The sequence below is a fragment of the Triplophysa dalaica genome, chromosome 17 (assembly GCF_015846415.1).
Source record: "Triplophysa dalaica isolate WHDGS20190420 chromosome 17, ASM1584641v1, whole genome shotgun sequence".
Classification (NCBI taxonomy): Eukaryota; Metazoa; Chordata; class Actinopteri; order Cypriniformes; family Nemacheilidae; genus Triplophysa; species Triplophysa dalaica.
Window position 1 is genome coordinate 7,120,018 of NC_079558.1, and position 72,089 is coordinate 7,192,106.

The 72,089-nt window shown below is 39.4% G+C and overlaps 2 protein-coding genes across 4 annotated transcripts; one reads left to right on the forward strand and one right to left on the reverse strand.

Moving 5' to 3' along the window:
• Positions 1–2,627: 2,627 nt before the first annotated feature.
• ppm1bb (protein phosphatase, Mg2+/Mn2+ dependent, 1Bb) lies at positions 2,628–24,840 on the reverse strand. 3 transcript variants are annotated; one of them, XM_056770934.1, is made up of 6 exons: positions 24,483–24,840; positions 11,183–12,028; positions 9,545–9,662; positions 8,885–8,996; positions 7,860–7,917; positions 2,628–4,793 (listed from the first exon to the last, which is right to left on the reverse strand). In XM_056770934.1, exons 2-6 carry the CDS (start codon positions 12,011–12,013, stop codon positions 4,764–4,766), a joined length of 1,149 nt encoding a protein of 382 aa, XP_056626912.1. In that variant the 5' UTR covers positions 12,014–12,028; positions 24,483–24,840; the 3' UTR covers positions 2,628–4,763. The 3 variants fall into 3 exon arrangements, with proteins under 3 accessions (XP_056626912.1, XP_056626910.1, XP_056626909.1); XM_056770932.1 differs by lacking the exon at positions 2,628–4,793 and adding an exon at positions 5,452–7,284 and having other exon boundaries at positions 24,497–24,840; XM_056770931.1 differs by lacking the exon at positions 2,628–4,793 and adding an exon at positions 5,452–7,284.
• A 20,538-nt stretch (positions 24,841–45,378) lies between these two features.
• zfp36l2 (zinc finger protein 36, C3H type-like 2) lies at positions 45,379–48,531 on the forward strand. Its single transcript, XM_056772185.1, has 2 exons — positions 45,379–45,953; positions 46,165–48,531. The coding sequence occupies exons 1-2, from the start codon at positions 45,912–45,914 to the stop codon at positions 47,281–47,283; spliced, it is 1,161 nt and encodes a 386-aa protein (XP_056628163.1). The 5' UTR covers positions 45,379–45,911; the 3' UTR covers positions 47,284–48,531.
• Positions 48,532–72,089: the final 23,558 nt, after the last annotated feature.

A 72,089-nucleotide genomic window follows, 5' to 3' on the forward strand; every position in this document is an offset into this window, starting at 1 on the left:
ACGTTCCAGCCCTGGGTTCATTCTTTCAACAGCTCATTTACTTCTGCAATGTAACTAGGCTTTGGAAAAGGGGTAATCCCCAAACACCCCCACACCCACCTCTTCCAATCTACCACTCAGACCCCCGCTGCTAACTCCACACACTTATGGGCTAAGATTTTAGCAGAACGTTACAGGCGTTGATTTTCGCAACAGGTATTTATGAATAATGCGAAAGAGAATCACATTTCAACAAGCAAACTTTGGAGGTTCACGCTTGCATTTCACTACTTTGAAAAGACTCTTTAACACGCACACATGGGTCATTCAGGCCCATAACATCTGCCACAGTGGCTAGCTGTTTATATATGAAGCAGGCATGTTCTTAAATTATAATTGTCTGGAAGAGTTTTACTAAGCCAGTGGTTCTCAAACTTTTTTGTTTTAAGGCCCAACTTCTAGGGTGTATCACTTTGTTGCCACCAAAAAAAGAATAATTATGAATGAGGCATTTATACAGTGCTTTATTGTGTATCGCTGTACACCTAAAGCACTTTACAATCATCTCGCCTCAACCACCACCGGTGTGCATAATAATCTTATATTTACAATTCTAATTAAACCTAAAACAGTTTAAATGGTACCATTTTGGAACATTTATTCTTTTGGTAGTCTTATTATTTTCATGCTTGATTGCACAAAATGTATGATAAATGTATATTTCATTAAATGCCCCCTTTAAAAGAAATGTGGCCACCCCGGGTCCATTTTGGGCCACCCAGGGGGTGATGGTCCCCAGTTTGAGAACCACTGTACTAAGAGGTTTGATTTTAAATGTACTTTTTAGACCAACCACTTCATACATGGTTAAAACAAACATGTCGAAGGCTCAGACCACAATGAGATACGCAACACACAAAGTTCTTCATCAGTGTGACATTACACATTCGCTCATATTACTAGTATAAATGCATTCTGAAAAGACATTCTGATAAAAGAAAAGCTAATATTTATCCACAATCCACCAAGCAAACCTCATTTCACCCTAAACGTTTTCAACCTATACTCCTGCATCCCACTTTCCTTAATCTCCCAATCCACAAACCTAAAATGATGTGTGCAATATAGTCAAATTCCCCGCTGCTTCAGACCGAAGAGTGTGGATTACCTTAATCCACGTTTGGCATCCTAATCCAGGTTGATAACACGGTGTAACCGCGGCAGGAGACTTTTAGGGGTGTGGGCCTATCCTGGATCATTAAGGGGATTTAGACTTTGCAGTGGGAGACATTGTAATGAGGTGCAGATGTAAAAGCCTGCTTGGAGCTTTTAAAGAGGATGTTTCTGCTCATTGAGGCTGTTGTTTAGCAGGAGGGCCGAGAGGTGGTGACCTCTCAACACCCAACGGTTAGGTGAGCGTGTGTAGTCAACTGTGGTGTAACGCACACTGTTGCCCCCGATTCCTCACCTTGGCAAAATTGTAATAGAGGTTTCTCACATAATCCTCACAGACCACAGGGGTGGGGGTAAAGTGACAGACTTTCTAAATGAAATTGGATCTTTTCAGAATTCATTAACATGTGTTCCCAGCATTAATGTAAACGTGTAAATAAAGAAAATGTGTGAATTATAAAGACACAATTGCTCTGACAGAAAGTTAACAGAATCTTAAATATTTGTCTTTTGCTTTAGAATAAATGCTTTAACTTTGATGTAATAGGATGAATGTTTAAATACAGCTGCGGGAAAATATTTGAAAGATGGTTCCTGCTTTTTAATGTATTATTTCTAGGCACGTGTTTAAGTAAATTATAATTTTTGTTTCATTCTGTAAAATACTAATAATATTTTTCACATATTTGAATATATAAATATATATAATAAAAATATATGTAAATAAAGATGCTGTATTTTTTCAGACCTCAAATACTGTAAAGAAAACACGTTCATATTCACCTTTAAGCATATTTACTCATTGTACATGTATTTAGGGCAAGTTTGAAAATATTTGTGATAACCTTGATTTTATGGCAGTTTTCAAGTGTCTTGTCATGTTGTCAGTCTTTCACATTGCTGTTGAATGACTTTGTCACTACTAAGGTTTGATAGAGTGGAAATTTTACAGACACTTGACTGGAATGGCCACAATACATCTAGAAATACTGTAATTTGGAGTTATCTTTTTTTCAACGGCTGTATTATACGTTATTTTACCCAAAGCAATTAAAAATGCATTAAAGGCACATATGATAAGCATGGATGTTGGAAGCCATTACTTTTGTATTGATAATGCAATGCTCTACCAGTTGTGCTGCAGAAAGATGGCAAAAATATCCAACAAAGCCAATGTACAGGAGAGAATAATAATAATGAATATATTCCATCATACTTGCATATAAATCACCACCCACATCCACCCAAATGAAAGGTTGCGCACCTTAACTTCAGTTACCACCCCCTCTAGTGTTAACCCCCTGGCATAACAGTTTAACATCATTCACACATCCAACATCCACATTAAACTCAAGTTTTCAACAGATATTGTCCTGAAGACACTTGCATAAAAAGATCCATAGTTTGAAACTTTCATCATCTTTTGGGACATCGTGATAATGGTGAGACAAAACATTCCAAACACAAGCGAATCATTGTGTTAACATCAAACTTTAGCAATCCTTTATTGAGGAGAACAGATCATATTCACTGTTTGCTACTGAAACATCACAACATCATACTGGGGACGTTCATTACACGGGCTCATCAGGTGGTTAGAGAGAATCAGAGAGAAAGAGGAAGTATGCAAGCGCAAGAGAATTCGGTCACATTCTCCAAAACACACGTACACAGAGGCCTCTCTCTCAACATTTAAGCCAGAACTTGAAATAAATAAAATACTCTGCCTCAATATTCATCAATAATTGTTGATATACACAACGCAAATGAATGTCCTTGAGTACTCACTGCACAAAATATAACTTTTTACCATTTGACCGGAAACCATTCTTTAACTCAATTATCTTAAAATGAAGCTTTCAAGCATATAGCTATGATTTATGTGTACCAGAGGGGGTAAACTGCAAAAATATATATACATACATAAACAATCATCTCATAAATTCAATTAAACACTCGTTTTAAAGCTACACACCAAAGCAGGTGAAGTCAATGAAAAACAATAAAGGGAGGGAAGAAAAAGGAACTCTTAAGGCGGCCTCCAAAGCAGGTGTCTGTGTCATAGATATGCACAGACGAGAACTCATCTGTGGATTAAACGAAGATGTGAATGTATACAAGGAACTAGTTAAAAAATAAATGCACATATGAACTCGTGTTATGCACAAGCGTTTACACAAGTGCGTTTAAGTATACGTGTATCACTGTGAATAAGGGGTACATTCATCCATAGCCAACTGTCCTGTAAGAACGCCCCGGCAGCAATGGACCACCTTTTACAGGCACAGTTCAAAAACCAATCCTAGATTAAGGATTAAAAAAGATCAAAACACTCAATGAATATTCAAGTACCTATCATCCAGTCCGAGGAGACTCTTTCACTCCATTGTTAAAGGAGAAAAATATATAGCTATATACACATACATATTTCTGCAGTTTCACTTAAGAAATACTCTACCTACCTTCTCATAGTTTCTTTCATATAGATTTTAGTATTTTTATAACCAAATGTGAGTGCAATCAAACAATACCAATTATGCCATACAATCTGTAAAAAAAAAAAAAAGAGAAAAACTTTAAAAATTCCGAGTCATGGTGATGGAGGGGAAAACATCTCAAATCTTACAATTTTGATAGAGAAAAACAAACCAGAAGGCAAGCCGATGGGAAAATAGAGATGGGAGTTTGAAGCAGAATAGAGGTACAAAGAAATAAAGAATTAAAAGTTTTACTGTTTAATACAGAGTCCCTGTCTCTTGGGTGCAAACAAGTTCCTCCATATGCAGTACCTCCATCCCTCCTAATAAAAGTCCTCTCCATCCAGGGCGAGGTTTGTTATAATCTCCAGCTGTCAGATCAGTGTTCTAGTTTTTTGTTGTTTTTTTATTTTTTTAACAGCAAGCACCAAAAAATGAATGACACTAAACCAAACCCCCCCTTCGCACCCCCCCCCCCCAAAAAAATCCACAACAGATACATTACATTTATGTGGCCAGCAGCAGTTATGACACAGCAGACCGAGATGCATGAGAGGGCCGTTTAGTCGATGCCATCCGGCTGGATGGGTAGAGTTTCAGGGTTAGAACATGGGTGTCATTAACTGCGAACAGGGACTGAGATCATGTTTGGTGTACATGGTCTCCAAAAAGCTGCACATGCGTGGTATGAAGTAGTTGAAAGGATCCCCATCTAAGAAACAAGCAAGGCAGCAGAGAGGCTCTGAACATTCAACCGAGGTCCAAAATGCCCCGCCTCATGTCCCACTCATCGCCCTCAGGGCCCACCCGGATGAGGTTAGAGTTCACGCCTCCAAATCAACATCCAGCAACAATTGGTCAAGCGATCTCGTCACTGCTTTAAATCGACAAAGATTTCATAAGGGAGGGGGGTGAGGGACTAAAAATAAAATTCTACCATACAACGCAGTTTTAAAAATCATAACATTGCTGTAGTTTCTCATCCTTAAAAAACAAGTACGTTTTCCAGACTCGTGGTTTAATATTTCCTATGACTCGCTCGGAATCGAAACCAAAAAAGTGTGTAAGCAAAGGGTTTTCTTGTGTGAACTGAGGACATTCTCGTGCGGAGACAGAAGCCGTCTGCTGCTCGGGCTACCAGGGGTCGTCCAGGTCACCTCCGCTCTGCGACAGGGAGAAAACAAGAAAGGGAAAGAAATGAGCAAACAGAGAAAAACAAAAAGGGTAGAACACTGACTAGTGAGAAAACAGTGAGGTAAAAAATGTGAAGGAAGAAAAATCAAGGAAGTGTGCGAAATCAAGTGAAAGATGATTTTCTTGTTGTTGGATTGAAGCAATACAAGTACACTAACCACTTGACAGGAAAATCAATTAAGAAAATAACCCATTAAGATTTTGAAATCAAAAAAAAAAACACAATGGAAACATTCATCAGTGGGAAATAAACAATAGCTGGATAGATATAATAAAAGATGCCTGACCAACATTTTTAATCTGAAAGATGTGTTTCTTGGCTCTTCAGCAAAAAAAATATCCACCGCCTCATGCAAGTCTGATGCACTTACCTCAAGCTTAAACAAAACTATTATACTAATAATGATCTCATAATTGGCAATGTAGGCCACAGAGGAGTAAGATTTTAAATATTTGAAGAGAAAATATTAGGAGTGTTTTTGGTGACAAAACCACACCCACCGTAATAACCACGAGGTGACTAGTTCAATAAAGAACATTTATCATTCAATGAGTGAGTCCCAGTGAGTTAAAATGACTCTACTTTAGTGATCACATTTAATAATGAACTGCAGAGAAGACAAGCATGAATAGTTGAATTCGATTTATTTTTGTTCAAAACTGCAGCGTGAAACAAAATGAGTATAAATCTTTTGCCCTGGAAACAAATCACAACTCAGGGCATAAACCAAACCAGCAAACAATGCTCTATGGACAATACAACTCGATTCTGAGGTCTTATATCAATAACATGAGTTTCATATAACAATGCTGGCATTATGCACACGCTAACCGTTAAGAGGATTACACATTTTGCATCACGCATTAACTTCCAAATCAAATCAAAGTAATCAGCTTTACATTGTTTTCAGTGATAAATCAGCCAAAGAAAACACAAATTACCCAATACAATTTGGTACATCAGATGACACAATTCACGTAGACAGATTTCAGTTTCGGATCACTTATAACAATCTGTGCAAATTCTGCAGAGTACAGACATTCATGAATGATCGTGTAGCAGCATTGCCTCAAGTGTAGATGGCAAAAAGTTCCTCTAAAGGTAATGCGGTCTGCATGTATTACACTCTTTAATGCATGACTTTTACATTTCAAATGTAAAGCCATTTGCTGATTGCAAAAGCGCAAGAAGAATGATTTACAGCCAAAGATGTTGCAAGAGCAAAAGTGCAGGCTTAGACTGGAAGGTAAATCGTATCGATTGAGCCACCGTAACCTCATTCAGTCCGTGCTTAAAGCGCCAGTGTTTTTCATTTGTGCTTATACCTTTAGGAGACACCTGGATAGTAAACACTCAAACAGCATACAATCATATGCGTTCCAAATTATAAACCAGTGAAAAAGATGCAGAGAGAGGCAGAAAGAAAGAGAGACACATGATTAGAGTTCCCTTTTGAATTGTGAAAGTTGTCAATCATCTCACATTTCATGTTTCATACACACCGCACATACACACATACTCTCAAACACTATTTGAAAGAGCACAATAAAAGCCGTACCTGATGATTTCTACAGCACATGTTAATACCCTGTTTGACTAGAACCAACCACATGACAACCCAGAATGCAGAGTACACATGCATTGCATGGCACTAGGGCATACAGACAAGTATTCTTGGCACGGCCCAGATTGTCCACTTTGTTAACAAACATTCCCCTTTTCAATCATTTAACCATATAAAAAAGGCTTTGGATACATACACTAGCCCTTAATAGTTTTGAATGGACCCGTTCGTGTTCATCAATACAAAACACTAGTCTTAAGTGGGGAGATAGAGAAAAGAGCTTAATGCAGACAGAGCTGGAATATGCCAAGTTTAACCTTGCTTGCGGTTTCAGAGCAGGTTTTTAGAGCTAAGAATTAATCCGTAATATAAAAGATAACTATACGGCCCAATGAGTGGCTGAATGGAGACTGTGTGCTTTAGACAAATATGTGCAAATATGTGCATAATACGTCCGAAAGAGACAACTAAATACCTGCGATGAAACTACAACATAAGAAGAGCAACCTAGCAAACTGGGCCAAAGAGCAGGTGTTTGATAGCTTGGGAAGTGGGTTGGGGTTTAGGGTTAGTGAGTACTAAAGTGGATATAGGGGTCATGCAGTGGGGGCGCCAGAGAGCTTGTCCAAAGACGGCGATGAGGCAGCTTCATCCTGCCCCTCCTCAGAGGGTTCAGTGGCTGAGGATGGTGGGAGAGAGGTAGGGTCCTCCTGGGAGGCAGGGTGTGTAACGCCGCCTGTCCTGCAGGCCAGCCGGTAACTGGACAGCGCCTGCTCCAGCACGTGGCGGTATTCGCCTCTGTGGCAGAACCGGAACTGTCGTAGCGCCTCCAGCAAGTGGCCGGCGGCGGTGCTCCCTTCTTCATCCTCACGGCCAGCTGCTCCTCCCTGGCTGTCCTGGTGCAAGACCCCAGTATCAGTGGACAGAGCAGGTTAAAGACCCTGCTTACGGCAGGCCACCTGCCCATGACCTTATACTGCCCTAATGAAGGCTTTCATTTAAAGAGAAGCAGGACTCGTGGTATGCGGTAGCAAATATGTGTGCGGTAATGTGCAAATGTTGTTTTTGGACACAAAACTCTCTTCGAGTGGCTAATTTTAGACCAATACACTAACTGAACCAAGATGCGCACATACAAATACAAACCTTGACAAAGTGGCACAAGCACAGATGGGAAAAAAGCCAAGGCGTGCACACAATACCTTCCATTTGCACAAATGCACAGGCATTTCAATTATAAAAGTTGTCTCGGAGTACCAGATACACCCAAGTAGGAAACACGCTAATCACTTTCTAAATGCATATTCTCAAATGATCGTGGGAATAAACACTACTGAAAAACTTTGACTAAACCTACATTTAGTCAAAATATTGTAGCATTTTAACAAGGATGGGCTCATGTTAACAGATAGAGTGACCTTTGGATTTGATATAGTCTTTACATTCATATAAACTGTAAGGATCCACTCACCCCATCTTCTTCTCTATGTGGATTAAGCCTGTTGAAGACAGCCTCAATAACACTGCGTCTGGAAGTAAAAAAATATTAGATTGTAACACCAAAAGCACTTTATAGAACACATTAAACTGAGAAAAAGTGTGCAAGAGCCCCTCCTTGTCCACTTTTAACCTATACCCATAATTTTTGACCCAGGACAACAAAACCAGCCTCAAGTAGCACAGGAACATTTTTAGTAATTGCCAAAGTGCAAGCATTGGGTAAAAATATCCGATTTTTCTTTTATGCAAAAAATCATAACGATATTAAACCATAAGGATATTAAGTAAAAATGTCCTATTGTAAATGTATACAAACTTTATTTTTTGTGAGGGGATGGCCTGTTACAGTGCCTCAGATGAACAACTTCAAAGTCGATTTTCTCAATATTTTGCTTTTTATGCACCCTCAGATTCCAGCTTTGTAAACAGTTGTTGTTCCGCCAGATAGTGTCCTATCCTGACAAACCATATATCAATAGAAAGCTTATTTCTTCAGCTTTCAGGTGATGTAAAATTCTCACTATCGAAAAATGTACCCTTAAGACTGGTTTTGTCGTCCAGGGTGACATTTGAACAAAACATCTCAGAACATACAAAAATAACGTTCTTTCGATCAATAGAAATCCACAGAAAAATGTAAAAGTGTTAGTTCACCCAAAATGTTTAATTCTTTCATCAATTACTAACCCACATGTCATTTCATACCTGTATGACTTTCTTTCTTTTGCAGAGCACATAAGATAGTTTGTAAAATGTTGCTAACCGAACAGCGATAGCACTCATTCACTTGCATCGGTTTGGTGTCCGTACAATTTAAGTAAAAGGTGCCAGCGCTGTTCAGATACCAGCTTTCTTCAAAACATCTTTTCATCATTTTGTTTTTTGCCGAAGAAAGTCATACAGGTTTGAAATGACAAGAAGTTGAGAAAATTATGAAAGAATTTAGTTTTTGGAAGAACTATCCCTTTAACCAAAATATACATTTTAGTGCCCTACTTGCTAGCGAGACCACCTCCTGGTGGCAAGTTGGGGATGCTCTCGGGATGGAAGTTGTGCATGACGTGGCTTAGATCCGGGACGCCTTCCTCTCCTGCTCTCTCTATGATTTCTGCAGAGTGAAACGTTCACAATCACATTACACAAATGCGGGCAAGAACCTCTGAAAACGGAAGCCTTAAAATGGAAAGCTTCATCCATCATGACTGCTGAAACCTAAGAACGGTGTAGGCACAAGATCAATCATCCCACACTTACAGACACCGGATGAGCCAATAACATCCAGATGGTTTATAGAGCTGGAAAGACAATGTTGAAAAGGTTTCATCACAGTTGTCCTAACATCAGATCTTGTGGAAAACACTTAAGAATCTGAAGATCTGTCTTAACATTCCCCCATCCAGGATAGAGACCCATATGAGGCTCCAGACAGTTTAGAACATGTCAGAATGTTGATGGAAAAGAACCAGAGGGGCGAGGATGACTTCAATTCATACTTCGAAAATCAGTGCAGCTTACTAGACCTAAAAGAGATGCTTAACTTTGACGTTATGATGTAAATTTTTGAAATACCATATAACCAAGCTTTGTGTATGGGATTTACATGCATTTCCACCGGTCTGATGTCATTCTGGCATTAAAAAAAACAATGCGTCTTACCTTCAACACGAGCCTCCAGCAACTTGTCCAATTCTGCCTCTTTCTTTACAGCCTCCTCCGATATCTTCGGCGCATTTGGGAAACAAACTAGAACAACACTCATGTTGTCACGGCTTCCCTGGTTTACAAAAAAAGATGGCACATTAAAACAAACTAAAAAAAGGCATTGTCACTGGATAGAAAACCCAACCTGTAGAGTCAGTGTGCATGTGTGTTTATAGTACAGCTTCTACTGTAAACCATCATAAATCTCTGCTGCCTCCTATTTCGCCAATATTTACCTCTGGTGGAAATTTGTGACATCTTTTCATATCCAAGACACTAACCAGACCTTTGCAGTGAAACATCTTCCAAGTGAAACGGGGAAACCATTTGTGCTCAGGGCCTAGTTTCCAGTCTACATATGAGCCATACATCATAAAAACACATGGTGTACACTTCAGGCTAATAATGGAAAGCCTTTTACTTGACTAGATCCATCTGAGTTGTGACCTCACTCAAAGGTTCTTTGGCTCTGTCCTAACATCTGGAAAGCTGGTGTGTGGACACAGGCAGAGGGCTTATGTGTTTTTTTATTTGGAGGGTTTCTTAAAGACCATAAATGACAACACCACAAAGAAATCATCACTAACTTGGTTTAGAGGGATATGAAGCACTAAAATAAGCAGCAGTCCATGTAAAAGGGGAGAGAGGTTGGGTATGATACCATAAAAACTATTTGCCTATAACTCAAAATTTCCAATATTATTGAAGACAACTTATCCGTGGCGTGGCGCTCGGGGACAGTGCCTTTGGACTGGCAGACCGGGGTGGTGGTCCCTCTTTTTAAGAAGGGGGACCGGAGGGTGTGCTCCAACTATCGGGGGATATAGTAATAGTAGTAATATGGGGCAGAAATTAAATAATGTAAATACTTTATAGTCTTCACTGTAATATATATATTATTAATTTCACCTTACTAAAGTTATAATTTAATGAGTGAAGAGGAGTGAGTGTTTTTGTCTTCGTTCTTTGATGAACAAAACTGAGACGTTTATGATGGTATTGCCCCTTTAATAGATGCACGGATCTAAAATAATGTAACATGCATTTTGTTTCCACATGCGTTTTGCTCCCATAAGACATTATTGATTACTTTTTACCTGGATACTAGGTACTATATGCATTTTTGTGTGTCTATATGTCTGATTAAGAGTAAGAAGACGTGAAAGAGAACTCATTTCAGTATTTTGCGCATTTTCTAATGCGGCATTACGGCTGTGCACATGTCTCAAACAGCACTTAAGAACCGAATCCAGTTCTCGTTTGCATCTTCTTGGGTCTTAAAGAAGTCATAAAACATATATATTCTAATTTTCCATGACGATACAACACTGGCCCGATCGGGTAAGTGACAGTTCTCTCAACTAGCCAGAAGATCTCGCATGGTGGCCCGGGCCATGAAGATCTCCCTTGGTGGCCCGGGCCATTGGGCAGTCCTTTATATTGGGCCCTGGTAACAAGACTCCTACGCTTATGTCAAGGCTCAATAATTCAGATACATAAAGCTAAGCAGCTAATCCAAACCAGAACAAATAGACTTACAAAGTGGGTTGTCTTTTCAGAAAGAAAGTGAAAATGTTTAAGACATTTACTCGCCTTATGTAAACAGGTGTCCACTACCGAGTTGCAGATCTTCTCCAAGTCATCCACCACTTCCAGCCGAGAGCGCACATAATCGCACAGCTCCTCGTTGCTCATCACGTCCCAGATGCCATCGCAAGCGAGCACCACAAACTCGTCCTCTTCTGAAACGCGTGGGATCTCAAACACTTCCGGTTCTGGAGAAACCAGCTGCTCGGTGGGACCCTTCCCATCCACGCACTTGTAGTCATAGTCCCCCAGAGCACGTGACACGGCCAGAGAACCGTTTACCCTTTGAATCATTACGGAACCTCCCGCATTCTGAATGCGTTCCTTTTCGCGTGGGTTGCAGGGCTTGTGGTCTTGGGTGGAGAAACGCACCTGACTGGCACGACTGAGGACGGCACGGGAGTCCCCACAGTTGATGAAGTAGAGATGTTCGGGTGACAAAAGCACGCCGACTGCGGTGGAGCCGCTGCGGTCCATTCCATTCCGTAGGTCGGAGAAGTTGCGCATATACTCGTCAATCTTCAGGAAGCCAGAGCGAATGCCAGTTTTAACCCCCTCCACAGAGTCAGGGCCGGAACGGAAGTCTTCGCTGCTGGTTATGATGTGCTCCAACAGATGTTTGGAACAGTAGTTGGCCACACGAGAGCCGGCGTGACCGTCGTACACGGCAAAGAAGGACCAGTCGTCCAGGCCGTGAGGAAGCCCCACCACAGCTGTGTGCGCGTCCTCCATCTCTACTCGCCAGCCTTGCATGCTGCTTAGGCCGAAGCGCAGACCGTTACCCGCTCCGTGGGCATTGTGCTTCTCCGTCTTCGGTTTGTCCAAGAAGGCCCCCATGGCTCAGGACACCGTCTGTAAGACAGAGCGAAGACTTTTAACAATACATGACAAAAACAGAAAAATTGTTTAAGAACTAAATTCTTCTTAACATTGTCCATATAATAAAACCAAACAAAAGCTCATTCAAAATATGAAGAAAAACACAAAAAAACTAAACTATAAGTCCGGGTCAAGTTTATCAGTCATGTACCTTCACCAAAGTCATCATAACTAAAAATCTGGATGCTACTCATTTAATATGCCATGTAACGTTAGTTCAAATGCAAAAAAAGAATGATTGATGCTTTAAACCTGTTGGGAAAATATAAAAAAAATAAAAGTCCCCCTAACTTCTAAACAAGACTTTTCATACAATTCAGGAACATAAAGGTTTTCTCTGGAATTTAAGATCCAACTGTTTTACAGCGTTGAAGCAGCACCAGTCATTAAATAAAAAGGCTCTGGACACATGGGCGACACAGACAGATGGGGTGTGTCACAGCAGTAACACAAGCTCTTGCATCATCTTTCAACTCAAGTGTCATTTCTAACTCGGACCACACTTGAAAGCCACAAACTGACTTCGTCTATCTTAACCTCATCTGTATGACATGCACATACACAAACATCAAGCGCATGCATAAAAATAGTGCACGTACTGGTCAACCACACGCACGCAAGTGTTTTAGAAAGAGACAGAGGCCCAATGTATTTTTCATGAGTCCCTATCTGAATGCGGGATTAGAAAGTGTGAAGCAGGTTTAAGCTGCTTTGGGCAAACCTTAAGACCATTACATGACTCCAGGAATAGCCACTGAAATGTATTACAAGCCCAAATAAGCCATTAGACAAATGGAACAGGAGAAGCCTCGTAAGCTATGCGATCGCCAGCCGGGACCTTGACCCAGCAAACAAAAAAAACCAAGTACGCGACTAACCAGCAGTCAGTCAAGGTTTGCCAACCAATATAACAGGAAGGGTCATGGGATGAGTCAAATAACAGTGTGTCCAGCCCAGCCATCTCTCATTCTCTTGATGCTCATCTGTGCGGGTCTGTTTATCATTTAAAAGAATGAGAACTGGCAGCAGTCAGCAGGGCTGGCTTCCAGTCAAAGTTCCAGAGCATGTGGTCTAGGGCTGGGCAGGATGACGGAATATGCCATTACCGCGGAATAAAATGTCAACCTTAAGAGATTTTTCTATTCTGTGTATTCCACGGAATGTAAATAAATAGGCGTGGTTAACTCAATGCTCTGCAAGTTGGCCGTTACGATAAAAAATCATGTGAATTAATTCACAAATCAAACATTCTTTTGACCTTCTTTCAGTCTGTAGTTTCGTGATTCGCCTTAGTCCGGCGCGTCCATATAAAATAGCTCATTCTCACGTATTTCAGAAGTCAGGTCGCTCTGTAAAGCTTTAATAGTTAAAATAAAGTTTAACTTTAGGCGAGCCAAGGGGAAACTTGCGTTGAAATGCGTGATGATGCTCACCGTGTGGGTGCTTTAAACGTGATGCGCTGCTACTGGGAGAAGCGTTTGGAGTCCACCAGTATAAAGCCAATCGCAAGAATAAACAAACCTATCTAATAGAGAGTGAAGAGCGATGAAGACCTCAGTTGAAGACCAGATTATTACACCAGTCATATACTGTACTTTCATTGTGCACATATTCGTACTTCATTGCTATACATGTCTATCATATGATATAGCCAGAAGATAAATAGAAATAATAAATCTGATTATCAGAACTTAATTTAATATATTTAGTCATTCCGCTGACCCCTAATGTGAACCATCAGGGCTGAAGCTATATCTAACAAGAGGGGTGGTGCCCGTACCCAGTTTCTTTGCTTGCTACTACACACACGGCAGGCATGGAAGGAATGTGCCCAAAAAAGGCGGTTGGGTGATGGAGAGCGAGGCTGGATCAGGGCACTGGTTGTTGTGCAGTGTCATGGCTCTACTGGCCAGGCTGTCGGCTTGACCAGACCACCCCCCTTAGCAAGACACTATTTATAACCTTTCAAAGTCATATTGGGTTACTTGTTTCTGAAAGTAGACAGGGATTTCTGATTCTTAGGGCAGTCATTCATGTGAGAAAGCAGGGCTTCTTTCCAACCTTCACACGGTCCAAAAACTCTCCTCCGTTATCGAAAGCCTTGACGCCAAGGTGATCTCTGTCAAGGGTAAAGGGGGTGATCCATCATGTAAGGCTAGCTTTGATCAAACCATGCCATTAGCATGGCAGATAGGCTGAGAGGGAGCTTTGTTAATGCTCGGGCTTTGAACAAGGCACATCAGACCAGGTGCAGTAAATGCATGCATCACATCAAACGCTAATAAACAGGCAGAGCATCAGGAAACGAGGGGGGTTTGGAAATGTGGCTTGATGTGAACGTGAGGAAGCTTGTGGGAAAGAGAGCAACTGAATTTTCGTGACTACAGACTAAAGGGCAAGTTATGGTTGTGCGTAGGACCTACACCGTAGGCAACAGACCGGATTTTCTTTATACTTGTGCATCGTTGTCTGCATCAAAATGCAATGATCACTAAGTATCAGTGTCCACGTGTTTGTTGCTTGTCTAACAAAGATCCGAAGAGGAAGCAGCTCGTTTGAGAAGCAATAGCAGTGATAGTGGCAAATAAACAGTCACTTTTATTGCAGTTTGAGATGTTAAAAACAAAATAAATAATAATTAACTTAGATAATTCTTCGGAAATGCGTTTGAGTAAACATGACGCTATCGCTGAGATTTTTACCTGATGGGGAGGGTTTAAAACAGACCAGTCACAGCACTTGCGACTACGCAGGGTCCCCATTGTTACATTTTTGGAGAGTTGCACGTAGGGCTGGGCTATATATATCGCGGTTCACGCTAATTCTACAAGTCTAATCGATTCTGCTCTTTGATCAGTAGGAGGTACTGCTCGATCTTAAATCACTACGAAATTGAGTAGTTTATAACATGCATTTGAAAAAGCAACACTCGTCAAACATCATCACTATAAATATACTTTATTATCCTGAAAATACCTGAAAAGGTTTGAAGAACAGCGATAAAATATGACCACTGGCATTTACTGCAATGAATTGTTCTTCTTCTGTTTCCCATTTTAGGAAGTGTACGCAAGAGCGCCCTCTGGGTGCATTTAACCGGAAGTCATTGAGATACAGAGCATAACAATCGCACAATCTATTGCCCAGCCCTAGGTGCACCTCAGGCTATGGCGAAGCATTTTCAAATGGCAAAATAAAGTAAACATGACATTGATCCGCATTTACTTTCTCAATGCACCTTTACAATACTTAAATGATTTACCCTTAATTTGTTCAGACAAAGAAAAACTAACATTGGTTCTGCTATGAAAATATCACTTAAATACAATCAAAAGAATGACGTCCCATACTCTTTTTTTTATCTCATTGAAAATGAGGTGTCCCAATAAAAAAGGTAATCGTGCGGTTCTTATGCTCAGTTGCTCAATGAGTTACGGTTAAATCTTATAGTTATTTTAGATTAAGCAGTACTTCTTCTGATCAAAGAGCCGTAGCTCACAGAAGAGCTGTGCATAAAACACAGAATCGAAGCTAGACGGGTATAAATAATGCGAATCGCAGTGCATCATCCCCAGCCCAGAGCCATTAAGAGAGAGAGTCGCGTCATACATTTTCAAGGCATTCCCTTAGCTAAACCTAGATGTGTTGCATCACCAAGGCACCACAACAAAGGATGAGCAACCAGGCCCTTTATGGAGAGAGCTATATCTGTCCAGCTAGCCTCAGCTGAATAAACAGAGTTTGGAGAAAGGCAACCTTCCCCTCATCTCTATCCCTCACACTCTATGTGGCCTCTGCTCTTTTTTTTGTCATGTTGAAAGATGCAACATTGGGTTCCTCTCCTCATTCCCGCATGCAGCTTGAAAGAGCTCTCACTTCTACTGTACACATTATCCGCCCACTCACATGCACACTGACTCCCACACGTCCTATTACAGTTGGAACCGCAAACTCACGAGATCTTTCCTCTCGAAACTGTTTCATTGGCTAGTCATTCATATAAAACCGCAGGGTGAAACCTAAAGCTCAGGCCTCTACTGTAAAAACGTAGCCAATATACACTTTAATGGTGTAAGAGGGAAGTGGATTTTGGCAGGCTTACACAAGCACCGAGGGTGTGAGATGACAATCTGCATGGTGATAGGGCTAAAAGACCTTTGAGAGGAAAAGCAAACTGAAAGATTTAAAAAAAAAAATAGGGAACCAGGAAAGAATGAATGACATTTAACAGAAAATATTCAGGTAGATAAAAGATAATAGCATGTTCGGGTTATAGGGCCAAACAACATTATTCTAGTACATGTTGAAAACATCTGAATCAAACTTTATGCCAAATGAAAAAATGCTTAAAAGCAAGCTGGGTGACAGCAGTGCTATAGATTTTGAAATGCCATAAAATAGGGTTGGGTGATGTCTACCAATTTGGAATCGGAGGATGTCTAGAGTGAAACATTGCGATGCAATGCCGTGCCGTGTCTTCTCTATACATAGGCGAGCTGCTTAGATTAAATAACACACTATACAGTGAGGGAAATAATTATTTGATCTCCTGCTGATTTTGTAAGTTTTCCTGTTTACAAAGAAATTAAGGGTCTATTATTTTTATGATAGGTTTATTTTTAACTGGTAGAGGTAGGGGTGGGCGATCTAGAAAAAAATTCAAATCACGATTTTTTTCTAGATAGATCACGATTTTATCCCGGTTCTTCTTCAAGTTGATTTTAAGACTATTTTGCTAATTACAGAGCTACAATACAGCCAAACTAATGTCCCCATATTAAAATATACTCTCTACCAATTCTTTTAATCAAGTTAATATTTCATGCAAGTGCAAGACCATGAATCAGCTGTTGTAGCAAAAACTTAACATTTTGAATTTTGTTTTGCATCTTGTTGCGGCACTCGGAGTAAAGCTGTGGAATGGACGCGGAGGAAAAATATTTGCGGCTGGATATTTTGTAACGTGAAACTACGACTTTGAGCAGTCTTTTAAAGCCCTCATTTTCCACAGTCTTTATGGGAATCATGTCTTTTGCCAGGTAAAATGCGACCGCGTCAGTTACATCTTTCCAGCGCTTGCTCGTTCTGTCATACGGAGTTCCTTTCTCAAATGCTTCTTTCGTTAAAGTCGTTTGTTTAAGCCTTGTAGTTTCCAAATGCTTGGTCGTATCAGATTGGTCGCGTGGGGTCCCTTTATAATTTGACTGTCGACATACTCTTTCGGGTGCTTTCTTTTGAGGTGGTTAAAAAGGTTCGTTGTGTAGCCTTCCGACGTGCAAATCTTTTCATATAACTGTTGTTTGGGCCGTGTCAGTTGGGGAAAACCCAAACCATTTCAATATTACTGATGTAGAATTTTTGTTTAGGGACTAACTCCTCCGTGTTTCCCTCCATCTTCACTAACAGCATCACTTAATCTTCCTGAATTCACAAGCAACGTATACGAGCTTGTTAACATGGCGCAATCTATCGCAAGGATGTGGACGAATTCAATAGAACAGCAACGGATATAACATGTCTTGCACTATATAGGATGATTATTCCGAAAAAGTGGATCGTGCAGTAATTTTAATCGTTCGCGATCAAATATCGTCATATCGCACACCCCTAGGTAGAGGCAGAACTTTATTATTATTATTTTTAGGTTATACATTGATTTGGATTTCAGTCAGTGAAATAAGAATTTGATCCAATATCAACATGCAAGAATTCTGTCTCCACAGATTGGTTATGTGTCTATATGGATCGCAGATTAGTCCTGTCACCTTAAGAAAGTACTCCCAAATCAGCTTCTTATGTATATAAAAGATGCCAGCCAACAGAATCTGTATCTTCCATTTCAACCTCTCCACCACGGTTCAGACCAAATAGGTGTTAAAGGATGTCAGGGACAAGATTGAAGTCCTGGGTGAACCTTGAATAGGCTACAGACAGAAGCTTGTTGAGAAGGAGACAACTGTTGGTGCCATTATTTGGACATAACTCTCAAATGCGCTTGGTCTGGAGCTCTCTGCAAGATTTCCCCAATGGAGTAAAGATGATCATGATAAAGGTTGAAGACTGTTGGGACCACAGTTAGCAAGCGAACCATTGGTAACACACTATTACACAATAGATTGAAATCCTGAAGCACCCGCAAGGTCCTCCTGCCCAAGGAGGCCCACCTGGCTCGTCTGAAGTTTGACAATGAACATCAAAATGATTCAGAAAAGGCTTTGGCGAAAGTGCTGGCACTCCTGTGAGACCAAAATTGACTTTTGTTTTGCTGTTTTTGGAGGGAGAGAAATGCTGACTGTGATCCCAAGAACACCATCCCTAAAGAGAAGCACAGTGTTGGAAACATTATGCTTAAGGGCTTTTTATCTCTGCTACGGGTAATGGATGACTTCACCGCATTGAGGGGCTGAGGGATTGAGGGACAGGCCCATCTACTGTAAAATCTTGGAAAAGAACCTCCTCCCCTTATCTAGATCACTGAAGATGGGTCGGGGATGTGCATTAACATGACAAAGACCCAAAACACATTTGCCAAGACAACCAAAGAGTGGCTTAAGGAGAAGCATATTAAATGTCCTAGCCGAGGGGTGGGCAAACTTTTTACATTCAAAGAATTCAAATCATTGTTAAGGGCCGCATATTATTCGCACATTAAATTAAATATTTTGTTGATTCCAAACTGAAATTTGTAGTGTATGCGCATGCAATTCCTTCTACCCTGTGTTTAATAAACACTTTTGTATTGGAAAAAATGGCAAAACATTTTCCACATAACTATAGTAATTTAAATTAAAGATCATTTTTATTCTTGAAATATTTCCTTTAATTCAGGGAGTGACCAATTAATCCCAAGGGGCCACATGAGAAATGGGACTGTTCATTCTTAAATCTTAATTCTGCTCAATAGTGAATTTCTGGCTTTTAAAATGCATTAAATATCTGATCTGATCTGATCTAACTTTTATTTAACAAAAAAAGAAAAACCACAACCACTTATACTTTTCTGCACCTCTACCCTTTGTGCATATCATGGGTTATAAATGTAGATACTAGAAATCAGATGTGTAATATTAAGTTTTTAAAAAAATTGAACATTGTAATATTACAATACGAGTTTAACATTTGGAATTGCAAATCTCAATTTTTATTTATATTCAATTTTTTATTTGTATCCATTGTGAGACATATTTACTATAAGTCTGGTTCTCGAATCTAATTGGCTGAGAGCCATGCCATATTTCACCATTATCACCATATATATATGACGGGAACCATTTCATAAGTCGGACTTAGAAGTGAAACCAGTCTCTCTAATAGCATTTCACAGCAACAGTGACCGGTGGGAGAACTCTTTCTCTGCACTTATGACGCAAGTGTCTCGAGATGCGCTTTTGATAACAGAAATTGACACGCCACGATAGTAAAACAAAGCTCACAACACTCGTCCCGCCTCAGCGCGAGGCGTTTCAATAGGAACAAGACGCAAACGCAGCGTTTAAACCCGTCCGTCTAGCAAGCGAAATAGCGCATCTCTCCCTCTCTTTTCATTTTTACTCACGTGTGCAACATTGCAGACTAGCGCCACCTTATGGATTTTGTTTATATTACATTAAAATATTAATTTTCCCAAATCAATTTATAAAATATATATAAAAAAAATTCTCCTGATTTTTCTGTCTCTATCACTTAAAATGAACCCACCACAAAAATTATAGACCCTTCATTTCTTTGCAAGCAGGCACACTTACAAAATCAGCAGGGGATCAAATAATTTTTTATTAGCGTGTAAATTATGTCAAGCGCGTCTACCCCATACATACGTGTGCTGCGCAGTTTAGAAAGTCCGACGTTGGAATCACAATGCCGGCTCAACTTCATGATGTCTTTCGGCCATCGGCAATGCCCTCATCTATCGGCCCAACCCACTATAAAAATGCTGCTGTATAAGATAAAAGTCTGCAATTTGCAGTCTCTTACCTTACTTAAACATTTTGCTGCTCACTCAAAAGGTAAAGTAATCCAAAGTAAGCCAACGTCAAAGTATTTGAATGCAGCTTTTGAGATACAAACTTTGTAGGCAATTGATGTGCTTACCATTGCTGATACTAAGGAGCAGTGTGTGGAAGTAGAAAATTTACATAGCTCATAGGTTTTTACTGGATTGCCATCAGCCAAAACATTAAAAACAATTATATCAGAGCTCCAAATTGCCACCAAATCGCATGTTGCGACCAGTTTTCAAGACAACAAGTATTTGTGCAGAATGCCATAGTGTGGATTCGGCTGTCAACATTTGTCGTGCTGTACGCGTACGGGATGTGCGGACGACTGTGGATCCTCCTGATGACGAAAATTACGTCATGCAGGGGAACCCCGATGCCAGCCCTACATCGTGTGGCTGTCAGCCATCGGCAATGGACGATGTCTTCGTCTATCGGCCCAACGCTACACGATACTGACGCCTGGGCCACTCCGTGTGCAATGCGTGCGCGGTCCGTATTTTTTTTACGTGCACATGTTAACGGGTTAGATCATTCAAATAGCGCGCATTCTTGATAGCTCTATGATACATATCTTAATGTTTACATTACATTTTTAAGAGATGTTGCTTATTTTACTAACATTTTAGTAACAAACTCCCAAACTGCTCAGTTAAATAATGTTAATTGATTTGATAAATTAAAATGTTTTGCTAAAGGAATATATTATAAACAGTATGTTATAAAGAGACAAATATATTCAAATAGGTAAAAAAAAGGGGCCAAACCAACCCCCTTAATGTAAAAGCTATTCTCTAAAACAGTTTCAAATTTGGGACAGACACTAGTTCTCTTTTCATCACAATGCTGGTGCTCAACATGCAAAGGAGAAGTTCCTATGAGAACAGAACAGGAGATGAAAAGACAAAATGAGCAGAAAAAGCAGGCAACTTTCTATACTTGACAGACAACGGAGAACAAGATCCTCATAAAGGAGTCATCTCGGGCGAAGCACTAAGACATCCAACAGCACACAATTTTGAGCTGTGACCTGCTGTGTTAAAAATGTTTAGGCACGTCATTCAAACCTCCAAGATAGCTGCATCAGGCAACATTCATGTATAAGAATGCATGGCACAAAAAAATAAGTTCTATGGTTGATCTGATTGACGATACTATTGTGTATCGACGATACTCAAGAAATATCGGCGATAGCGGATCCCTAAACGATAGTTGGCTGCTTGCCAATATATATTGCAAATTAATAATACAAACGCGCATTGCGCATTTCTTCAGGCAAGAGAGCTTGCAATACACGAGACTTATGCTTTTCCTCGTGCCAGAGGGGGTTTATATTGTGCGGGCTTTGAGTTTTCCGCGCACAAGTGAGCTTGTGGTGCACCAGGGTCAGGCTTTTCCTTGCAGGAATTGCTATGCGAGTGAGGGTTTAAAATCAGCGCACGAGTTGTTCCCGTTCGGCAATCAAGTAATAGCAGTGCACGCGGGAATCAATGACGCATTTGGATTAATGATATTGACTTACAGCAAGTTTACTTTCTCTCGTTAAAAAGGTTGCGGTGGGAAGTAACAAGGTTGCCAACTGCACTGAACTTGCACTCTGATAGAACGCTAATTTCACACATGAGCATTTTCTAGCCACATAATCTTCAGTCAGTTTCTGTCCAAAAATCCAGCTTGTCATAGATAAATACGTAAATTGACCCGCCCCTCATTACTATCGTGTATGGGCGATCCACAGGCTGGGGATAGAATGATCTGACTATAGAGATTATCGCACAACACTAATGTGTTCTGAGTGTTATGCTTATTTGCGCTTTAAACAAAATAATTACTATACATATCAATGTGAGTACTAAATATAAAAACTTAAATCAACACAAGACACTCAATTTTCACAAATCACTATGAGTATAACTAACTAACTAAATGCACCCTTCATGAAACGGAGTACATAGAAAGATCTGGTGACTAATGTTATTAATTGCTTAGTATTTAAGAAGGCTTAGTATTTAAGAAGGCTTCAAGTTCTTACAGTTGGAAGTTTTTAACTAGTAGAAATTCTAACAAGAGGACAGGCAAAAACAGCAATAGAATGTTGGTGATTTCTGAATCAAATCAGAATAAAAAGAACTTGTATAGCTGGGATATCAGTCAAAGGCTCTTTTTAAGACATAACACAACTGCTTAATTCACAGTAAAAAAAATGCACTATGCACTGGGATGTCCACTGCTATGAATCAAACCAACTGCATTTCTGTATTTATTGATTTCTATTATGGTTGGGCTACTTAACATCCATTAGTGAATTTACCATCATTGCTTATCAAACGCAGGGTGACTAAACATGCTTTTTATAGAACCTAAGCTTCTGCTCAAACTGAATCACCCATAAAGCCAACTCAGAAATAATTTTCAACCTCCGGCTATCAAAACATAGTTGGGTGATTTCATTAAGGTGTAAAGCAATGGAGCTAACCATCTTTTTGGAAAAATACTTAACTTTTTCTTTACACGTACAAGAGACATACAGACTTGTATATATTGATAAATCCAAGAAAGCGCTTCAAAAATGTGTTGACTTAAATAACCAGATCTAGACTATGGCATGATCATAACATAAGCTTGAGCAAAAGTTGAATGTATTCTTAGGCCTGGCCTAACTAAAGCTCCTCTTTACGTCAGAACATCAGCACAAACAAGCGCATACACACCCTCTCACACACCCACACAACACGAAGAGTAGAGTAAAGAGTTCATTCTGAGTCATTCTGAACACCACCCTGCCAAACCCATAAAACATACAAATATTCTCTCCAGGAAACAACTTATACATATTCAAACTCTGCCAATGACTATCATTAAAATGCAGAATGTGATGATGCAAAATAAAGTGTCATATTAGGATATTGCCTACGTGTAATTTCAGCCTAATCTTAAATGTCATCGTAAACGTTTGTGACATCTGCAATATTTTGCAAAAAACGGATTACATCCAAAGTTGTAGTCGAATGTGCGCACACAGCAACCACATATCATACTCCACCTGTACGTAATGAAGGTAAGGAAAGACTAAATACTTTCACAAGTATTTTCTCACATTTCCAACCATTCCATTGAGATTTGGATAGCAGACTGGCGCTTAGTGCCAGTATTCCTGTGCCTGCCACAGATCTGAGCGGACTTTGAGGAAGCCACTGAGCAAACAAAGGGGTCGCCTCATACTTTTTTCTTATGCTGTCAGTCCTTCAGACTCGACACTTGCGCAGAATGCTGACCCTTCCTTTAGCAATGCAGAATAGCAATCCGTATCAGATGCACAAGTGCAAACTCAGCATTCTCTGATCTGCAGTCTGGGTCAAAGTTTCCACACGGTGTTCAACCATGATGACAAAGAAAGAGTAGGTTATGCATTTTCACTGTCACAAGTCTCTAGATGTGACCATGCGGATAACAAGTAATGATCAAAGTCCTTCATCGAACGTTACAGTTACAATCAGCCCTCTAATCTCTTTGCAGATGAAATCTGTGTCAAAGTTTGAGTTTCTCTATTTGCAGTGCACCAGACAAGATATCAAACATCACTGTTGATGCATAAACACAGGGCATTTACAGTCCAGTATCTTATCCACAAAACTGCAATAACTTTAAAGAGGAAATATACATTAATGTTTAGATGAGAGTGATTTTTGTAATGGGACACAAATAGTAAATTAGATAAAAGCGTTGTTAACGTGTATAGGCCAAAAAAATATGAATAGTAGAACCGAACAACAGTATAAGACTGGAGCCATTCTGGGGTATTTATACTCGCAATCCATTTGGCCTTGCAAAACAGCGGCTATGAGCTATACACAGTACAAACAGACACTGATTGATACAGACATTATGATTCCTTTAAACAAGTGACCAGATATATTTAATAGAGGACATTTCAGCAGGGAGCTCTGGCCGTCCTTGCGAACACCCAGAAATGCAAACGTAACTAGTAACGTTAAACATGAAACCAACTAGATGGGAGCCAACTGTATGTTAAAAGACAAATACTTGCTCTTAAAACACGTCACTTTTGAAAAGTGTGATTACATAATCCAATGAATTTTTACTAACACGCAGCCCAAACCGATGGGATTATTTCTGACGCGCGCTTGTTTGTCTGTCGCTCGCGTTTAGGTTGCTGCCGGACAAACAAAAGCAATAAAAGTCCAAACCCACACACAATGAGAACAACGCAATGTTTCTTTGTTGTACCCAAACGTCAAGTGGGCGGTTATGTCATTCTAATATCGTTATACCCGCGCTTGTGTCAACTCGCTCGTTACACAACAAGCCCAGAAATACATTAGCAATGAAATCACGCGCAAGCTCGCGCTGGTTAGCTTAGCAAAAACTGCCGTCGAAGAAACCCGAGGCCCGCACGTCCCCATACTCACATTTCCAGAAATACCTTGAATGTCAGCGTTGCTTTCCACGTCGGTCGTTGGGCTGAGGCTATTTTTCGGGGTCGATGCGTTTTCGTCTTTCTCTTAAAGCAAAAAAATCAGGGTGACTTCACGTGAGAACCGATCATTCCGTTTACGTCGATTCTCTGCTTTGATGGCGTGAATTTTTGCGCATGTTTGACGCCAACGCAGCTGCCCTCGAAACAATCTATCGACTCTGTGACTCAATCTTACTAAGTATCCTATCAATACGGTATCATGGTATTAAATAAATCATTACACAGATCCGAATTATGAGCTTCTATGGGCAGGCCAAGATTTCCTTCGGTTCAGAGTCTTGTGCGTCTTGGGGAAGGGGAGGGATTAGGTACAAGTGGCTCAATGATTGGCCAAACATCTACCGAGCGCGTTTGCTAATTGGATTACTTTGCTGACAGCTAAAACTACGGAGAGTAAATCCTACGATTTGATTGGCTTTCGTGTTGTCATTTACCGTCATCGGGAGAAATTACATTACGCACAATTTGTATCGTTTTGGTGGACATGTTGATGATTAATATACGGAGCTTTTGCAAGATTTTTTGTGCACAAGTTCGACATTTATAGTCACTGTGATGTGGATTACCCTATTACATTAACACTTAGAGAAATAACGTAATACATTTGAAAGTGTTGTGTGATATTTTGAGATAATACAATTTTAGTGACTGGTAACATTCTTTACAAAGTAACATAAACGATTTAGCATCACCTAAAGGCAACCTTTACATGTATGTCTAACTGAATGTAACTAAGTAAATAATCAACCAGGGAAGTAGGCTACAACACAATAGATGTCAACGCAGTATTATATTTCAACCTTACTTAAACACTTCTGCCTAAACGCTTTTTTGGACACAAATGCCAAACTGTCTGTTGCTCTGCCTACTGTGTACATCATACTGCGGTTAACAAACCACAGACTCGGCCACAAATGCCTCTATGAAAGCCGAATGGTTAACAGTGGGTGTTCCTTTGCTGTTTTATTAAGCTTTTTTATTCAAAAAAGACATAAAATCATTGGCTGCTTTACAGCACCATCATGTGGTCACCAGTAGCCTGCCTCTTTACTGTAGCTACTCTACGAAGGAAATGTATGTCCAGTCTGGTCATGTCTATGAAGATTATCAACTGCAAATGTTTAAACTGATAATTAAGAAATCGTAATTTTATGGTCTGGACAATTAAAATAAGTAAAAAAAAAACTTAAAAGGTATACTAGTTTATATAATGCGCAGTTCCATGGTATTTTATCAGCTAGAAATAAGTCTTTGCGAGTCTATACAGCAGAGTCAATGGGCTCCACGAAGATTTTGGAATATAAAAATAGCTGTAGCCAAATTTAAAAAGCATTAACGGTAACCATTAGAAAATAGTTTCCAAATGATAACAGACATGCATATCACAATAAGCATTTTGCAATTTATTGTATATTGTGTTATTTTTTATTGTATATTAAACATTAAGATAATCATAAACAAATTTGGACCATTTACCATCAATTTCTTCTGTAAAGCTATTTGATACAGGCATTAGCCAATGGCCTCTATGCTTGCGTGACTTCTGCGTATCACAGGAAGAACCTAATAGGCAGTTTCCGGTTGGGGAGACTTAAAGCAGAGAGAATGGAAAAAGTAGCCCCCTATACCCTAATATAGTGCACTTTTTGAGGGGACATCCATTTTGTAGTGGTGTCCGAAATTATAGTTGAGATTGTTGAATACACTTAATTCAATCCCATATCGCACTGCAATAACTAGTGTACAACCAATGCACACTCAACGGTTTGACCATACCCATAATGCACCTTGAGGCACGCGCTATTTTCAATCACCGTTAAAACACAAGAGAAGAAGAGGCACTCAATGAATAAACGCATCATCAGAAGAAGATGGCGGTTACAGAATCATACAGATGTAAGTTAATAATACATAGTTCAATTAGTTTCCGTGACAGATTACATGTATGCCTTCTTTACGCAAATAAAAAATATTTTTGGTTGTGAATGCGTTATTTACACAAAGAAAATATTTATTATTTAGGCCTACACAAAACAATATTTATTTATGATCTGTTTATTTACGCAATACAATATTTGTTGTGTGTCTGTTACTTACACATAAAAATGATTGTTATTTACGTAAAGATTATACTGCAAGTCCGAACTACGCAACACTTTATCTCCGGCATTGACGAAACTCTTCCGGGGCACTAGTGGCTGAATTCATTCACTTGTTTTCATTCACTACTTTAAGTGGACTATATTAGTGGACTAGTGCAGGGAATACTGAATGAGTGTATAGGAGGCTATTAAGGACACAGCCTCTACTTTAACTCTCCCCTACCGAAAACTGACTAGGGACTGCATATGCATGCATAAGGGGTATGTGCACACGGGACAATGGCTCTCATAGCATTAAGTGGATTTTTCACCAAGTGATAACGATGTGTTTGAAATGTTTAAATTTCAACGAACAGACAGAAATACGGTTGAGCATTTTTAAGTGCCTCTGTGATCATGCCTCTAGTAAGTGCAAAAGAGGCGCTGGCAGGTAGTTACTAAGAATAAACAGGTTTGTTTTAACCCTCTCTATGGAGTGGCTCAAAGATGACATATTTTTGTAGGCTTACTCGGAAGTAAGCGCTGCGCTGGTTACCTAAACCGAAAGTCTATTCATTTTTCCCATAGACTTTTCGAAGATCGCAAAAAATAAGATCTGTGGTTGACAAATGTTCATGATGTTTACACATTTTGTCTATCATGATGATCCTAACAGATTAACACATTAATCTTGAGTACATAGAGTAGTTCTGCATACTTTGTGTCTTCGGAGAGTATTTAGTTGATCACATTTGTTAAAGATAGATACAGCTTTACGAAAACATACAGCGCGTGCGATGGGAGGGGTAGGATGAACCAAAGCACTTGAGCACCCATTGCCAACAAAACACAGACATCAGTTTCACTCACCGTATCCGTATCATGTCCGGCATCCTTTAGTGCTGAGACGGCCATATATCAGTTTCAAACGATCTCCAAATTCAGTGTTATATCCACAGTTTATATAACTTTCATCACCCAAAATGCACTGAACAAACAAACACCTGAACTTCGCGAACATATGCTCTCTCTCTCTCCTGCTTACAAGTGAAAGTGACATCAGCGCATGCTCCTTCTACTACTCTCCTGTGGCCGTGTCACTTGCTTTTCCTGGAGAATTCTCCAATACGGGACTAAGAAAAGTTGTTGCAAAACAGTTTAATATGTTCCAAAAAAACTTTCCCCGAAACCTGTACGATCACTGGGGGAGTGTATCGTATAAGTTGACCATGTTAAGTGTGAGAAGACGCACGTTTATGGCCGCTTTAAAAATGTGTTCCCTGGTAATTAGTCTGTGAGTAATTACCCAACAAAGATTTTAGACATGTGTGACAATGTTGCATTTGTGAGATTTTTATGCGTGATGACGTCTAACGTCCCCGTCAAAGGAAGTAGTCGCCTTTAGCAACCGCCATTTTAAAGACACAATTATGGTTACAAAAACACAAGCGGGTTATAACTGGTGTGTTTTATGTCATAGATTAAAACATGAAAATATTAAGAGGTTTTGTTAGCTGCAGACCTTTTTTAAGGCGATTTACCAAAAACCCATTCAAAAAAGGCATAGACTTTGGGCGATGGAAACGGAAGTCTTAAAAGAAAGTTTAATTGCCATAATCTGGTCCCCGGTGCAGCAACTCAGAAAACGTGAAAAACAAGATCCCAGTAAGTTTGTTGTCATAAGCCTTTCCCTGCAAGTATGTGAGAAAGCCGTTCAGATTTCACTCCTGTTGTGTCATGAAAGCAGGATATTATTATAATATTACCGGCCCTTAATCTACACAATTCCACCCACTGCGCTGCCACCATTGTTTTTTTCACTAATGACAGCGGTGTACATGACTAAAGTTCGTGGACAACATGATATGTATAGTCGCTGCACAGAGTCCTATTGCTGCTAGCTAGATTGCACATACATCAACCATTTATCGGATCATGAGAAACTTCAAGGAGAGAGGTTCAATTGTTGTTAAGAAGGCTTCAGGGCGCCCACGAAAGTCCAGCAAGCACCAGGATCATCTTCTACAGTTGATTCAGCTGCTATATCAGGGCACCACCAGTGCAGAGCTTGCTCAGGAATTGCAGCAGGCAGGTGTGAGTGCATCTGCACGCACAGTGAGGCGAATACTTTTTGAGGATGGCCTGATGTCATGAAGGGCAGCAAAGAAGCCTCTTCTCTCTAATAAAAACATCAGGGAGAGACTGATATTCTGCAAAAGGTACAGGGATTGGACTGCTGAGGACTGGGGTAAAGTAATTTTCTCTGATTAATCCCTTTTAATATTTGGGGCATCCGGAAAAAAGGATTGTCCATGGAAGAAAAGGTGAGTGCTACAATCAGTCCTGTTTCATGCCAACAGTAAAGCATCCTGAGACCAATCATGTGTGGGGTTGCTTCTCAGCCAAGGGAGTGGGCTCACTCCCAACTTCTCCCAACCATCCAAGAACAGTTTGGTGATGAACAATGCCTTTCCAGCATGATGGAGCACCTTGCCTACACTAAGTAACTCGGGGACCTAAACATCAACAATTTGGGTCCATGGGCAGGAAACTCACCACACCTTAATCCCATTGAGAACAGGTGGTCAATCCTCAAGAGGCAGGTGGAGATACAAAAACCTACAAATTCTGGCAAACTCCAATTATTGATTATGCAAGAATGGGCTGCCATCAGTGGGGATGTGGGCCAGAAGTTGATGGACAACATGCCGGGAGAATTGCAGAGGTCTTAAAAAAGAAGGGTCAACACTGCAAATATTGAGTCTTTGCGTAAGCTTAATGTAATTGTCAATAAAATCCTTTGACACAAATGAAATGCATTAGTCTTCGTGAAAATTAATATTTGTGTCATTCTCAAAACTTTTGGCCACGGCGGTATGTTAATACGTAATGTGCGTTAATATGTTCAGCTGCGGCAAGCTGTTTGTTTTGCTAATGAACATGGGCGGACACTGTGGTTAGTTTCGTTTTAAACGTCTCAAATCATTCGTCATTAGGCCGAAAAATCTGTCCCAGCATACTAGTTATGCACTCCCGTTGTGTGTGTAACGTTATAACATGTCAACAACAAGTGCTTACACGAAAATAACCGCAGAGGAGTTCAGGAAACATAATTTAGCTAAACCATTGCCATGGCAGTACTACACGTGTGTTGTGTTGACACGCCGGATGGAAGGGGGGTGGGGTGCACTGTAACTCATTATAATTTTATATCAAGATACATACACCGAAACGGGTTGCTGTGAGCATAGCTGTTTTTGACGAGGCAAAAAGGGTGTGTTTTCACAGAGTGTTTTTAAGCAAAATATGTTCCAGACATTTCACGAAGACCCTATATTATAAATCATACCAACTTGTTGAAAGTGCTAATCCAATGAATCCCTTAAAATGCTACACAAAAATACGTCATCTCTGAGCCACTCAATTGACCTACCACTGTTATGACATTGTAGAGAGTAGATGAACCGGAAAACAGAACTTCCAAGTTACCAAACTTGATTAGGTTATTCCCAAAGAGCGGGAAGTAGCAAGTGATGTTTGAAGGGGCCATTTTTTTTTCCAGATGATGGTGAGCGCACATTCCAACACTCTTATTCTTATTATGTGCATTTTAGAGTAAGTGCTGCTCTGAGGCAGAGTTGGATCCTGATTGTTGGTGACATCATGCAGCTGTTGCTGACTGTACAGTTTTGCCTAGAAGCAACATCATGTTTAAATATTTGTGAATGTGTGCAATAATACATCTAGTATGCATGGTTAATTATCCATGTGTGTGTGTGTGTGTACACAAGAGAGGTGGCACAATTTGTGTGCAAAGTCAACCAACTTTTGTCCTTATGCATAAGCATATCTTATAACACAGAAACCCTTTAACTCCTCACAGAACTGTCTTGCGTCTCATCCACATCCCTCCAAAAACCACATCGACTTCATTTTGTTTATGCTCTCTGTTGTGCTCTCACACAGTCTACTTTCTAACCCAATCCTTGATGGATAAAGAGTGATTTAATTCCTTGTGAATGAGAACGCTTTCAGGGGATTCACTTCACATTAGCCACACTCACCCTCACAGCACTAAATATCGAGCGGGAGGGTCGTTTTGTTTTTATAATTTCTCTCCCCACAGGTGGTGTTGGCAGGCTTGGCTTGGAGCCCAGAAGAGGTAACTGCATTTTGATGTGCCTTCAAATGAGTGAACAAAGCAGGCTGAAGGCTCTGCTCCACTGCGGACTGTCAGGATGGCTAGTTGTTTCATTGCTTGTGACAAAGAGCACACACGCAGACAGTCCACACTTCCCTGCCTGCCTTTGTTTCCTGCCACGTCTTAATGTTTCCTGTACGATACACCAGCAAGCATGTATTTTTCTTTAAGCGCTTTTTACGGCTGTCTTTGTGAAAGCCTTTTCTCAAGCAGCACTCCGCTGACCTTTTTGACACATCTTCTCTCAATCAGCGGACAGATTGATACTCACTAGGAAATTGCTTGTTTTTAGGCGAGTGGTGGCATAAGAAAACATCTTGGGTTTAAGGTTGTGGGTCAGTACACTTCCCTTTCATAGGTTGGTGTAAAGTTGAACCGAGGGCAGTCCATTGAGATGTAGAAGGGCCATGAAGTTTGAAGCATGTGAAAATACAAGAGCGGTTCAATCAGGGCATCTTCAATATAACTGCTGCTTCAACTCAATTCACATACTTGGTGGTTCCCCTTTCCACCCAAACATTTTAGTGGCACCATAGAGTATAAAAGCAATTTCATCTTTATTCAACATGGGGTGAATGTTTAGACTGTAAAGCAGAGGAGGTCACTATCTAACAAGTACCTCTTTCCTCTTTCCTTGAAATGCTGAAACACAGTACTAGAGTGTAACTCCCTGATGCAATTTCTTGAACCTGGGTGCACCATATTGCATTAAAATGTTCCAGTGTCTGAACAAGAGGTGGACCAAGCCATTGCCCATAGACCCATGCCTATATATGAGGCTCTGTTCCTGTACAAACACCCAGGGTCTTTATTTACCACTGTCCAGATTAGAGAGTCTCCTAAGAATTGACTTCAGGCAAGGCACTGCGTTTGAAGCCCTGAACCCTTGGGTGTGACTCTGGGGTCCTCTCACAGAGGAATTTAATGGTGTGAATCAGTGGACCAATGATGTGATGAGCATATGGTTAATCTCACTCTCTATCCTCAGTCTCCCTGGGGTTTATATGATTAACATATTTTACCCTTGAATGCTGATAACAAGTAGGACTAACTGGGTTGACTAGTGTATTATTGCTTAGGGCCTACATATTATCATCTCTATATATTTTTGTTTACTATGTTAGATATGTATATTAAGAGTTTTTTTCATCCATTCCCACTTCTTTACAATGTTAAACGTGCTGTCTTCTCATGCTTGACATTGTCAATTGTTAAAAAAACGAGTTGGATGTATGACAATGTATTTCTGTGCTCGATTCACTCCCCCATATAGAGGGTTATGGACATGTTATCTTTTTACCTGAACACTCATCAAAATGACTGCATAAAATATCAGGAAATGCAATTCCGCACAACACTTAAGAGTTCAGGAAAAACCTGATTTGTTAGTCGTAAGGATCACCGTCACGTCCAGCTGCTTGTTATTTCAGCAAATAATTGCATGTTTTAGTCCCGGTTTCTTTGTTTCTTCCATTCTCCTCATCCATTTTACTGTGTGCTTTGCCACCCAGGGGAGCATGTCCCAGGGCGTGTCCCGGCATGTTCACGTGGGAAAGTGACGTCAATGCATACCCTCTATAGGTTTCGGAAAGTTTTTTTCGAAGAAGGAAAATCCATTCCGTAACAACTTTTCTTAGTACCTTATTTGGCAATTCTCCCGGAAAAGCACGGCCACCGCATGTCGAAAGAAATAGGCCGCCCACACGACAACTGACGAGGGATAGGAAGACCCGCTTACCATCAAGATTGGCTGCGCTGTGGGCCTGCAACTGCAGCTCTTTACTCTTGCAATAGAGAAGTTGAGGTGTGTTTGTTTGTGCACAGCATTTTAGTGATGGATGTTATAAAAAACAGTGGAGATAACGCTGGATTTGGAGATCGTTTGAACCTGATAGATGGCGAGATCCCAGCGCTAAAATATGCCAGACACGTACCCCACACGGTAAGTGAAACTGAGTCATATATCTGTGTTTTTTTGGCAATGGGTGCCCCCATCCCCCCCGCACTTGTTGTGTGTTTTCGGAAATAATCGTACAGCTGTATCTGTCTATTATAAATGTGATCCAACTAAAGACTCTACAGATACAGTATTTGAATGGTTTAATACTATTCTGTAAATTCTCAAGATTAACATGAGATATGCATAGACTGTCTGAGTTATGGGCACTTTAAAAACAGATTTGTCTGTTTTTTCAAAAGAAGTCTTCATATTTTACTTTATATAATTCTCCTTTATAGTAATTTCCTGTTGCTTCATATCCTACCCACACACATTTGCTGCATCCCATTTAAAATACTAAAAAACATACTGTAACAGGTGACATAGAAACTGAGTACCCTAAAATGCTAAAACAAATTATGACATTATTTAATTTATTAATACACACTTGTTATTTGCTCAGGAAGAATGAAAACTCAACCAAAGATTTACACATTTTCTCCAAAACTGTCACTCATTTAGTTTAGCAGGTAACTGCTTTCATTGAAAATGTTTAATTCTGCCCCCTGCAGGAGTATATCCAAATCGCAGCCATTATTGTATAGGTATGACTTTAATAGGAATTCACTTAAACACAATCACTTTACATTTTTCAATATATATAAAAAAAGAGTTCTATTATCAGGTCAATGACTCATTGTTAGATTATTCAGTTCCCGCTGTTATGGTTGACATGTTGTACTCTGAAAGTGCTGTACTCTGTAATATATGATATTGGAATGTAACCTACCCAGATTGACTGCTTAAGGTAGTATCAGATTGATCTATTGGACTCTGTAACAAAGGATGTTTATGCTCTCTGTAATTGAATTAAATGCTCTCTGTGATTAAATCAAGTTGATTGCTTAAAGCAGTTTTAGGACCGCCCTGTTCTGCGCTATATGAACTATTCACTTTGAGAAAAAAAATGAGATTGATACAACTACACTTTGGTGTAGTTACACTTTTTCAGAGCTCTGCAGAAGACATCTCTCACAACATCCAACTAATTGGCGACTGAATAGTGAAGGTTGATCCAAACACAGAAATATACAAAAGCTAAAATCTTAAACTCATACATGTATTATAGGAGATAGTTACCTTGACTATAGACCTTAAAGTATCCCTTTAATATTTGTTCTTCTTTTCCAGTAATATTCCATATTCACTTAAAATAGGCTGTTTCAGTGAAACTAAAATACATTTAAAAACAGACATTCCATTATAACATGACATGAGAAAATCATATAAAATTTTAAGTTTTTTATTCCAAAGGTCTGTTTGCATTCGGTTCAATGTGGCTCTGCCCGACAGTCTTAACACTTCTGTATGACTGCTACTCAATCAGACAGTAATGGAAGAACGTTTTGAGCATTTCACACACTCTGCATAGACCCAAAGCATTATGTTCTCAGAAGGGCATTGCCATTAGCCTGGCTGCCAACCAGCAGACCTGTCACCCTTGTTTAATGTGCCTCACTGGGCGTGTTTGTGTGTGGGGGTTTATGTATATACACAGAGATAGTCCAGTCAGCGGCAGCCTGTGAACCCAGAGGCTGAGGGTTAATAGCATCAGAGACCGGTCCACCTCCATCTCCGTTTCTGCCACCTCCAGAGTTCAGAACCGCACACTTTCACCCACTCAGCTCACAGGGTCGCATACAAGCCGTCCTGTGCCGCTCTCTTTGATAATGTCAGCACTGATTTAAATGCAATTCTACATGTGGTAATTAAGTGATCTCTAACCATCCACTCAACCACCTGGGCAGAGCTCCAGCAAACCTTGTTCGCTCCGCTCATCCTTCTCGACTGTGGAGCTTTGGCATGTCCTACTTTACTGTTTATTGACCCTACGATAGAGTAAGACTGTGCCAAACACCAAACAAAAGAGAGAGATGGAAAACCCAGCATGACCCAGATGATGCCCCCCTCCGTGCCCGCTCTCATTGTTTCGACGGGAAAAAGAAGCAGTCCTTCATTTGCATAATAGATGGGGATAAAAAATGCGAGAGAGCGTGCCACTCCTCAGCATAAAACAGTGCCTGTTACAGCATGCAAATGATCTCCATCATAATCTCATCATCATTCAAGGATTCGCTTCGATTGATGGGAACTGTTTTTGGAAATACATTGACTATTTTGAAACATTACGGTTAGGCAAAACAAAGCATGAGAACATTATTAATATGGTCCGAAAGTTCAGAATCTGTTATTTTAATGTAGACTGTGAAAAAATCCTGTTGATACATCCCGTTAAAAAATATATCCTGCAATTTTTTCCTGTAACATTACATGTTTTTCCTGTTTTTCATGCAAATGAGAAATTATCTGTCATTTTACAGTGTTTGACCGTATATTTTTAAATAAACTGTAACATAGAAAGCTAATTTTACAGCAGGCATCTGTAAAATTACATTTTCCTCTATTCTTGTAAATTTGCTTTTTTCAGTAAATTTTTTTTTTAGCTATTTTACAAATGCATGAAAATCTGTAGAAAAACTGTACAATTCTATAAAATTACAGGTTTTTACATTTTGCAGGGAAAAACTGTAAAAAATAACAGAAAAAGACATCCCTCATGAACATAACCGTGCATATTAAATGGTTGGTCACATTTATTTCGTGAATGAGAAGTACAAGAACTTTCTCTTGCTTTTGTGAGAATTTAAGGAATTTAAACTCAGGTTTAAAGCCATCTCCTTTCACATTTAACCCAAAATAGAAATCTGCACCAGAGCTGCAATTATGTCTTTGTCAGCCTTACAGTTTCTGGTGCAAAATGGCAAGGTTAAACGTCTCAACAGTTTTATTTGGTTGCCAGGCAGTGGATAAAAACATTCCTAACAAGTATTCAGAAATGACAGTCTGCAATAAGAGGTCTGAGGCCTTACATTTCATTTGATAGTTTAATTATGTTTTTCTCCCAGAGCTCCTAACATGTCAGATGTCAGTTAAACATAAAAAGCAAAACTTGCATTAACCATTTATACCTTCTTTTCACTCCCCAGGACACACTTTTTTTTATTTTGCAAACCATATTTATAATTTAAAACGCTGATAAAAATGACTCTATAAATGAGACGCACTCTATTTCTCATTATAGAGTTTAATTGTTGAACAACATTTAGCAGTTTTGTGTGTATGTGTGGGCTTTAGATCCTCACAATGTGCAGCTGGGATTACATCCGTGTCCTCATCGCCTTATCCTTGCTGAAATATGATTATTATTGTCATAGTCATTTTTTGTCATTCCTGTTTATGCTGCGATTAAGTCCAGTCTTATTAATGAAAAACTCATCGGGTATCACCTCCTGCTCATGCGGGATAAGAAAATGTTGATGAGACGGGGGTGAGGCTTGGGAAGGCCCCTAAGAGATTTGCGACGTTTAAATACATGCCAGGCCTGAATAATTCCCTCTGCATGGATCACAGATTCAACTTTACAAGATAAGCTATCATGGGCGTCTCAGGACAGGGCGGTACAGGCTATAACCTCACTTCTGCAGCACATGCGCTCTGCGTTGCAGTGGGATTTTGTCATTACACGTCAAATTGAAGATAAATGAAAAAAAATCTTATGCATCTCTATGGTTTAGCTGGGTATATAAGTATTAGATATGTAAACTACACTTATATAAATATACGTTAATGTCATTTAGTGCTGTGATAAAGTATAAAAGTGGCTAGTCTGAAGTTATTTTAATGATTAAGGAATCTATATACTTTTTAAAAAATAGGACAAAATTAGAATTACTTTATAAATTAACTTTATTTGTATAAATCAATGACAAAAATAGCATCAACAAATGTTAGGTCTAGAAATCTAATGCTTGTTTGTAGATGCAACTTTGTTTGTTATTTTACCTGCAAATTAATCTTCATGCATTGTTATCGTGTAACTTAGTCCCCAAATACTTAATGGGTCCAATGTGTTTAAAATTTAGTACAAAATGTATGTTTGTTTACATTATGTGCATGGCATAAAATATATAGTAGACATATTAAACTTCCTAAAATGAGTGTTCAACCTTTACTGATCTTAACAAAATCACCCGAGCACTGAGCAACAACAGCATCTTTGAATGATTCGTAAATACTCACCAGTTTAATTTGTAAAGTGCCAGTAACTCACATGATCCTCATCTCTGTGTTTCTCTTCCCTCTGATTGCTCGAGCCCTGATCTGGCTTCTTCTCATAAGAATATCAGACTGCTAAAAAAAGACAGCGAAGGCATTATCGTCTTATAAAACGGATTCGGGGACAAATTAAAAATTGTCATGTCTAATCTTCTTTGACCAAGTACCAAGTGCAAGTGGTACATGTTCTTAAATCTGTGGCCTGATCTGAGTTGTTTACATCACTAAGCTTCAAGAGGGATCTGGTTGCTCATAAATCTGGGGCTTGATTATGTCGCAGAGGAGACGAGACACAAAGCCACACTCTCATTTTCACTTCATACAGACCACAACATATACATTGAGGTCAAATATTTACAGTCTGTTTCCACCCACTTACAATGCTATATACCTGACGCCTAACATAAAAATATGCCGCCTGAATCATATAAACACTGCTGAGTACTTCACATAAACACTGCTCAGTACTGATGAAAAATAGAATATTTCTACATAGACTGTAAACAGAACATCTTCTTTTGTTTTTGCAAAAAAGGGCTATATATCTGGATCTTTTATCTTGTAAGTAATAGCAAAATGACTGTCTTAAGGAAATGGAAGTTTAGACTAAACTCTAATGTGTCAGCAAGGAATTATGACTGTACTTTAGAGCAATGATCACTGACCCAAGAGTACATCAGGCGGTTCTTGAAAAGATTTTGATTGTTAAATGAATAAAAAGGTGAATAGTGAGGCTTTCAGTAGATCATCAGAAAAAGATGCTTAAAATAAAAGATAAATTAATTTGTTTTTTATCAAATTATCAAATTAATTCTGTGAACTACTAACAATAATTCTCCCAAATTTAAAAAAAATATATATTTGCATTTATATTCAGAAAATGAAAACGGGAGGAACAGGGCAAAATAACAAATAAGATGATATGTATTTTTTCAGGCCTCAACTCCTGCAAAGAAAACAAGTTCATATTCACTTCAAGTTATACAACAGTAATATTTGTACATGTATTTAGAATAAGTTGATTTTACATGTTTTAAGAAAACATTGTAAGACATTCACATTATTGTTGGATGTCTTTGTCACTCCTGAGGTTTGATTTTGTTGAAATCCATCAGACACTGGACTGGAATGGTCACAATACACCTATAAATGCAGATTAAATGAAAACTTGGAATAGTCTCATAATTTTTCCGTATCTATATCTAATCTACGTTATATTTTTCCTGTACAGCTGCTTTGAAACGATGCAAATAGTTAAATATAAACTTGACTTGGAAACACATACTGCATAAATCTCACTTGCAAACCATTCTGACCATAGACACCAATTTTGAAGTGAATGTAACAAACACAAATTTTACATTTGTCAAATCCAAATTGCTTGATATGCAAAGCCTATTTCATTCAAATTTGTGTAACTACCCTGCAATATATGTACGTAAATATTTGTCTTACTTGTTCTTCAGCTGGCTAACATATTTTTGGTGTGATGTCGATGAAAGCCATACTGAGGATGAATGGGGGTATGACAAAAACGGCTGGAAACACTATTAGAGAATGGAAATACATGTTTAATATAATATTTTATATGTAGATATGTGTCAATGTTTTTCCCCATTTTTTGACAAATAAAGTGTTTTGAAAGATACTACGTCCACACAAACCATCTCATTTTGCGTGATGACAGTGGTGCACATGTAAATCTCAGTATGTGAACATATGGATTTTAATTACTGAACAGTATAAACACACACAACAGATAATATGCACCACAGCTCTGCTCTTTTCGTCCACATGCCCTGGAGAAGCAGTTGAACTGAGCAGCACGGGGGCTTAGTGACCGATTACAGGGATTGCTGGTGCCATCCAGGGCTCATTGGAACACAAAAGTCAAGTGGCCTGGCAGCAGGACTAGATTTTTTCCTGGGATTGTGTGGAATTATGCTGAGTATTAATTCAGGTCCCCGCAGGATTCTGCGGGCCGACGGCTGGCCGGCCGCTACGGCAATGATTAGGATAAGGAGCAGCTGCTGATGCTCAGTTAAGCAACCGGATTAATCTGCCGAGACTTGTATTAAAAAATAAAGCACAGAGCAAGTTTGATTGAGACTTACGTGGGGGGAATAGATGTATGGGGAGGGTGGAGAGACAAACCAGCTTGTACCGCTGTTAAGAAAAAATGAGTTCATAGTGCTCATGAATGTATCTCTAGTTTCATCATAAGAAACACTCCCTAATCTATATCTGAGATGCACTGTATCTTTATCTGGGGGAGATTATTCCTTTCACAATATTTAAGTTGAAGAACACATTGTATATGGTTTTGTAGTGCTCACTAAGCGGCTTGGCAACAGCTTAGCAGATGAACGTGTTACCAAAGCTCTGGTCATATTTAGAGCCATGAAAAATAAGAAATGCATTTGGTGAATTTATTCTTTTGATAACATCTGAATTGTATTTATTTTGCACTTATTAGCAGAGTTAAGTTATGGTGGTGGTATTTGTGAAGAACACGGCCTGACACCATGCATAAGCCTCCCACAACCCAATTTCAACTCACACAAATAAGCATACAGACCACACATGCATAAACGCATCACTACACTCCGTCCGCCACATTTCCATATCCTAAGCCCTACTCCTAGCTATAAATATTGAAGTGGAACACTAATAATAACACGTTTGCATTGTTCCGACTGCTTGGTCTGAATTATTTACTGGTGGACCGTTAATGTGACCAAGTTGGGACGCAGACCAGCGCACAGCCTTTTCCGCAGTCAGCTCCACTCTGCCCGTCACCTTGACCGTGTCACTATGGCTTAGGCGCAGACGGGGGTCAGAGTTCACTCTGCCAGGTTGCGTGAGCTTGTGGGGAGGTTAGAACCAATCAACCATGAGACAGCTTTTCACTTCCAGTGTCCGTTAGGGCGCCTCGGCCAACCAGCTCCCTGCGCCTCGCACATTAATCCACTCAGCAGCATTAATATGTCAAATGAAAGTTTTATGTGTGAATAGTCAGCAAATAGTCAATGCTTTTAAAGCACAAATAAGGCCAGTGTAAGCTGTTGTGTGAACTCGGGCCGTGGCCACCAAAGATATTGAAGGTACGTCTGATTCAGATTATTGTTCAATCAGTATAATCAATATAATAATAAAAAAAAATGTATAGCACCTTTCAATAATGTTTCATTAATGTTAAAGTTCAAATAAGACAGACATTGATGACAAGCAACAGCCTGTAATAAAACACATGAGAGTTATCTATAAGCAAGTCTTAAAAAGCTTGTTTTAAGAAAAGTTTTAAGTTTTCACTCTGAAGTCTAATTTCAGTAGGAAGGGAGTTCCAGAGTTTGGGAGGAAAGGAGGAAAAAGCCCTATCACCCATAGAACGTAAGTGCCTAGTGGGAACAGTCAGCAGGCCAGAGGTAGAGGATCGAAGGTCATGCTCTGGCAAGTATGCTTTTAAAAGTTCAGATAGGTAATGATGTGCCAGACCACGCATAGCCTTATATGTAAGCATCAGATTTTTAAATCTATGCGAAACCTGATGGGGAGCCACTGTAAGGACTCCAACATAGGGGTGATGTGCTCCCTAGTTCTTGTCTTTGTCAGGATTCTCGCAACAGAATTTTGAACATGTTGCTATTTATTCAGGGTATTTTTTTAAACCGCTGCGAGCAAAGCGCAAATGTTGTGCCATGCATGCTTTTATCTCTGAAACTCAATGTTCAAGGAAGGCCACTGCTGTGTGGTCCCCTAGTTTGAGTGAATATTAATCTGAGTGTCATCTGCATAAAAATTATACTTAAGACCAAGAAAATATACATTCTAAAAAGCAACAGACTCAGAATTGATCCCTGAGGAACCCCAATATTTTACTGAGCCAATTTTGGACTTGTGTCTGCCCATAGATACAAAGTGCTTGCGGTCTGAGGGATAAGATTTGAACCAAAGCTGTGCGTTGTGCAGAACAAAGAATGAACAACGGTATCAAATTCTGCACTGAGATCGAGAAGAATTAAAATTGACAGGTGACCAGAGTTAGCAGCAAGTAACAAGTCATTAGTAACCTTCACCAATGCACCACGAACCTGAAAGACACCACCTACAGTCCTTTTTACGGCACGCTACATTCTTTAAGCACAGCTGATCATTGTACCATGGAGCAGGAGCGTACATAAGACACCGCTATAGAGATTACAAAGGTGTAAATAAGAATAATATGAATACTCCCTCTTGCTTAGCTGCGGTGAGTGAAGAGGGTGGGATCGGTGCATGACAGAATCTGGGTCCTGGTGACTCAATACCACTTCAATGGCACTTATGAATAGATCCCAATACTCAGACTTGTTTTGAAGTCAAACTTACATGATAAGAACATACTTGTTAAAACTGACATGCTTCTATTGAATACAACTATTTTTATATTTTTTGAAAAATTAACCATGATATACAAAAAACCTCTGTAACCTTTGTTTTTAGCAAATAAATCTTTCTTTTTTTCATTTGCACAGCTTTAATACAAATACATTGGGTAAACTAAATTCACTGTAGAAAAACCATGTTCAATTTGTGGTTACCATGTTTTGACCAGGTCTGGGGCTAGGGGAAGCATGGGCCTCAGATTTTTCTAGGACCCTCCATAAATGTCCAGGTGACAATAAAAAATAAGCGTTACATCGTATTTGTAAATCCTATTAAATAATGATCTATCGATTTAATTTTAGGCAAATGTGAAAATAATGTATGCAATGAATTTATATTATTTGAAAGGTAACAGTTCTATTTTTTAATCTACTAACCCCACTACATAAACAAGAGTTTCACATTTTGCATTTCCTATTTAAACATTATCTTGCATCTACGTTTTGGCTGGTCCCATCATTTAGAAGATTTTTGGATTTACCTACCATTATGGGACATTTGAGCCACACACGTGACGATACTGTCCTCTGGTGGCCAGTTTAATATTGGCATGCAGAATTTGAATAACCATGATAAATATAAAATAATGCAAATCTACCTTCCAAAATGACCTCAAATAGCTTATTGTGACTGTTAAACTGTTAACCAAGTTGCAGCACACACACTTCCTAACAACACTTCCCAAGTTAAAATATTATAAAATCTTATATTACACTATAATATCACACAATATTATTCACTGGTACAGTATTAAATTACACACAAATGTATATTCTGTATGACAAGTTGATGGTATACAAAAAACACACATAGCATCACCTTGAGTAATTTTTGAGCAGCAGGGGGCGATGTGGTTCCATCAATTATGTCTGAAACGAGAATCGTGATTTTATGAATGACGTGAAACACATATGCATGTTATTATAACAATCACACATAGTCAAAGTATTTTCTCAATTGATAAACCTTTAACAAATTATAACAATATCCTTTTCACATGTCTACAATTGTGTGTTCCTACAACTCAGTGGGTGGCGTATTGGTCATGGGTTAGTTCCCAGGGAACAAACATACATACTAATAATTTTTTTTTACCTTGAATATGTAAGTTGCTTTAGATAAAATTGTCTGTTACATGTAATTAAGGACACAGCTTTTAATTATAATATCATGCTGCAATGTCTTTAACACCCTCAGCTCACAAGTTGAGAAGTTGTTTCTCTCTTGTCAAAGTTCTACAGGGATCCAAGGATCCGGGCACACTTGTTATAGTAGTTGTTCGGGTGTGGTGATGCTGTCTTCGGTGGGGATGTCCAGGGCACCTCCCTCGGCCAATGTAATGAGAGGCTGCCTGGCTGTGGCTAGGCCAATAGGGCAAGTCGAAACCCAGAATACCAGCTCTGTGGCATGGTGAAGAGGGAGGAACAGCAACAGTTTAGGAGTAAATACTGAAATGTAATTCACATGGGTGGATACATCAGTGTGAATATAAAAAATATTATACTTTCTGATAAAAGGCAACTTAAAGGAATAGTTTACCTTAAAAATGAAAATTCTGTCATAATTTATTCACCCTGTTGTCATTTTAAACCTGTGTGAGTTTCTTCCTTCTGCAGAACACAAAGGAAGATATTTTAAAATGTTTGGTTACGATTGACATCTACTGTATGGACACAAGACCAATGCAAGTCAATGGGGTCCAACGGTTTGTTGGTATCAACATTCTTCAAAATATCGTCTTTTGTGTTCTGCACAAGAAAAGGAAGTCACAGAGGTTTGAAATGACAAGAGGGCTTGTAAATAATGACAGAATTATCATTTTGAACTTGCTTTAAAATTCACACTTCTGCATGGGCGCCGTAAAGGGGTGGAAGGTTAGGACGATTCTAAGGGCCCAGGCTGATTAAGGGCCCAGAAGACCAGACCCCCTTTTTATTTTCCTATTTGTAGGGGGCCCAGAAATGTTGGTTTCCATAGGGCCCAGAATTTCTGGCGGCACCCCTGCACTTCTGTAAAGATTTGGGGGATTTTTAATTAAATATTTACATAACGTAAATTATAGATGCTTTTTTTTATTTTAAAAAGAACAGTTTAGTTCCCCAAAATACTTACAAACCTTTGTGTCATTCCAAGCCTTTATAAATGACTTTTTTGTAGTGGAAACAAAAGGAGAGATTTTCAAGACGGATGGTTTTAAGCCCCCATTAGGTTTCATTGTATGGAAAAGCAGCATCACTCTTTAAAACTTCTCTTACAGGAGTGAAAAAGTCTGACGGGTTTGGAACAACGTAAGGATGAGTAACTGATGGCAGAATTTTCATCCTTGGGTTAACTACTCCGGTCAACGTACGCAAAGAAAAAAAAAAGATTGAAAAACTTGTCTAAAAAAGAATATTGCCACAGAGGAGACGCCTCGGACTATAATAACACATAGTGGCAAGTTGTGCTTAGTAGCCGGCGAGCGGCACAAACCGACCTAAACCAGTCTCATCTCCGTGCAGAGGCCTGCTGCTGCAGATGGAAGCTGGGGTTAAATTCAGCTCTGGGTGTAACCGTACATAAACAAGCAGAGCAAACCTCAAACATGGCTTCTGGATGCACTGCTGTCTGTAGGGAAGATTCTGGGGTCACAGAGCGAGGTCACCTGTTAGAAAATTCCAATATTCGCATTAATTTGATTTAATAAAACATTTAATAAAACATTTGTGCATCTGACAGAAACATATTCTGATGACTTGCGTCAATGTATTTTTCAACATTGTACAGATGTCATTAAAAACCGCACCCATGTGGGAACCTCCTGCACCCCGATTTTGGCTGCACAGACATGCACCTGCTAACAAAATGCCAGTCCAGTCAGTGCAAGTGAAATAAAACGAAAGCGAAAGAAATGACATGAACGTGTGTGGCAGCAGAAGACAAGCAGCTTTCACTTATGGCCATCCTCTCTACCTAGCGGTTGCCATGGATATGCATTGTGGACATCACAAAGGAGCCAGTGTACAGTCCTGTGCAGACGCCTTGGCAGCCGCTCTGGCCATAGTAGCGATGTTCCCTCTGTGTGCAATGATGTAATGTTTTGGAATGATCAGAACTGCCCAGCGAGAACTGGAGTCAGTGTAATGGATGAGTGGTTTCTGTGGACAGTTTTGTTTGAGGCTTGGAGTTTTATTTTTTCACGGGTTGATTCAGTTTGGTTGCGATTTTGAATATAAGTATTCTGTGTAATTTTAAACTCTTAATTGAAGGTTTGCAGCCAGGACTTGCATGCGTTATGATTTGTGTTTTGCCACTTTACTATGTGCTCTGAAAAGAGAAGCAGCTAATCCTCGGTTTGCACTCTCAAATTGAATCACGCACAATGAGGCACTCATGTGACATATTACATAATCTGTGGGTCTAATCATCCTACATATGGGATGCCAATGTGGTAAAGATTCCTAACTGAAACTGGCAATTTGAAGAGATGGGAATTTCACATGGAGTAAACTTAAATAGCCACTGAACCGGGATCAAGCAAATGAGGACTTCACCAGGCAGCTCTCCTTTTAATACTTGGGTTTTCGCACAGAAACAAACAGCACTTACACACACAAATGTTTATTAGTCATTATAGGCATTGAAAATGTGTTTTTGAAATTGGTCAAACATTTTAAGCTAACAAAATGTAAGCATTTTCACAAGTGGTCTTAGACTTTTAGTCGGCACTGTGTACACACACTGTAAAACCGTATAATAACAATAATAGCAAATCAGACATACACATCCCATCCATCGTTCAAACCCACTTATCCTATGGAGGGTCACGGGGGGCTGGTGCCTATCCCAGCATCTTGGGTCACAGGCAGGGTACACCCCGAGGATAGATGAGACATACAGAGATTATTTACACAATATTTAAAAAAACATATTAGTCTATTCTGAAAATATATTTCGAAGTACAGTGTATTAAAACCCATGCAATGCATATGGCGCTGTAGGCCTGTTCTGCTTCTTACTGATGTATGTGCTATATATTAAAAATGTATACATATGTAGCCAATAATACAACTTTAACGCATTTTCAAGTAGTTTCAAAATGCAAGCATTTAAGGGAGAAGCTAATATTGATAAGCTCACAAAAGGAGGAATCTTTCAGGCCTGTTGTGAGGAGTTACAAGCTTAAAAAAGGACAAAGAAGAATCTAATTTCAAGCACCTGAGTTGAGTTTGTGCAATGCTCGAGCTGCACTCCACTACGTACCAAGTCTGTTAAAGTGTGGAAGGGAAGTTACCGAAACCACGTGACATAAAGGCGGGGCTTCGAACAGCGCATTGTTGAAAGTTTGTCGACTCCTCCCCTTTAACAGCTGCAACGCATTTATACACATGTGCAAACTTTGCCCATGTACGACACTCCCCAAACCTGCGAGGCTCAACTCCATCGACCTTTTCCCCGCTCAGCTGAAGAGGCAAACCCCATTCAGTCGCGGGTTTCGGAGTACACAGGATCTTTCTCGGTCCAAAAACTTTTAACCTAAGCTGGAACTCATCGTAGAAAATGTCTGCTTCGGTCCTGTCATCCATATATGATTTCGACAGGGTAAGTCGTTATTATCTGCGTTTGAACGAATGCTTTAAGTTTGTCTTTTAAAGTGAACTTCTGCTTACGCTTTAACAAATGTTTTGTTGATGTGGTCGCGCCAGGAAACACGTGACGTGAAAAGCGCTCCGTGTATTAATGTGGCGTGGCATGTCGTCATAGAAATGTATCGGACATCCTTGGCTAAAATCCCCCGTTTGTTTTCTTCCAGGAAAAACTCCCAAATTCAAATGCAATCTATTTCCACGATATGCTGGAAAAGAGAAATGTCGGAGTCCCGTTTGCCGCCTCGAATACCAACAACAACAGATCTTTCGGCTATTTCAGGAGTAACTCGACAAACCACATGGACTTCAACATGAGCAGCAGACTCCCAGTAGGTTTAGAGAGCTCGACGGCTGCCTTCATGAATAAAGAAAACAAACCTCGTGACCGCGCGTTCAGTGAGACGGGAGAACGCAGTCAACAACTTCAGGAACTCCTTCAGCAGAAAGCCGGCGCGCAGATCAACTCGACCCGCTACAAAACCGAGCTCTGCAGACCTTTCGAGGAAAACGGTTCGTGCAAGTATGGAGAGAAGTGTCAGTTCGCTCACGGCTATCACGAACTGAGAAACCTGTCCCGCCACCCGAAGTACAAGACCGAGCCGTGCCGCACATTCCACACTATCGGTTTCTGCCCGTACGGCCCACGTTGCCACTTCATTCATAACGCGGACGAGCGCAGGGCCGCCACGAGTAACCCTCAGCCGAGACTTAACCGGGAGATCGGTGTGTTTGGAGATAAAGAGACAACCCTGTTTCTGACACAAAGGGAGAGACCGAAGCTGCACCACAGCCTGAGCTTTTCTGGATTCTCGAGCACCCGCGGCAGAGAGTCAACTTTGATTGACTGTCCGATTTCCCGCACGCCCCCGCCGCCCACCTGCGCACTCGGCTACTACGAGGACGCGCTCACTCCGAATTCACCCTGCCTGAACGCGTTCACTTTCCCCGATCAGGATCTTAAAGCGTTTCTCGCGCCCATTATCCCTCAGACTCAAAGCGCGTTTACGCAGCAGGCCGGCGGTGCCTTGTTCGGCAACATCCAGACCAATGGTTGCCCTCCGTCACCTCCTTTCAAAATGAGCCACCTGCCCTCCATGCATCCTCTCTCCGAGTCTCCAGTGTTCGATTCCCCTCCGAGCCCACCGGATTCCCTCTCGGACCCCGAGGGGTACCTGAGCGGCTCGTGCTGTTCCTCTGGCACAATCAGCGGCTCGGAGTCGCCCAGCATGGATGCAAATAGACGTTTGCCAATCTTCAGCAGGCTGTCGATTTCAGACGATTAATTTGCTATTATTCTTATAGCCTTTTATCCAAGTAGTGCCGACGTGTGTTTCAGGTCAACTGATCGTTAGCTGTTGGTTTGTTCTAAGTGTTTCATGATTGCGATCTAATGTTTTCTTTTTTCATACAATGATAAACTAAGATATTGGCCTTTTTTTAGACCTTTAAAGTGTCTTTGAAAACATTCCTTAAGTGCCGCGCAGTGGTGTAAGAGAGCACAAGCACTGGTTGTGGATGGATTGTGGGGACCCATAGTTTGACAATGGAATGTCAGTGCATAGGTTTCTTTTTTAAACTATGTGGTATCATTGCATTTTGCATCATGGTTTGAAATCTATTTAACTTATTTATTGTCACGTGAAACTATAGCCTTGGAGGATATTTCGAGTCCATATGCTATTTATCAAGTCTAAAGCAATACATTTATATTCCTGTTTAAATTTGTGATCTCCAATATTAATCTGGAAACGGTTGGGTTTGTCTCACGATAATATATTTTTGTTTTACTGTAAATAGGTAAATAATTTAAGAAATTGTATGCTATTTATTTCAATTTTGTTTACTTTGTGTGTGTATATATATATAATATTAAAAAGTGGGAGTGCCTGATGAGGTCACGCTGTGATTTCTTGTTTGGGAGGGGGATGATAGAGGATCAATGGGCATTTGTAGAATGTAGCCCGTCTTAAGGTCCTCGACCGTAAAGAACTAACTGACTTCACAGTATGACTTGGTTTTGTTGTTTTTAAACTAGCAATGATAAAGACAACCAAAAAGTCAATTTGCACAGAGTTATGTAATGTTTGCAGTCTAGTGTCAGAGAATGTAGCACTCTCTTATCTTGAGGTTAATAACTAGCTAATACGTACCTGCTGGGGTCAAAGATCCTGCATAGTTTAACCTAATAAAGCAGTTGCTTTGGTATATAGCTAAAGCGAATCGAATGTAGCTCCTATATCAAGATGCCTTTTAATGGTGACAAAAATGCTGTCTATTTTTAGACCGTTTGTTAACACCATTCCTAATGAAAAATACTCTTGCTACTGTTCCTCTCAAAATGTGCCAGCCGGGGACATTCGATTTAGTCTGTCCATATCCATACAGTTTTAGATGAAGTTATCAAGCAACATTGAATGTAATGAATGAAAAGTCAGCTGGGGTTTGTGGGTGCTGTGTATACAAAGAGTGCAGAGTAAACTTGTACTGTATGTTTCTAATATTTCCCTTAATAAAGGCATTTTCGAACAAGATCTGCATGTCATCTTTTTCAGTCTGTGAAATAGAGAAGCAGGCTTTATTCGTGCGTAATTGTCGACTGTAAATGATTGTCTGCTCTCTATTCGGTCTCCTTTCTGTCCTCCTTCACTTTGAGGGAAAATATTGCATGTAGTCCAAATAGTAACTATGTCATGGTGTTCGGTCCTTTTTTGTGTGAATGGCAGGGAAGTGACGTGAAGGGGGGGGGGGGGAGTTTTCCTGCACAGTAATACGTGGGAGGTAGTTTATAGACTCCTAGTTTGTCAGGCAGTGAAAATACAAAGAAATACAAAAGCTGTTGATCTGGTTATGAAGTAATAGAAAAAAAATATTTACCTTTGTGCCGGTTTGTTAAACCTAAGTCATTCCTTCACATAGGAAATGTATTTAGAACAACATGTGCAACAAGTGTATCAGTGGCGAGGGTTTGCTTGTGAAGATAAGGTGCTATGCAAATATTTACAAGAACTTTTTAGGCGAAGCTAGTTTACCTCTGAAGGAGTCATGGCGTAAGGTGAGTGGTAAAACTGCAGGCAAAAAATGTTTAGATTACAATTTGAACATCTGGTTGTAACGAATGCAAATCGGGCGTATGGGGGAGGGGGCTTTAGCGTGCATATTTACATGTGCGAAAGAAAGGTCATCAGCCATTAATGAACCACATCTCACAATAGCAGGAAATCGCTCTGTTTACTGATTAGGTGCTCTTGGGAGCCGAGCTATTCCTCTTGGACGTTTTTTCCACTACACCCTTCAATTCTGATTTATGTGAAGTGTGCTCGAGGCACAGGACCATTTTTCAGATATGCATACATTTAGTCAAACTTTAAGTCGGTGTGAATAATTCTTTGGACCGTCAAAATGAACATTCTGTCATCATTAAGATGACCCCTTGTAATTTCAAACATGACTTTCTTCTGCAGAACATAAAAGATATTTTGAAAAATGTTTGTAACAGAAAACCGTTGGTCCCCATTGACATGCATTGGATGGTGTCCATACGATAGAAGTAAATGAGTCCAAAGGTTTTTGGTTACCAAAATTTTTCATATCATCTTCTTTTGTGTTTTGCTGAAAATCACACAGTTTGAAATGACAACAGGGTGAGTAAAAGATGAAAGATTTTATTTGAAGGTGAAATATTTCTGAAGAGGTTTTTAGCTTTTATAATTGGCTTTTGATAATGTTTAATCAAGCACCAAGGAGTAAAACATGAACTTTTTAAGCCAATGCCAAGGAAAAGTGTAAACGTTTACAAACCCTTTATTACGGCGGGGGGGGGGCATGTTTTCAATACGTGGGCACTTAGCCTTCGTATTTTGAGGAACAGAATTGTTCCACTAAAAGAGGGCAGGCTCCACTTTGGCTCACGCTTATCTCCAGCAGCTGAGCACCTGTGACAAACAAACCAACTGGACTGTGCCTTCCTGTTTTGTTTTCAGAAATTTTGCTTTGGAAGAAGTTTCAGTGCTTCCATGCACAAGGCAAGGAAGTTCCACCCTCCTCCTCCTCTTCCTCAAGTGCTAGACCCTAAAATGCACTAAGTGAACACTTCCTTCCTAAAGCAAACAGTCCTATACTCCATACCCCGTGTGTTCTGCCATTGTGGTGGCTGTATTGTCTTTAAAGCATTATCTGAGAGAAACCGGGGGAAAGCCAACACAATATAGTTCAGTGAGTCATAAGAATGGCCTAAGCACATCTCATCCACAAACAAGAAATGCGAGTGGTGTTTACAGGCCTGATAAGGATACCACCCTCCTTGATTTAGTTTCCTCTGAGATGGGCTGAAGTCCAATGAAGCAACAGTGATGTTTGGATAGAAGACAAACTCGACCGAGAGGACAGGAAGACTCTGGAGTTGATTGATTAACTTAAATAATAGAATCAAGGACACCGAAATAAACAGTAGAGCGAGATGAATCTTTCTTGTCGCATAGTGCAAAACAATACATTAAAAGATGACTTTGTGAGGCCTAAACCAAGAGTAACACATTCGGAACAAAAGGCTCTTTTGGGTCAAGAACATAAACTCATCCGGTTAACTCTACAGAATTCGCAATGTGCTTTGATTTCAAATTTGAGATGACTTTGGTTATAGTTTGCAAAAGTGAAATACGCCTTTCAAATCCATCCTCTCAGTTGATTGGTTGCTTCTTTGCGCTATGTGAGTTAGGTCAGTTCAAATTTACTTAGCTTTATTGAAGCAGCATGTCTGTTGACTCATACAGAGCTAAGCTCCCTGCTAACCTGTCTGCTAAATAGGTCAAACACACACTGACGTCAGTGTGAAGTGTACATGAAACTGAACTTGAGCATGAGGCTGATGAAAGAAAATAGCTGTTTTGTTTCACCTGACTGGAAATGAGATATTCACATGCAATCATTACCGACTTCCGTCTGTGAGATTACTTGAGATCTAGTTTGACAAAGATTTTTTTTTTTAAGTTACAAGTAATGGCTCTTTCACAGTGAGGAAAATACAAGGTTTAAAAAGTAATTTAAAATACCACCACAACTATAATGCTAACAATACAGACGACCAATAATGGAAGTTTCTTTAAAGGTCCAGTGTATGACATTTAGCCACATCTAGTAGTGAGGTTGCGAATCGCAACCAACGTCTCACTCCACCCCTCCCTTTCCAAGCACTACGATAGCTGACACAGGACTAAGATGTTGGTACTTTTCCGCTTCATTGCCGAAGATAATGTATTTACGAAACGCGATCTGTACAGCAGTTCATTCGTTTAGGGCTACTGTAGAAACAACATGGAGAATTCGGTGCAAAGGGACCTGCGGTGTATGTAGATAATGATAGCTCATTCTATGCTAATAAAAACATAACGCTTCATTACGTAAGGTATTATATTGCACTTCTGTATAAAGATCCTGCAAAAAGTTACAAATAACATTAATAGAATAACTGGTTGTGTTTTTTAGACAATCTTTCTAGACTTATTTATTATTTATTTATATTTATTAGGTAAACATGTTTCCATCGTCACCCATGTATAATTTTTTTCTTCTTAAAGGGATACACCCAACAAATGAAAATTCTGTCATCATTTACTCGCCTTTGAGTTGTTCCAAATTTGTATACATTTCTTTGTTCTGATGAACACAGAAAGATATTTGGAAGAATGCTTGTAACCAAACAGACCCCTATTGAACCCTATTGAACATCCATCCTGGCTCATGTTTAAACTCTTATTATTTTGACAAGGTAAAAAATCTTGACAGTCGCATAGCAACACCAGGCAAGTTGCATGTGTGATGCACAGGTTCTGAATGTCAAAAACAGTCTTATGGACCTGTCTGCAAATACTGCCCTCAGGTGTCTTTATACAGATTTGGGTTCTCTTGTTAATTCACACACATAAACCCAAAATGCAACCAAGGATTAGATGTGCTCTCTTCTCAACTCTCCTGAACAATAAGACAGTCACCAGCCGAAGGCCGCATTGCCGCCCACAGCTTTTGCAACACTTCAGCGGCGAAAACCATCAGAGAGGTTTGAAGACACAGAGTCTGGGCCACTTCACAGATGTTTATTTGAAGCTTCATTCAGATACTTCTTCCATCCTTTCTGCGGTTCTTGTTTACACAACGCCGAGGCTGTTTGGTTGTTCTTCTGGAAGCGCGCTGTATGTGCGCTTCATTTTTCGCATACTCCAGGGACTGGAAAGAAACCTAACACCACACAGTCATTGCACTGTGACTTGGCTCTCACAAATCAGAAAGGCATGAGGCAGCCAGAGGACAAATCGTCTCAGAGCGAATATCAGCGCGTAAACGATTTCCTGTCTGACTCACAGTCAGGGACTTTGCTCCTTCAGGAAAGAAGGATGAACCACTTTTATGGCACTTTGGGTTTGCATTCAAAATTCAAATAGATAAGACGTGAGCAGCACTGTCCTATAAAAATCCTTTCTGGGCAATAACTCCCTGTGATTAATTTATAGATGTTTGATTTATGTAAACCTAGTAGCTTTGGGTTGATGGTCGCATGGTTCTTAAATAACACATTTAACATCTGGACCTTTTTGTTTATCTGCAGTATTTTGAAGTATGTTTTAAAACTAGTGGTGGTCTCAAAGAAAATGTATCACACTCTGTACAATACTGACATAATACACCGTATTATGGCCTCTTTGGCGTATAAAATATATATTGTTGTAATTAAAAGGGCCTTTGGAGAAGACCTGCTCAATCTAACTATTAGTAAAATTAATGAATAATAATTTAGCTCTAAATAAAATGACCCATGTGATGTTGAGAGCATGTACGGCTGTTGTTTATTTTTTTGTGTGTAGTCTGCTCTGGGGCCCGTTTCAATAAGGATGTTCAACCAACAACGAGTTAAAATGTGAATTCTGAGATGATTTACACAGAGACTTGAGTTTTTTGGTTTGAGAACAGCTGATTTGAGTTAGTTTTATGAACTCTGGGCCTTGAGTAAAGCACGTGCACCACAACTACGACAAGCCATGATCAATGGAGCTCCGATATTACAATTCACCATGGCAACGGTACCAAAGGAAAAAGCAACATGGTGTCAGAAAGCGCTTGAGAGCGAGGCACACTTTTCACTCTGCGTACAGTGAATTTACTTATGTGCTGAAAATGACTTAAGTTTAAATTAATGAATAGGTATCCATAAACAAACAAATGAATCAGTTAAACAGCATTTTAAAAAGTTATTATTTTCTCACTTCCCATCAGTTCTCTAGTGATTTTGAGATGTCATGGTGTATTAAATAATTTCTCATCCTTCATAAACCATTTTTGAGAAATGTAAGGGAAAGAATAGGCTGTTATGAAATACATGGCCACGACTGCTGATGTTATTGATTTAAGGATTGATGATATGTTTTGATATATCTAATTCACTGTTAAAAAAATGGTACAGTTTTAATAAAAATGCACATGGAAATGACAAAATTCCACTCGGGTCCTAAAATGACAAAAAATTTAAACAGATTTTTCATGTATTTACGTAGAAAAAACTGTATGAATTACAGAAAAAAATGATAACTTTACGGTTTATTTCTGGAGCCCCAGCTTTTTATAGTGTAGAAAACACACACGCTATGCTCACACATATTAAATTCAATAAACTAAAAATGAATATTTACAATAATATGTGTACATATTACAAAGCATTAAAAATAATCGGATTATTTAATACGTACTGTTGTATTAAAAATCAACAGATTATTTTCGTAGTCTTTGTTCTGAGAACTGTACTTTCGATGTTATCTTGTTTTTGTCATCCACACTCTGTGTCCTCAGGCATAACCTCTAATGTCCTCAACGGTTTGCTTAAAAAACGTAAATTCATGCTTATTTGGTAGTGGGTGTGGCCTGAGTGTCCAGAGCACAGTGACGTTGCATTTGTGGGTTCACACAGAAGTTGGGCAAGTCATTGTGTTTGAACTACAGTAAATGCCTTCTCTAAATAGTGCTTAGGACTTGAACACCCATAATTTTCACACAAAAATGCCTAATTTGCTCCCCTTGTTCTCCCTCCCAGCCTATTCTACTGAGAATGGCAGAGACAAACAGAGTCAACAGCCGCACACCAACACAAACATATCAGTTACACAGCTCAGTGGGGTTCTATATTCATACAGCAAGTAAAGAGCATAACGCTGTACATAAACAACATGCATCACATTTATGTACTTGGCATACACTTAATTTCAAAGCAACTTGTGTCCCATTGGATGTAAATTTAGGATCATGGCATTTATAAAGCAACACTACACAAGTTGAGCGTTTATCATTAAAGGTCCATTGTGTGAATTTTAGTGGCACCTATCGGTGAGGTTGCAAATTGCAACCAATGGCTCACTCCACCCCTCCCTTCCGAAACAACGGTGGCTGACACAGTGCTAAGATATCTTCACGTTTTCGCTGCAGTGCCGAAGGAGAAAACATATCTTTGAAACACGCTCTGTGGAGCAGTTTGTCCGTTTAGGGCTACTGTAGAAAAAAAAACAGAGAATTCAATGCAAGAGGACCCGCAGTGTATGTAGACAGAAATAGCTCATTCTAAAGTAATTAAAAAATAACACTTTATTTTATGAGATCTTTATACACCTCTGAAGCCATAGTTAAGTATGTTACATTGCATTCTTAATAATAGAACCTCCAAAAAATTACACATGAGAAATTCCAGTCTCGCGGGATGTGAATATCTTGGCATTAATAGAGGAATACTACACGAGTTGAGGTACAGAGTGTGTTTTATCAAAAGAAAGGTTTAAGAGTGAAACCTAGGTCAGAAACAAAATGTGTAGTGCAACGTAAGTCGTTTTATTTAAAAATAAATCTGCTAAATGACTAAAAATATTTACGCAGACACATGTACAAAGATCAGAAAAACCCTCAAGACCAGCAGCTCGCGTCAGCCAATCAGAAATCTCACCTTACCGACAGGTAGGACATGTGTAAACAACATACCCCTGAAGAGAAAATACAGAAAAATATGAGAACTACAGCTAAGCACCTCACCACTTCTTAATCATTTTGCATTCAACTTTAGGGAACAAAGTTTCTGAAAGATTCTTATGGTGAACTGGATGGCTCACAAACCACAAATCTGATGTAATGATCAGGAATTAAAAACACATGGTGTAAACCGCAAGCTTCACAACTTGGAAAAAATATCTCAGAAAAACAACAAAAGCAGGCTGTGAAAGTGTACAGTAGAAGTAAAGACGTTGTCTTCGTCAATAAAACCGACTGTATGTTTCGTTGAACACTAATGTATATTATAGGAAAAAAGACAACCGACAATAAAATCTCACTAGACTGCATTAAAAGCACAAAAGTAGTTGGTCTAATTCCATGCATATCTTGAATGCACTGTTAGTATGTGCCAAATGCATAACTGTGAGGGGTGTTGCGATATTGGTGTTGCACAATTGTGTGCTATAAGCAAAGGCTAACAACAGCAACACTGTATTTAAAACACGTTCCATTTTGTCCCCCAATCACGATTACTTATAAATGAGATTTGCACGGTGTAGCAACACTTAGTATCTTGACTCTTGGGTGAATTCTATATTGCTGCTCTACTGCCTCAATTGTTTTTACAGACTCTTGTCCATCACCTGATAAGCATCGACTAGACCAACAAGATTTCACAGTGCCGTCATCACAGTATCATAAAATGGCGAAACAGCTGTGCATAAGTACAGTTTTCACACACACATTTGTGCAATGTGGCATGAATCACTGACAAGCTCTGTCTCAGCACTGACATTGACGTGTTTTTAAAAGATGTATACTGCAACGAATAGTGTCGGTTTCTCAGGTATCCCTGGTAATATAACCCTTTTAACCTCAACCAGCCGTAAACCCATGAATTACGGTTGACCATGAGATAATGGAATTGTAAACCTTACAGGTCAACATCTCAATTGTGGTTGTAATTTTGTGGACGTGGGCTCGTCCGCAGACAGCATAGATATCTGAGTCCACGTGCTGTCTCTGGTGTATGTTTTAAAATATCTGTTGAAAAGAGATAGCCAAGTCGCACTAGCAGTCGAATTACATCGAATTTGATGATTTGACATATGAGTAATTAATCTGAATACAATAGGAACTGGATACAGATAGGGCTGCTCTGAAGATTTTAAAGTGATAGTTCAGCAAAAAAAGAAAATTCTTTAATTGTTTACTAAACTAAATCACTTTCTTTGCAAAACCACAGAGACATTTCTCAGAATATCTTCTTTTGTCATTCACAGTCATATACAGTGAATAAATAATAAGTGAAATATACTTTTAATATAACAGTTATGTTTCTGATATTTGTGAGAAATATTTTTTATTTATTTTATTTATTATAAAAATATATATATTAAATTAAGCACAGACCCACCACCCTCTTCATCAAGGAGAAATTAAAACAAATAATTTTATTTTGAAAATAACAGTGTTTATTGTTACTGTCATAAGCTGTTTTAGGTAAAGTAACACACTGCATCACAGTAGATTTAATCCTGGTATCATGTCAACAAAATCCTTCCTCACAGACTTGTGTTTGGTTTCAAACTTTAGTTTAATTCTAAAAGCTATGTGGGGACAGAAGAAATTGTGTATGATTCTCATTCTATGACAGAGGAAAAACACATGAGATCAAGCTTTTTATCGGTGTCAGTGTGTATTTTCTGTCTTTCTGGCACATATGGACTCCAGGAAGTGTTACACACGTTTAACATGGATGACTTGTTGAGTTCAGGGAGCCATTTCATAACCTTGCATGCCCTCACTTTGTGTATATTTCTGGATCTATTTTTAAATCGAAGGCTCTTATTCCTCTGTCCACACTTATGATATGCACCTCTATCTCTGTGACCTTTGCCTTTCATTGAGTTTTGAAATGAGAAGTAAACCAATACAAAACCAGCACAACTATGCATTCTTGTACCAACTTGTGTGGATAATGAGACCAGTCAGGCCTTACCTAGTTTAAAAAACACATATTGCTTAGGTAGGTTTTGAAGCAAGGTAGCTGGTTTACGATGGTCATGTGCTGGTCTGGTTATGAGCTGGTCCTGAGCTAGGAGCTAGTTGCTTGGGACCAGTTTAGGACCAGCACATGGCCAGCTTAAACCAGCTCAAACCAGCTACCTGCTTCAAAACCTAAAAATGAAAATCATTAATCATTTAATCACTCTCTCTGTCATTCCTTTATGACTTTCTTTCTTCTGCAGAACACAAAAGAAGATATTTTGAAGAACGTTAGTAACCAAACAACGTTAAACCCCATTGACTTCCATTGAATGCACACAAAAATTCAAAGATAACTTGTTCCGTGTTTCTACATATGAAAGCATCATTTACAGGTGTAGACATGAAGGTTAATAAATTATTAGAGAATTTTTATTACTGAAATCAGAACCTGGCCTGCGGACACAACATCACCACTGAGTTAAGAGGAAGTATAAACCCCTTGAGAATCTGTGTGGCAGTTTGATAGAAATATTTACATTTCACGACCCATGGGGCAGTGTGACAGCTCTAAATTGATGTAGTGGAACAGTTAACGTTCTCCTCCCAGAGGTGTCTTACCATCTGGACTCCCTCTGTAGAACTTCTGTGAGCTGCTATTACTCTCCTTACCTATGTCATTTCAGCTATAGCACAGTTGCGAAAGGCTGCGAAAGAAGTGTGTTGTAACATTTTGGGTTACCTGCTCCCCAGGCCTTTTGCACATCAGCCCACCCAGCTAACCCCCAACACTGATAGATGTTATTCTCCTTTTTATTTATAAATATTCAGGCTGCTATGTGTTTGATAAAATACTACATCATGATGATGTTTGTCAGGAACGGAATTGAAGAATAGCAACTGTTTGCATTGTTTGGACAGGTCGTCCTGCATTGGAGAGCCCAATGCTATTGCTGGTCCATTTGGAGATTAGAATTCAATTTGGTGCCACTAGTTATTCAGAAATGACACATTTTAAAATAAACTGAATTAGTTCACGTGAAGTTCAAGGGTTTGAAATTATTTTTTTTACTTTCCAGCCAAATTGGCTTCTTAAGGGGAACCTTCGACCTAAAATGAAAGTTCTGCTGTTAATTACTCACCCTCAAATCATTAAGTTTTTAAATATAATCATTATTTTCGTTTGTTTGTTTGCGCACAAAAAGTATCCTTGTCGCATTATATTCATTAATTAATACTGAACCACCAGAGTCGCTGTGGACTATTTCATCATGTCTTTACGCAGTTTCAACGCTTAGAAGTTTGTTTGCGTTGCCATCTATGGAGGAGTCAGAAAGATTCCAAAACTACCGTTAATTTGCATTATGGGGAAAACGGAGGTCCTAGGGTTGTTAAACTACTTGAGGGTAATTATTTTTGGGCGAAGGTTTCATTTGAATTTGAAGTTACGGTCCATTTAAAACAGATTAAAGGGACAGTTCACTCAAAAATAAAATTCGGTCTTCATTTACTCACCCTAGAGTTGTTCCAAATCTGTATAAATTGCTTGGTTCTGATGAACACAGAGAAATATATTTGGAAGACTGTAAGTAACCAAAAAGTTCTTGGCCATCCTTGACTACCATTGTAGAAAAAACTAAAATAGTCAAAAAGGCACAAGACCTGTTTGCTTTCTGTCCTTCTGAAACCTTGGATGTCCAAATTCACAGATTTCAGCGTTTTCATTAATGATTAAATAATGCGCTGTCAAAGCTGACAAGCACTTTTTAAGACGTTTTATAGGTTAGATAAAATTATTAAAATACTTAATGGCATAAAATTAAAATCACAAATCATTTGAGATATGAGGTTTCAAAGGGATATCATGATGACAAATAACCACAAGTCAAGTGTTTACGCCAAATCTGAACAGGTTGTGCTTACACACAAACCTCCATAAAAGAGAAGGGTGTTAATTTCTGTGTGTGTGTGTGTGTGTGTGTGTAAGAAGCACAAAGGTCAACTGTGATCTATGTTCGAGTTCTTCTATCAAGGTTGGACTGTCAACACATGACATCCGCCATACACACAGACTTTAGAACCACTCAAAACCAAACAGAGCAAAAGGAATCATATATCTTTTAAATATGAATAAAAAAAAATATATAGTGTGTATAAGTATACACGTTAATAAAAAAACATGAATATATAATTTGAAATCCCACATTGTGTTGAGAAGGCCAACAACATCTCAGAAGATTTTCAAGGGTAACTCTTTTAGAAGTGTCTGGTCCTCCTGAGCTCTTGTGATAGAATGAGTAAAGAACAGTCTACTGTATGGAGCTTTTCTCCCGGGGGTGCAGGAGAGGAGGGAGCACACTTTCAAAGACTCCAATACAGACATCTGCAATCTGTCGCTTCAAGCAAACTTACCCCCTCGACCTTCTTTTCAAGCAAGAACCGCTGCCAATGAGGACGAAGAAAACCAAATCATGAATTCCCAGCGCTTGGCAGCCACCACATTCAGAACGTCCCTGTGTCTTTTGTGCCCACTCTCAAAAAGGTTCCTTTTTTCTTCCCTCTTTCGAGCTTAAAGGCCTTCCCTCTCTTTTCCATCCATCTGAGGGAGGGCCTGGAAGAGTCACGGGTTCGGTAATGAACTGCATGACAAAACTGTCATTAACATTTCCACTGAATGCGTTCCCTGACGGATCTCAGCTCTCCTGCATCTATTTTCCAGCCTGGGATTTGCTGAGTTGTATAATATATTATATATAGTATATAATGTTTATATGGTACATTTTGCAAGTGCTAACTCATCAAAACGCAGGAATCAGGGTCCCAGACGTCACAAAGTGTCACATGTAACATCATTAAATGAGATATTTGCCAAATATATTAGGAACCGCATATGGTCGTTGTCCTTCAGAAACCTTGTATGTCCGTATTCGCTGTTTTTCAGTAAATAAAAACACTTTCCTTTTTAAATTGTTAAATACTGTGTTGTCAAGCCCTTTTACATACTTTTTATTAGGTTAGATATAAAAATACATTGACAAGCATAAAGGGTGACTAATAATAATGAATTATGGCAAACGATAAAAATCACAAAAGATAGATTTACAAGGTTTAAGAAGGACAGCAACGATACAATGCATGATGTATAATAAAACTGTACAAACTAAATGTATCCGAATCTGAATGTACTTTACATTCAGAAGTGAAGTCCCACTATAACAGAGTTTTTCTTTTCATGAAGTGTCATGACTGCTAATAGAATTTCAATGCAAAGTTGTCTACTGTAAATATCCAATTTTCATTTTTTTACAGATTGGAAATGATTGGAATAGATGAAAAATGGTAAGAAAATGCTGATTTTGAGTGTAAGCAAATGACAATTCAGTTTTAGTAATATGTTGAATCAGCTTTCATTTTCATATTTTTAGTTTTTAGGTTATTTGTAGTTTGTTTCTAGCAATTTTGTTATGTGCTTTTTGTCTTTTAAGTTTTAAAGTTTAACTTTCTCAAATAATATTTAGGGCAATATTTAAATTCAATTTCAATACACATACATATTTGAATAGTTTTAGTTTAGGTAATCTATAATAAATAAACAAATGTAAATGATAACAAAACTTTTATGATTGAAAACATCTAAGCTTCACTAAAAAATGCAGTACAGTAGAATACAGTACAGTCAAACCCAAAGTAGAGAACAGTAAAAACTGTAAAACACTAGAGTAGTATACTGCAGTCACAGTTAACTTTACTAGTTTTCGATTCTCTGTTCTCTCGATAGCTCAGATAAGAGCAGGCACACCAGCAGCCCACAATGCCAATTGGGTGCACCAGGCCTTGGCAATGAAGCCTCATGGGATTGTCCTTGAATGTTCGACTGGCTGTCATGGAGACAGACATGCGGGTATTTACAGCTCGCTTTCTCTTGCCTCCTGTTCCATCTCCTGCTGTCCAGTTTGGTGATGGGGGCGGGGACGGACGGTCAAGGCTTTTGTGGTCTGCGTTCTGGGTTTATTTTCCCCTCATTGCTGCTGCCTGTGTCGTGAATCTCATTTGGTGGTTTATGGAGATTGACCAGGCAGGAGGTGTATGGGTTTGTTGGGGTCTCTTTACAAGGCCCATCTGGACAGGTCTGCAGCCCAATAAAGCATCAAAAGCAACCCTGAAATAAATCCACTATGAGGTCCTCTGGTCTGGAGCACACAGAAATGCCAGAGGTATCAACAAGTGAACATGAAAGTCTGTCACGGCTTTATGAACACTCAACCCACTCAAGAGAGATGAAATTGCTTTTGATTTGTCACAGCGAATTTTACAAACATCACAATCCATGCTGGAAACTAGATTAAAACACTAAGCACTAAATTCTCAGCTAAACTTCATGTGAATTTACATAGTTTGCCAAAGTAAACAAACAGGCATGAATCTGACAAGTAACTGTCTTAAACGACATCAGTTTTCCTCCCAGGTGGTGGCAGGAAACCAAAACAATAAAGACGTCAGAGTAAAACAGGTTCCTGAATTGAACAACATGCTTGAACATGTAATCTATGTGAACTTTAGTGGACGCTTCATAAAGAATTTCCCACGTCACAGGCGGGAGATACAATGTTCATAACACACTTCAGTTTACATACAAGAACAGATGTTAAATAACTGACACATTCTTTAGAGGCGTGGAGAACATTTCATACTATCTAGCATCTAACTGAATATGAGAGCCTCTGCAGCGCTAGCGGGCAATAAATAGAGGCTTCAAGTTGCAAGTTTGGCAGGTTATTGCCGCGCATCAAAAACATTGTTTAAATCTGCCAGATCGAAGTTTCACAAGAACGTATTTTACCATGTTCCTTCTTTCGGAACCAATTAGGTTGAACATTACACTTGTGCAAGACTTTAAAAAGAAATGCATACTGTCTCCTGAGTGCTATTTATCAATGTGGGCACATGTAAACATAAGGGTAAACATAAAGTTCCCCCAAAAAGGACAATTCTGTCATCATTTACTCACCCTCTCGTCATTTTAAACCTATATGACTTTCTTTCTTCTTCAGAACACAAAAGAAGATATTTTGAAGAATGTTGTTAACCGAACAGTGCTGGTTCCTGTTCACTTCTATTGTATGGACACAAAACCAATGCAAGTGAACGGGTGCCGTCGCTGTTCGGTTGACAACATTCTTCAAAATATCTTCTTTTGTGTTCTGAATAAATTATAATATTTTACCCATTTTCTTTATTCTATCACTTTAACCGAAGAACACTGGAGTTTACAAGAAACTACGTAGAAACTTTGATAAGGACAAATTCTTAAAGTGGGCCATCAAATGTACCCCAGACAACCAGCACGTGTCATTGCTTTGACCAACCTCTATGTACATATGCAACAAACAGTCACTGGATTTTAAAGGCTGGGCCCCTGCTCAGAGCTGCCCTGCGACAGCTGAGATTGGTTGGAATTGAAATCACACGCAGTATGTAGAAAGATTTCTGCGACTTATCCTAAAGCAACAGACGTGCCCACACCTGCTTTTAACAGTCACACTCCAACCAGCTGAGACTTGCCCCCCACAAACAAACACAAATAAAGATCTAAAGTGTTGGCATGAGATATTGTGAACACTGAGTTTGTTAAAAGAAAAAAAAATGTGTATTTTTTTATTACTGTGACTGGTGACAAAGACCGGTTAAACAGGCCCAAAAAGTATTAGTGATTTACTAGGAAGATATACGTGTGTGTGTGTGTGTGTGTGTACTGTACAGGTATGGTTAATAGGAACATGTTTTTAAATACTCAAAGAAAACAGTGCAAAAAACTGTTAATGAGATTTGCCCTGATATGCAAGGTAAGCATACAAAACCCAGTTTAACGTTAGTTTGTGACATAGTTAGAAAATTTCAAATCTATCGATTTTTCTTCATGGACACCAATTACTCTCTTCTTTTGAGTCACTTATACACAATATATACAACATACAGACTGCGTGTGAATATACATTTGTGAAGTCTTACATATTTTACGTCCCCCAATACCTTAACCCAAAGCCATAAAATTATGGGCCCAAAAGCAAATTTTGCAAAACAAACGCAAAGCAACGGCCCACCCTAACCCCGTTGCTAAACCTAACATCACAGGGGCAAAATCATAATAAAACATTCAAATGATATCAAACAAATTAACACGAATGAGCCAACTTGTGAAATAGGTATAAATTCCCATCAGAGTGCATTGCAATTTATTTATACACATGAAAGATTTATATAATCAGGTAACATGAAAATGCATTATAGAATCCAAAATGCTTGGTATTATTGCAAGTCACATGAGACATTTCTCTAAATATATTCTGTGTAATAATGAGTCAATCACAGATTTTGAATGACATGAAGGGTGATTAAATGATAACAAAACATTTTATTTTTGTGTGAACTATCTCTTTAAATCCAATGTTAAGTCCTCACTAACACGGTGGAACACACTTGTTTATGTCTTTTCCGTTTTGAAGTTCATGTTCATAGCAAACCGTTAGCATTTACCAGCAGTTCACATGACACGTCATGGTCATGTCACAGGTGTACGTGATGTGACATCGTACACGTACAAAACCCAGAGGACACACGGGTGTGTTTTCTCTCTCGGTTTAAAAGCACAGCTGCTCATTAAGTCACTTATGAGGTTTCTTAACACATGTGTAAAGCTCAAGGTCTAAACCACTGCTGCTTACCAGCTTTTACCACCACTTTTAATGCTCTGAGTAATGACGCCTATGGTACCTGAATGTAAAAAGGAAAAAAAAAAGAACGAAACTAATTCTCCCTCGTCTCTTTCACTCCCCCATGTGCATGCAAGCTCTTACAATATTTTACTGAAAAGGCTTTGCGGTGATTAAAACCCTCTTTCCTTTGGCTACCCCAAGTAGAAGATAAAGGTGCATTCTGGGAACAATGATCCAGTGGAATGTAGCCCCAAACCCCTGCATGCTCCGCTCTCCCCTCAACTAGAGAAAAGACTCTTTTGATGTGCAGTCTTATGCAGACAAACAGTTGCATGGCTCTTATGAAAGCCTTTTGCTTTTTCTAAGAGACGGAGAGCTTGTGAGGGACACGGGCGGAAAGATGAATACCGGCCTGAATTGCTTCTTAAATAAATCCAAAAAGAGATTGGAGCTAGCATGCACACCCAGTTGCCAAGAACATGGATAAAGCATACACCCATAAAGAGTGTGAGAAATCAATTTGCTTTCTAAGGAGCTCTTTGTAAACAGGAACATTGTGCTCATTCTGCTACGCTGGTGGCTGCATGGACCTTTTCTTTTCCAAATTGAACGGCTTTGGTACACAATAGCCGGAGGGGGAAACTTTGCACGGATTCAATCCATTGATTGACGTTTTTTAGGGCTAATGTGTCGAAGAAAGCCATGTTTAGGTGTCACAGGAGCTTTGAGTTTAGTTTTCATCTCATTTCCATTCTGCTGCTGCCCTGTTGGCTCCTCCTATGACCTTCTATTCCTCTATGTCCCTCGAGTCAGTTACATAACTTATTTCCACTGACCTGCCCCTTCTTTTCCTGGTCCAAACACACACACACACACACACAGAGCTCTAACATATTTCATCTGGATAATTCAGCTGGAGATTAGGCAGGCTGTGGGTCACAACCCTCCCCTGCCTGGATTGCCTGTGTGAGTCTTTTTCAGAGGCCTGGACTTCATCATTTTCTCAGTCAGAGTCCAGCACGCACAGTGTGAGGATAGCAGAGCTCCCTGCGTCTGCCTCCATTTTAAGGCCTGTCAGTTTAATGTGTTACTGTGTGAAGAATGAACTCTTGGAAGGAAAGACAAAGGTAGAGGAAAAAAAGAGCAAAAAGAAAAAGAGAGAAAGCGTTAGATATTTGATGGTTCAATGCCGATGGGGCGTAACCTCTTTTTGGAGATGTAAAGGGAAATCCAGATGTCTACAGTCTGTCTACAAACACGTTCTATTGCTTAAGTTTGTTTTTAACTTCAGCTTTCTACATTTATAAAACGACAGCAGGACTTACTTAAGCATGTTTGTAGCTTAACTATAGAGCAGAGTGCATTGTAATGCTAAGGACAAATCTCACAAAAAATACTTAAATCTGCACGTTGCTTTAAAGGTCCAGTGTATGAAATTTAGCAGCATCTAGTGGTGAGGTTGTGAACTGCAACCAACGGCTCATTCCACCCCTCCACCATCCCTTTTGAAGCATCAAGAATGAAGATGTCGTCACGTTTTCACTTTTTTGCCACAGGAGACAATGTTTTTATGCAACGCTACATAGAGCAGATTCTCTGTTTAGGGCTAATGTAGAAACAACGTGGCGAATTCCATGCAAGGGTACACGCGGTGTATGTAGATAGAAATAGCCAGGGCAAAATTTGGGCTAATTTGGGGCTAATTGAAAACATTTGTGCTGACCTGTTGCGTCCATATTTTTCATTAAAAGCATGTATGAAAATTATAATGCCAATAACTATTTTATTTTGATAATGAACACGTTTTTAAGTTGCTGGAATGTATTATGCGCATAAGGCGACGGCAAAATCGCTTGAGCTGTTACTGCAGAAACAATGTAAAAAGCTCTGTGATGATTTATGGTCAAACAGATATGATTTTGACTACGTCATTAAATACTGCAAAGTTAACTAGCCTACGTTTAGCTAACTGTGTACACAGTTGCACTAAAACAGAGCGTTGTGTTTTTGCAAAATAAAGAAAACTTACAGAACTGTCTTCTCCTGTTTATGGAGCGCAGGGCCTCACAAACTGAACCATACTCAGAAGCATATTGTCACCGTTTTTTTCCCTTTCATTTTGTTAATCTTACTTTTCAAATACTCTGCGTATATTTATTCTTGTCGCATGTTTTGCAATATATATTAAAGGGAAATTGCCGTCATGGACACTTCAGAAAGAGACATTTTGTTGGACAAATGCTGCAAAGAGACGCAGAAGAACTGATGCAATAGGGTTAACAGATCACTACATGCTTAATGAACGTTATACACGGCAACCTCTACCTGCACCAGCAGGTGTCATTTAAATTTAACGTTAAACTCAAGATAAAATCACATGAAATTTCTTTGATAATTCTGAGATTATCTTCGCATGTCCGTTTCCATTTAGGCTTTTTTATGCGCATTTTTAATTCATCTTATTAGTTAGATAGAAAAACCCTCAGAGATTGCAAATTTCGTTACATCTCCCCATCCCACTAACTTGCCGGATCTGCCACGCGCACTTATTCCGGCAGCTCGGAATTAAAAAATTAAGCACAGGAAATTGCTCATTCAAAGGTAATTAAAAACATGACACTTCACTATGTAAGGTCTTTAAAGACACCTCTGAACACATAGTTGTGTATTTAATATTGCATTCTGTCAATAGATCATCCAAGAAATCACACACAGCACCTTTAAACTAAGTGTCCGTAAAAGGATATGTAGTTGTTTAATATAACCTATTGCAATTACTTTATAAACATACTTATTTGATATTTTTGTTCATGCCGTAGCCGAGGTTAAAAAATGACTCGATGCATTGATATATCTGTGGCTCTGTTCTTCTTTCCCCTACAGTGTTCTCTTATGTCCACTGATGGATCTCAAGAGGAGAGAGTGCGTCATGGGCAGGTTATTAAATCCCATTTTGAAATAATATTTATGAGAGTAAGCGTTTATACGGCCTGCGGCATCAGAGGGAGTTAGAGGCCAATAGGGTCAGAGGAGAGGACATCTTCTGTGATGGAACACATCTGGAGAGAAGATTCTCCAGCCCGTGCGTTTCTGCCACATCATTGTGTGATACAAATACAGCTTACAGCTCTTATAACTTCAACCTTACGTTACCAGACTTCTGTGTTTCTGTGTACCTGATTCATTTCCTCTCATTTCACGCTTTGTTGTATATTCTGTGTGTTTATGTTAAGTGTTACTACAGATCTAATCGTCCAAAAGTATCTGCACAATCTCACAGATGCTGTTAAAAAATATATTTAATCTCCATGACATCTCTAAATAAAAACATCTCAAAGGGGAAAACATCAATAGAATTAATCTTCACTGCCTATATCCATATGTCTTTCAGTGCCACAGTTCAGACCAAAAATAACACTAGGTTTACAAAAGCTGAGAGTGAGAGGGATAGCTACAGATGGTACAAGTTAGCACGATTTACAATATTCTGTTACCCCCACACAACTTCTCTCCAAACAAGTCAGAGATGATTTTTCATGGAGGATATTATGAGTAACTCACTCAGTATGTGCTGTAATTATAAACCCATGGGAGCCATTTTATGGAAACTATTTTCCAAAGCGGACTTTGCCAGATCTGTGGCACAGGACTCGTGCAGGAAAAGAAATTCCTGTTTTTATGCTGATCTGTCATCAGGTTTGTTGTGTCTGCTGTAATAGTTAAGGCAGCAGTGGGATTCATAACATCAATCTGTCAGACATAAGGGAAAAGCCTTTATCTATGAAAAAAATCTGAAATCTCAATTGTGTTTCCTAGGTAAAACTGAGATTTAAATTGGAGATTAAAGGTCTGGTGTACTTTTTTAGGATCTATTTACAGAAATGCGATACAATATACATTCTTCTCCAGATGACCTTATGAAGGGTAATGTTTTTATTGCATTAAAATGGGCTATTTCTATCTACATACACCGCGGGTCCTCCTTGGAATTCGTCATGTTGTTTCTACAGTACCCCTAAACTGCCCTACATAGCATGTTTCATAAAAATACGTTATCTTCTTCGTTAAAGAAGTGAAAAGTGACAACATCTTACAACATTCACTGGACCTTTAAATGGAGACTTCCATTTAAATTTTTACATTTATGCATTTGGCAGATGCTTTTATCCAAAGCGCCTTACATTGCATGATACTATATATTGGTTTCTGAGGACGACAATCCCTGGAATCGAACCCATAACTTTGGCGTTGTTGCTAGCGCCATGCACTAACCACTGAGCTTGGCTGTCAGCTGCTGACTTCTGCTAAAGTAGCGTGCCTTGCTGATTTTTATCCTGAGAAAAAGACCTCAGTAGTCTCAAATACTGAGTTTAATATAGAGATTTCAAACTGCATAAATGCACAAACCTAATGAAATAAAATTTGAACAGTTAAAAAAAAAAAAAAAACTGAAAAAAAACATTCTCATAAAAATATCTGGACGGTCTACATTTCTATGTGATTTGCTGTTCATCTGTTGAGATAGAAAATAGGTGAGTGAGCCGTCTTGCCTTTAGGACTCGGGTGAGGCCGGGTGTGGAATCTCATTTTACTGACACCTGCCATTAAGTTTTATGACAAGTGACTCAAAATGACTTGCTGAATCATTGATCAGCCTTTTTTACAAGAAAGTGAACAAACAAGTAAACTCACAAAGAACAACAAAAACCGTGAGTGAAATATCACAGTACAAGTCTGCAGTTTATATAATAAAATGAAGCAACCGAAGATAAAAACATTGAATGGAACGATTATGACCAGATGCCAGAGAGTGACTCCAACCGCTTGGAAGAATTACTTGATTATAAACTGCAATCCAGTACAAGAGGGGAAATCCAGCATTCAGAATATGGCCTGGCCTGACAGAGCATCTGTAAATAGAGTTTCCATCCATCCGCAAACCGTACCTCGCTGCCAAGTGAACACTTGAGAGTGACATGCAGGTCCCTGGTTTACGGTTGCACAAACCTGCGGTCCCAACAGTGGCTCGTAAAACATTATATCAAATATGGAGTGACACAGCGAAACTGAAAGTCTGTCTAGACCCCGTACCTACTGTGACCTTTACTTAGCTCACCACAGATTGTGGCAAACAATTGGTCGTGTTTGTTTTGCCTTGTCAAGACAACCCGGTATATTTAAATATGTTAACCAAAATGGTAATGTTACTCAATATGTGGTCCTGTTCTATGTGGAGACTATGTCGTACTGTATTATTTGCCTATTTGGTATTTACTTTTCTAGAGTTTGTGTGCAATGTAATTATATAAGCAAGCGGTTGAATGACCCATGGATAGGTTTCGCTCTATAAGCTTTGCGTGAGGCGCTAGCCACTCCGGCCCTGCAGAATAAAAATCCTCATGGTTTTTATGATCTATGGCCTCTAGCTGTGTATTTATGGATATATGGGCTTATCAGACTCATGTGTGCATCAGTTATCTGACCTCGATCAGAAAATCTAATGACTAAAAGAAATCCAAAAAGGAATGGTGATTCTTATATATATATATAAAAGACAAGTCATTCCACCCTAGATAATTTGTTGAAGCTTCATGAGTCACTTGTCTCATCTGTGGCCACCAAAAAAAGTACACACATGCTAGCACATGGACACATACACACAGCTGAAGCCTCAACACACAAAGACAGCCTCTTAGATGGAGCCCGGCGGCTTCAACAAAGCTCTCAGAACAGTGCTGTGATTCATTCTCTTATCGCTATCCAGGGGCCAGTGAATGGGCTGCTTCAGAGGACTGGGGATTCTGGGTAATCTGACTCGCCACAGTTTATCTCCGCAGTTGGGGCGTACGGAGGAGTGTGGGGCCGGCAGGAAGGGGTTTGGAGCAGGATTCGGGCTCATTGGGGAAGCTGATGTGCTGGGGTTGACAGCTGCAGATGACCCTGAGTGATGTAACCCCAGTGAGCTGCAGATGTTAAAGAGCACAGGAAACTGTTGGGAGAACATCATCATTGACCTTTTCCCCAATGCCCCCTGCCCTTACCAGGTGGACAGATCTAGACTCCAGCTGAGCAACCAGTACAGGCATTGCTGTCGACAACAGGGTCACTTCCCCTCTCATCGGTCAACGCTGGACAGAACACAGGACACTGAGCAGAGCACAGCACTAGTGTAAGACCAACAACAACAAAACAGATGAACACCACCCCCACTCAAAAGCTTTCTGAAGAAGTGACATCCGTCTTTTCTGACAATGTTGTGGAAAGATGGTTAAGATAGAGAGATGTAAGACGAGAGGTGGTGGGGAAGGAGAGTCTGGAACTGATGAGAATGGCCCTTCCTGTTGCTGAAGGTGATGAACACTGGGAGGTCTTGGAGTGGTCAGTCTGAAAACAACTTTTTAACTTGTTTTATTCTGTATATATTGTTAGTGTTAGTATTAGATGTTCAATGAATCATGCAATTAGTTTGGAAAAAACTAGAAGTAGCTCCTTAAAAAAACCTCCATCTGACCTCCCTGCAGCAAAAACACATGTTTTTCTCAAAATTGCAAAAAGAAACTAAAAATGAGCTTAATTTGATGTCCATAATATGTGCAGAGTGAAATATATGTTCATTATTTTTCTTCTCCTCACTGAATATAAAAATAGAAAAAACCCAAATTGAAAACAACAAGCTAAATTATCCGATTACCTCAAAAATCTGTAGATACACCGCTGTTATTTCAAAGTGTTGTTAAGACTTCCTCCAATAAGCAGATGTTTTCAGTTTGGTCATGTGATGTTCAACATACACCCTATTGTCTGGATCATGAGTCAAAAATTTGAACTGAACTGAACACTCAACTGTGACTGTCCACATCGTCAGCCTTTAAATATGTCAAAAACACCCAGAAAGAGAGAAAGGGGGGCCAGGACCCACCCAGGGGTCTTAACAAACTTTCAAAGGGGGCTTTAGATGACATGACATAAAATCAGACAGTATTTTGAATAAGACAGAGATATAAAAATAAGGTGAAAATTTTAAATAAATTAAAAAAAAATTAACATAACGTATACACATTACCTTGGGTAGAAACGAATAATGCGGGACCTTGAAGTCAAGAGGATTGAGATTCAATGTAATATGTACAGTATGCATAAGCATATCCTATATGTATAATATGAATGAAAAAAAAATATTTTATCACTTACTCACCCTTATGTCATTCCGAAACCTTTCTTCTTTGGTCAAATTATGAAGAACATAAGCAAACATGACTGGACCCCATTTACTTCCATTGTGCGATAAAAAAACTACAGAAACATTTCTCAAAATAACGTTTTTGTGTTCCACAGAGGAAAGAATGATAAATGGGATTTTAACAACACTAGGGCGAATAAGTGATGATTTTTGGGCAAACTATCCCTTTAACAGATGAAAAAGTGATGACTGGATATAAGGAGGAATGTTGCTTCTGATTGTTATGATAACCATAAGAAGCAGAGAAGAGGCATTGACCCTACATTGGCAGGAGAGCGCCCCTTTGTTTGTCATAGTCAGCTGGCCGACCAGCACCATGCTCTCAGATAACACGACTCCGGAACGTTCCACCGCAGGACGCCTGCTTTGTTGAGTTTATAATGATTGCTGGGACCCCTGTGGTCAGTGGTCACAGAGTGGAGGTCCTTCAGTTGCTTTAGTACGCTCAGCTGGAACACAGTTTTACCTCACCCGCACCGCCAGGACCTCACGCTGATGCACAGATTGAGTTGATTTGATAGTGCATGCACAATGTTTCACAAAAATGTGTGTGTGTTTTATTAACCTAAATCAGAAACGAAATAATTCTCATGGTGGTTTGTGCAGTGATAAGAGAAATAAATGATACGCTAGGTAAATAAAAGGGCAATTCCTTGACTTCCATATGGTACAATTAGTCGGAAAGAAAACCTTGTTTGTCTTGCTGTCCTGTGACATAAGGCCACCCCCTAGTGGACGCAGGTGCAGTGTCAACACTAAAGAAGACTGCTATCTAACCAGGACAGATACCCGAGTTATTGTCGGGTAATGAATAACATGCAAACACATTCATTGCTCTAATTCTCATTAATCCAATCTCTCCCAAAGATAAATAATCCGCCCGTGCTTTTATTAGAGCAAGCTCTCCGAGCATTTTATTTGAAGTTAGAGAAGTGTTTCCACTGTAGAACTCCTTAAATATTTGGAAAGGTTACTTTACCCCGGACTTGGTTTAAGGCCTCCTTCCTTCATTTCTGTTCAAATATTTATCTGCTGTCCAGCAGCTCGCTGGTGAGATCGGCTCTGCATTCACTCACGGAGGAATGGTGTCTCTCTCGATCAGAATGAAATATTTTCATATATCTTATAATAT

What these genes read in the sequence shown, in the direction of transcription:
- zfp36l2 (XM_056772185.1), top strand. Translation starts at nt 45,912, where the DNA reads ATGTCTGCTTCGGTCCTGTCATCCATATATGATTTCGACAGG. An exon ending in CCATATATGATTTCGACAGG is followed by an intron (nt 45,954 to 46,164) that starts GTAAGTCGTTAT and finishes GTTTTCTTCCAG; the next exon opens with GAAAAACTCCCAAATTCAAA.
- ppm1bb (XM_056770932.1), bottom strand. Translation starts at nt 12,013, where the DNA reads ATGGGGGCCTTCTTGGACAAACCGAAGACGGAGAAGCACAATGCCCAC. An exon ending in GCTGGAGGCTCGTGTTGAAG is followed by an intron (nt 8,997 to 9,544) that starts GTAAGACGCATT and finishes TTCACTCTGCAG; the next exon opens with AAATCATAGAGAGAGCAGGA. An exon ending in CACATAGAGAAGAAGATGGG is followed by an intron (nt 7,285 to 7,859) that starts GTGAGTGGATCC and finishes GTCTTGCACCAG; the next exon opens with GACAGCCAGGGAGGAGCAGC.